Below are 60948 nucleotides of genomic sequence, written 5' to 3'. Positions count from 1 at the left end.
CTCCACATTCTTTTCCTTGGCACCTTAATTAGTTTTTTCTTTTCAAACCATTAATAATTTTAATTTATAATGAAAATTTTTTATTGTTTATTCTGATTTTTTTTTGAAAAAGCAGACTATGTATTGTCTATTTTAGTAATTTTTTATTTTAGCAAATAACATGTTGTTCATTGCGGTAGATAAATTGTCTTTTATTAGAGAAATTCTTGATAATCTATGATGAGTATAAAATTAAGATTTAATTTTTTAGACTTCAAGAATTATTTTCAACTTGTTTTCATAAAAAAAAAACCCTAAAAAATACAATAAAAATCTCAATAAATATTTCCAACCATAAAACACTTTCTAATTAGTTTATAAATCCAAATAAACCTAATCAAATCAAAATTCATTATTCCTAATCTATTTTTTGTAGGATTTAAAAAAAAAACAAACTTTCATTGAACTTTCATTTTTAAAACAAACATGTGAACACTAAGCTTAATCTTTTTTATGGTTGAAATATGATTGATCAAATACTCTTTTCTCTCTATTTTTTTAGCGACTTTATCTTCTTTTTTTTTTTTTGTTAATATCCAGAGATTAAAAATATAACAAAAATAAAGTTTTGAACTGAAATGTAAAAACTTAAAACAACATGTAAGAAATAATGTATCATTTACAATTTTAGGGATTAAATTGAAGTTTTAATACCTTTTAAAAAACAAATTTTTTTCTTTAAATTTTTTGTAACAATAACTTAAAATTCTATTTTATAAAAGCGAACTTTAAGTTAAAGTCAAAATATTCTATTACATAATAAATATTCAAAGAACATGTAAATAAAAACAAATTCCAACATTTAAAATCATTTCAACATAACTTGAAAAGATAAAATTAAAAATAAATGAAGTTTAATTGTCGAAGATTTCAGAAAACTAAAAGGAAAAAACTAACAATGAATAATGGAGGGGGAAAAAATATGGGAGAATGAAAAGTATTTCTACAATAAAACACCATCCTCTTTTATGTATTTACATGGTCAAGTTTGCTTTATCATTTATCTCTTTTTATTTTATATTATGTAATATTTATGGATTATTTTATTTTTTAATCTATTTAAAAAAGAACTTTAAATAATTTATTTAGATATTAACTCTAAATTTTAAAATTCGAGCTCGAAAAAAAAAACGTTACCAGCGACACCAGAGTGGTCTCCAAATTCCAAGTAGCTACAGAAACAAAAATGGGCCTTGACCCAATTCACAAACTGGGCTTAACTCCTAAGAAGTAAGAACATTTCACTTTCGCCACCTCGTCTACCATGCGTCATTCTCCGAAACAGAAGCCAGTTCCCAAGCCACGTGGGATAAACAACAGCGTTCTCCGGCTACGCAGGTAATTCCAAGAGTCAGCCAACATGACAGACGCAGTTGGAGGAGATCCGAAATTTCACTGACTGACTCAAAGGGGGGAAGTTTCCAAACTTATCGAGTTGATTTCCCTCGAAACAAGGGCCCCCCACCTTGTCAAACCACAAAATTTGCATCGGTGTCATTGGAATAGATCCATTGAAGAGACCAGCTCATAAAAAAGGTCCTTGTCTTTCATATCCTCTTTGCCACCACCACCACTACTGTTTGCGTCTATTGTCTGTTTGTTCTTTAATATCGTATCTGTATTTCACATTGTGGGCCCTTTTGTTCTCTGATTTTAGATCTTGAAGGAGAGAGGAGAAAAGAAAAATGGGGAGGATGGAGTTTTTGAAGATGAAGACTGATGATGAAGTCAGCGCTAATTTAATTGAGTCCGATGTCAATGAGCTCAAGGTTGCTGCTAAGAAACTCATCAAGGATGCCGCTAAGCTTGGTGGCTTGGGGTTTGGTACCTCTTTTCTCAAATGGGTTGCCTCCTTTGCTGCTATGTGAGTCTTTTTTTTTTTTTTTGCTTAATTTTGTAAAGTTCATTTCTTGATACAATATACAATATACAATATACTTTTGTTGAATTTCTGCTCTGAAATCTGAGAACACAGGTAATATAAACTAAGGATCGCATATACTCTGATTGTTTCATGTCTAGTTTCTTTGGGAATTCATTTTGCTCGTCATAAACTGGGCTTTGATCCTGGAGTTCAACAGTGAACAAGTAAATGACCGTGCCTGATACGTCTTATCTGCAATCTATATGAATCTGAACCCCATCTATTCCCATTGCGAGTGTTGAATTCTTTCTGTAAATAATTAACTTATTATTAGATGTTCTGTGCAGTTATTTGTTGATATTGGACCGGACAAACTGGAGATCCAACATGCTGACTTCACTTTTAGTCCCTTACATTTTCTTTAGTCTTCCTTCTGTACTATTTAACTTCTTCAGGTGATAATCTTCTGTGATATTTAACCTTTTCACTTCGATTTATTTTGGTTTTATCTTCTACTGAGCTTGATTCTATGCATGTCCAAATTATTCAGAGGGGAAGTTGGAAGGTGGATTGCTTTTGTTGCAGTGGTTCTCAGGCTCTTCTTCCCACGACATTTTCCAGGTTCAGGCCCAAATTGGTTTCCTATTGATCTTAGTTTTTAGCAGAATGCATTGCTTGCTTGTGTAGCCTTGCCATTCTTTTTTCTGCACCAGCCACCATGTTTGACAGGTAGCAAAGTTATTGAGAAAGAGAACCTAAGTTTTCCGGATTACTTGAAACATTTTTAGAATTGTATTTCCCAGGTGCCAAAATTGATCGGCACATCTGAGGCTAGGCTGTTTATTCTATTCAACATTTCCTGAGGTTGACTGAATTCTTGTGTGAGTTAAATTATCTAATCAACACACTTCAAACTGTAATTTTGCTATTTTTCCCAGTCAATGTGAAATTGCAAAGGCTAAGGATAGTTTGCAGTTCCCCGATACAGCCTGTGAACCCCTAGCTCCATCCATGCTCTCTCCCTCTCACCCCCACCCACCCGTACGCTTGCTGAGAGAAGAAACAATCTTGTAAACATTATCTTTAAATTCATATTCCCATTTGAAGACTATGATGGTTCTTTCACTCTTTGGATCAACTACTAACTAATATAATAAAAGTGGAGGTTCGCCATTTCTTTTTCCGCAATTTGATTTCTTATTGCTATATGTTGATCTGTTAGATTAGAGATGGAAAATTCGATTTGGTGGTCTAACCGATATTTGTTTTGTCATTGAAATTGTGCCATATTCTCCCCCAAATACGTGGATTCCACAATAGATTTTCATTCTTGTCTCAGTATACTTCTAAGTTATGACATGTAGAAGTAAGCTGTCAGATATTTCAATATGTGAGACAGCTGTTCATGTGTGAAAACTTGCTGTATCATTCTAAATTATATTTCTTGTAAATCTCTCTATTTACCACTGCTGATACTCTGCAACAAAATACGTGATGCTTCATGACTATAATAACTATGTACCTACTGCCTGCACTGTTTGTAAGAAATGCATGCACTTTGTTGACTGTAACTATATCTTTGCTATTGTCCATTGATGTAATACTTTCTGATCATTGCCATGTACAGATTGGCTGGAGATGCCAGGATCAATAATTCTTCTTCTGGTTGTGGCTCCAAATTTCTTTGCACACACCTTGAAGGGGAGCGTGGTTGGTGTCTTCATATGCCTTATCATTGCTTGTTACCTATTGCAAGAGCACATCCGGGCATCTGGTGGATTCAGAAATTCGTTTACACAGCCCCATGGAATATCAAACACTGTTGGGATTATCCTTCTGATAGTTTATCCTGTGTGGGCACTAGTGCTTCACTTCTTGTAGGCACATTAGCCTGCAGATTGGAGCAGTGAAACTGTGACTACACTGCAAATTAAAACATTCATGCTGTGTTTAATTTATATTTTAGATATCAAATAATACTATGATTTGGTATGCATCGACAGTCGGTTGTTCATAAATTCTATTGAACTGTGCATCTGTTTGCAATAAAAGAACTTTTGTATACAGTTGATGTAAAAGAACTGTTGATTGTTCACTATTTGTCAAGAGACTGATCAATGGATGTTGGAAGCCTCCGTTCTCCCTCCTAAGTTATATTTCCAATGCAATTTTACTCATTTTAAACCTGGATTTGATTAAAATTTGAAATCAAAGAAAAAAACAATTGAGTTTGTGGCAATTTCATAATCATCATTATAGTTATAAAACTTAGTCATCATTATAGTTATAAAACTCAACTAATGAGTTAACTTGGAAATGAAGTAAGGTTACTTAGGTTAGTTTGCACTTTACACTGGTCAATCTTAGAGTCAACCCTAACTTTTGACTTGGTTTTCAGGCTGGATCGACACAAGTCTAGTTGATCATAGTAGTTGTTTTCATTCATATCTAGGTATTACAGGCGCATTCAGAGTTTGAATCATGAGTGCCCAAATTTACAAGCTCAGATTCTTTTATATTGGGCCAGAGTTTGCAAGACATTTTTAGGAGGGGTAAAGGAATCGAACTAATTCTGGATCCTTGAGCCCTAATTCTATATAAAATGTTTTATGTAAGCTATTTTTAGACACCCCTTTAATTCAATTTATCTTTCAATTTCTTATTTCTTTCTTTACGTATTTTTTTTTTAATTCTATCCCTAATTATCTAACCATTGATTGTAAGTTGAACTCTTAGGGTTCTATTTATAGAAAAAAAAAGTTTAATAAACTATAAACCATTTAATATAAATAAAACATATATGATATATCACAATTTTTATTGGTAATTTTATTATATATCAAAAAATCAATAATAAAATTTAATAAAACACTATCCAAATACTTTAAATATTTATAAATACAATATAGTAATAAATTATCAAATATTATTTTTTATCTTTATAAAATTAAACAACTTCACAACTAACATCACAACACTGCATTAAATAACTGTTTAGAAGTGTTATAAACTGTTTTTTAAAGTGTTTTTTTGTTAGAAAATATATTAAAATAATATTTTTTTTAAGATTTATTTTTAATATTAATATATCAAAACATTCAAAAACATATAAAATTATTAATTTAAAACTAAAAATATATAAAAAATCAAAATTGTTGAGAAACATAGTAAAACCACAGTCCTAAACTTCCCAAGTAAAAAACAAAAAAAAAACCATGGTTGTTCACCGACTTGTCAAACGGTTATGGTTGGAAGAGCGGATGGCACCCTGGTAATTTCAGCGCTGAAAGGCAAGAAGACCCTAACCCTAGTTCTCTTTCACCTATATATAAAAAAGCAAAGGCCTCGAATAGTGCTAAAGAACTCATGGTTATGGAGCCAGCTAACTCATGCTTTCGTTTTTCATATCAATCATATTCCTCGTTTTTCTCTTTTTTCAATCAATAATGATGGATTAATGATTTCTCGGTGATGAAGAAACACAGATGACGAGTCTGATCATTTTTCCATTCTTTCAAATTGTGAGGACAATTCGAGGCATTTGTCTGAGAGAAATCATCATTCCCTTTTCCTTCTTTTTTTTTTTTTTGAATAATTTTTTATTTCTGGGTCATTTTCGATCGTCTTGGGTTGTTGATTTAAAAATGGAAATGTCGAGAGGAGGGAGGGGCGGAAGGATGACGCAGCAATGATGAGAAAGCAATCTTAGTCTCTCTTTAAGCATTGAGGGTTTTACCTGTGATTGCATTTCAAGCACTTTTGAGCTGCTCTCCTTCCTCTTCAACCTCCAAACTTGGTGCCTAACTAATAAAAGGTTGGATTTTCTTCGCAAACAAGATCAGTGTAGGACCAAGGTAGATCTAAAGCTGAGTTTCCTTAGCATCATGGTTTTCGGTTAGCCCTCTGTTTCTGGATTTATATCATCTCGCTAATGCTTGTGAGGGTGCCAAGGCAATATTGCTTCTGTGTGCACGAATCTGCTCGTCTGTTTAAGTCTTTGCAAAGACTGTACAAAGATTTCTCCTTTCACCTACACTTTGCCGGGCAAAATGTAGATTAGGTGTTAAAATACAATCTTAGTGCAGTTGGTTAGGGCGCCGTGCTGCTAACGCCGGCGTTCCGGGATGGAAACCAGTTTTGTCTATCTGAAGGAGTAAATTATAATTTAGTCCCTATTATTTAGAAAACAAACTAACAGGTCCTTTTGGTTTAAAACACTTAATTTTCAGCTCCCATGCTCTTAAATATGTTTCTAAATTATCCCACTAAAGTGTTTTTTATTCCTCAAACACCCTTCTTTCCCTAAATAAAAGGTTTAATTACAACCTCACATGGTATTATGAAATTACATGAATAATAAACCGGGAGGGAAAAAAAAAAGTTGAGATAAAAATGAATTTTATTAAAGATACATGAATAAAAATATAAAAATAAATATATTTTTAAAAGTTACTCCCTAAATAAAAGTTTATTTTAGAAAGTTGACATGTGATTAAAGAAGGTTATGTTTAGATTAATGCTTTTTTTGTTTTAGGGTTTAGGGATTATTTGTTAATCCTTATTATATGATAAAATATACACATCTAATTAAGTTTTTACTACGTGATAAAATGTACAGCTATAATATTGAGATTGAATTTGATCTTGAGATTTCTAGCAAAAACTATACTTTACTTTTATTCGTGGAGAAAATTCATTTATACTCCAATTTATATTTTAAATATCAGAATTTGCTCTTTAACCTGTTTTGTTTCTTTTAAGTAGGTACTATGACGATATTTATGCTTTGATGATCTGATTTGTTTGTTTTTTTTTTTAATTTATCGTTCATAAGCAATGAAATTACTATTAGCAAATGTTATTTTCAATTTGAGTTTCATTTTTAATGATATGGTTATTATTACGTATTATTACCCAACAAAACAAACAACAAGGAAATGTTTTTTCCAGCCCTTTTCTTAATAATGTTTATAATTTTAGTAGTAAAACAATTGAAATTTTAGTATTTTTTAATATTTTTTTTAATTTGAACCCTTTTAATTTTATTTTTTTACTCCGTCCCTGTTTATCGTTGAATTAAAACAATAAGCTAAAATTTCTTGGAAACCAATATAGTACCACACTTGAAAACATTATTCACTAAAATAATATAATGATGTTTTTGCTATTCTACTAAAAAAACTTAACACTGATTTTTAAAAATATTAAAGTCCTTTCACATGATTCATCTATCATTACCAAATTTACCGAGAGTAAATAAGTTTTTTTTCTTTTTTATTGCACCATGAAACTATCAAAATACCTTTAGAAGCAAAAATATTAAACATGGTGTTAAGGGGTATTTTTTTATTTTCACAATTGTTTTTTTGTTATTATAATGTTAGCCGAGGAGAAATTTGGTATTTAACCAAATATAAAAAATAATAAATAATTAAAAAACACGGTGAAATAAGTAAAATACCCTTAAAAGCAAAAAAATTAAATGTGTAATCAAGAGGCTTTTTTGTCTTTCCACATTAGGTTTTGTGCAATTATTAAGTCAAATCAAGGGTAATTTAATATTTGACTAAACGATAAAAGGACAGTTGCATGTGGGGAACCTAAAGGCTTATAAGAGGCGCCCACACCCTTCAAGTGGCACGTGCGGCGCCTCCCAGCGTTCAAAAATGTTCATATGTTGTGTCATTGAAATCTTTACCACATCCTCTTTCCGGTGATGCGACACGTGTCATAGTTGGTAGTTTGGTTTGTTACCGGTTGATTTTTTTTTCTTCTTCTTTTATCTCTCCTCCTAAGAATTACAATTTAGCTATCTTTATTATTGGTATTTCAATTTTGATTCCTTATTCTTTTGATTTTTAATATTTCTTCTTGGTCTTTTTATAGAAATTTGATCTTGGTTTGGAACTTTGTCCATCAATTACAATTTGACATATATTGTTATTTTCAAGTTGGTCCTTATTCTCTTGATTTTTAATTTTTTTACTTGGCACTTTTGTAAATGTTTCATTGGTTGTCAATTTTATCATTCAATCCAAATTTATGGTATTATATTTTCTAATTTGGTCCTCATTAACTTGATTTCTAATTTTTTCTTGGCTCTTCAATTCATTTTAATTTATTTTCAATTTCATCATTCAATTCAAGTTTAAGGTATATTATTTACAAATTTGATCTTTATTCTTTTTATTTTTTTTCCTTTTGGTAAAGTGTTTTTTATTTTCAATTTTACCCTTCAATAAAAAACTTGCTGTTATTTTTATGTCAATTTTGATCCTTATTTTTTTTATTTTTACAGTCTTTTTGCTAAATTGACTTTTCTTTTCAATTACACCCTTCAATTCAATTTAAATTTTATTTTATATTTCAATTTTGATCCTTATTTTTTTAATCGTTAGTTTTATAATCCTTTTATATAATTAAAATTATTTTTTAGGAATTGAGCTCCATGGTTTTTCCAGATAAGGTGTTTCGAGTCTAATGACCCGGGTCATGGGTTTTAAAAGTTAAGATGGGTTAATATATTTTTTTAAAAAATTAGGCTTAATAATACTCTTTATTTTTTTTTATATCATGTTATTCCAATGTCATGATCTAGACCGTGAGTTTCGCAGGATATCCCATGTTAGCTCAACCTTGATTACTTGCGTTACAAGTTTGTAATGCCAACTTAGATTGACTAGGATCATTTTTTTTATATTTTTTTATCCTATTTCATTCTTCTGAATTTAATGGGTTGTAAATTGAGTTACATCATTTGTCACCTGTTGAAAAAAACTTTTTTTATCTAGGTTATCTTGATCACTTTTCTTTTTAAATTTGATCTATTTACTGTTATTATCTATTTTTTTCATCTAATTTAAACATAAAGTTAACTTATTCGACTAATTCAGGTCTATGACATGAGCCACATATATTTTTTTATTTTTTAAAAACATGCTTGCAACACATAAAACATTATTTTTTGTGTATAAAAATTGTCCAGTCTCGCGGCGAAGCGTGAGTACCGCATAGTGAATAATACTAAATTCATTTGAAGTTTTTTCATACCAATAACTTTATTTTTGTGATTGTCAATCTTTATGGTGCATTTATTTAATCCAAATTTTCTTAATTCATATGTTGAATTCATTTAAATAATGTTTCATATGATTTTATATTTTATATTTTATAATTCATTAAAAAATATGCATATTTCTAAAAGAATTTGAGAAAATACATTAAGCAGTAATAATAATAATAATAATAATACAAGGGATCTAAAGATTTGAAATCATATCTTGATCTAAGAAACTTGCTATAATTCATATAAAGAAATTGGATAAAATTAATTCTTAAAAAAAAAAAAACTACATAATAAAGGAAATAAAAGTATAATAATCCAAAGCAACAAAGGTTTGTATCTTGTATTTATGGAAGGTGCATGAGCAACCAAGTGTTGGCAGGCCATGGATTTTTTCTTTGGCAACAATGGGTCTAAAAACCACATATTCTTTGCAGTGGGGCCGACAAGATATCTAATCCATCATCAACATCATCTTCATCATCCACTCTGATAGAGAGAGTATCTTAATCCCAAACCTGATACTTGCCACATGGCGGCCTAGAAAACCAGAGACATTACCCTCGCTCAATCAGCCAATAGGAGGAAGCCTTATCCTATCTCTTATCTTACTCACACCAAAACCAACCAGCTTAACTTGCCACTCCTCCCAGCACAAAACACTTCCTCTTGTGGTCAGTTGTTAAGCTTGTTTTTATTTCTAAGAACTAAAATGGCAGCCTCACTGCAAGCAGCAGCTACACTGATGCAACCCACCAAGGTGGGTGTGCCTTCTAGGACCAGCCTTCAACTAAGGTCTTCTCAAAGTGTTTCCAAGGCTTTTGGCTTGGAACCAGCTAGTGCTAGGATTTCTTGCTCTTTGCAATCTGACCTTAAAGACTTGGCTCAAAAGTGTGTAGATGCTAGTAAGATAGCTGGTTTTGCTCTTGCTACTTCAGCTCTTGTTGTCTCGGTGAGTATGTCTTAGTCTGATGTTTTTGAACTTCCAATGGTTGTATGATCAGATTAATGTTAGACTATAATTTGATTGGCCTGATAATGTCCTGACCCTGCCTTGTTCTGTGTTTTTTTTGTACACATACTGCCCTCTTAATCATAGTATAGTGTTAATGGACTTGGTTTAACTGCTTATTTTCATGTAAGATGACTAGGAAAGGAAGAAGTATCTATCCTTTTGAGAATTGATAATATTGTAGCAAAAACTTCATTTTGTATGATGATTCTTTTAGTTTAGGATCACTGTCTAGGCTCAATTTTCAGATGTGATTAAAAGCAGTGGAAGTAAACAGTCCTAATTTGTGCTGCATGCACTGTCCACATGTTATACTGTTCAGAACTTGACAGGAGAATTTTAAGGCCAGGCCCTCGTATTGTTCATTTCCATCTCTCATTGGCCCTGACACATTAATAACAATGGTATTTGAGTTTGAGGGTTAGTGCTTGATCAACGAGGAATTAAAGAAGAAATGCTTAGAGAGCTTAGTTTGCTGAACTTTTTTTTTTTTTTTTTTTAAGATTTCAGTGTTACATTGAGGAGTAAATCTGACCCCGGAGGTGATCGCTTTTTGTATTTCAGGGAGCAAGTGCTGAAGGAGTTCCGAAGAGGCTGACCTATGAAGAAATCCAGAGCAAGACATACATGGAAGTAAAAGGATCTGGAACTGCTAACCAATGCCCAACCATTGACGGAGGACTTGATTCATTTGCCTTCAAGCCCGGCAAATACAATGCTAAGAAGATCTGCTTAGAGCCAACTTCATTCACAGTCAAGGCTGAAGGTATAAACAAGAATTCCCCACCTGATTTCCAAAAAACTAAGCTTATGACACGTTTAACCTACACTCTTGACGAGATTGAGGGACCTTTCGAAGTCTCTTCTGATGGAAACATCAAGTTTGAGGAGAAAGATGGCATTGACTATGCTGCTGTGACTGTTCAGCTACCTGGTGGTGAGCGTGTGCCTTTCCTTTTCACCATTAAACAGTTGGTTGCATCAGGAAAACCAGACAGCTTCAGTGGAGATTTCCTTGTACCATCCTACCGGGGCTCTTCTTTCCTGGACCCAAAGGGAAGAGGTGGTTCAACCGGTTATGACAATGCAGTTGCATTGCCTGCTGGAGGCAGAGGGGATGAGGAGGAACTAACCAAGGAAAACATCAAGAACACCGCATCATCAACAGGTAAAATCACCCTAAGTGTTACCAAGAGCAAGCCTGAGACCGGAGAGGTCATAGGAGTGTTTGAGAGTGTCCAGCCATCCGATACTGATTTGGGAGCAAAGACCCCAAAGGATGTCAAGATCCAGGGGATCTGGTATGCTCAGCTTGATCAATAGAGCTCTTCTCGTATGAAATCTGTGCATTTATTCTTGGTTCGGATTTTGCTACATGTTCAAGATGCTGCTAAACTTTTCTGTGACCCCAAAGAGCTGCACTAATATATTTTATCTTGTTTGTATATTATCAAGCCTCCATGTAATAATGTTCGGAAATTAAGGTCCATGGTTAGATAATTGCAGGTTGTGGGAGCCATGTGGTAAAATGTCTAACCTGCTGCACTCTACACAGAACCTTGTGCCTGCAATATTCAATTTTTTAAGCCCAGATGGAGGCAAAATCATATAATAAATCCAAACAAAAACTAACGAAAGTTGAATCAAGAGGGGACCAATTCCAAATCATTAACCTGCCTGCTTCAAGATCACACAAAACTAGTCGTGCATGGGAAGAGATCGACGGGAACTTGCTTTGTTTATTAAAAAACTATAATGGTGTTGGAAGATATTAGCAGGAACACCAAAAATGTGATTCCTTGTGAATCTAACTCTGCTGGAAGAGGAAGCTACAATGAGGTTTCTCGCATTTATTTTTTAATGCCAATAATGCCAGCCGCGGTATTTTTTCTTCTTAAGAATAGAAAGGCTGATCAATCACATATCCAGCCATATGTGCCTTGTTTAGAAAAAAAAAAAAAGGCTTATTTTTAATTGAAACGACCCTTCCATGATATGGATGCTTAAATGGCCCCTTCAATGGTGGAAAACAGCTTCATGTGAACAGGAAAGATGGAGAGAATAGAAAAAAATATGTTTTTATTTATTTTTTTTATCTTGAAAATATATAAATTAATTTTAAAATTATCTAAGCCTATTTGAAATTATTGTAGCGATGGCGGTTCAAAGTACTTTTCATTTAGAAATACATCAAAATAAAATTTTTTATTTTTAAAAAATTATTTTTGATATCATCACATCAAAATGATTTGAAAATATAATATTTTTTTTTATTTTAAGCAAAATAAAAAATTCAAAATTTTAGAAACGCGGTTTGCACGCGTTCCAAAACACACCCTAACTAAACCCAACATAAACGAACTTAGTTATGCTTAAACTCTTTTTTTTTTCTTTTCAGAATAGTCTCTTAAATGTTAAAAATAAACCGCGTATCCAAACATACCCTAACTAACTCCAACCTAAACAAATTTAGTTAGGTTTAAACCCTCATTTTTTTGTTCTTTTCAGAATAGTCCCTTAAATGTTGGAAATATTTCCAATACTAAGATCCCACGTATAATTCTTTCTTGACATATCTTTTGTTCTGATTTCAACATTCATGAATCTCAAACCAATGATTTTGGTGGTTAAAAGAACTATCCTTATCTCCTATACTTGATCTAATGATTTTGTTTTTCATTGCTTTCCTTCAACAACACTCGTGCCTTTTGGAGTGAATTAAAAGTCGTGTCTTTTATTTTAGGGTTGTGTCTCTTTAAAAGTATATTTAATTTAAAATATTTAATATAAAATAGTATGATTTAAAAAAGATGTGTACATTTGCTGGTTTTAAATAAATTAACGTTAAAATCATCTATCGCTTTTTATATATAAAGACAATTATGACAAGATTATAATAATAATTGAGAAAAATTCTAATCTTAAAAAAAATATATTTTCTCTTTTACAAATTCTCTTGTTTTTCTCTTTGTGCTGTCAAGAATAAAAAATTTAAAAAATTTGAAAAATAATATTATAATTACGTTGTTAGCACTAGACAAAAAGTAATAAATTATTTTAAGATCACCAGAGGAATAAGGAAAACAATGCTAAGACAAATCACAAGAATTTGATTTCAATTCTTTTAGCTTAAGTGTAATCTAATAAATAAATAAATAAATAAAAACTTCATCATAAAGAAATCACAAAAAAACAATAGCTAATAGCTACAGGAGGCTTATATAATCATTATCTTCAGAGCCCGTGAGATTAGTCGAGGTGCGCGCAAACTGACACGGACACCCACGTTAATAATAATAAAAAAATAGCAATTTTTAATTTTTTTAAAAATAAACATTAAAAAAAACTTTTAAAAACTTATGCGCTATTAAATATTATGACATGTATTTTTGAAATTATTTTATTTATTAACTTTCATTAATATTTGTAATTACTCTTCTTTTCTTTATTTGGTAATGGGAAAATAAATGGATTAATAATAAAGTAAAGGTAGGCAAAGACAGCCAAACCCATGTAGAAACCTTAATTTTGCCACTTGCCATTTTCAGACAACACCAACGAAGCCCACGTTTCCAAATCTTCTGTTCTATTGTATTCTCTGACAGACAACAAACATACCCAAAGAAACCAAAATTAAGGTAAAGAGAAGAGAGGAGAAGCTAGAAAGTCTCTCCTTTTCATGAGGCTTTACAAATTTTAACATCCCTTTCCCTTGCAAATTTCTTTCACCAAAGCAAACGACTGTTAATGTTACTTTATCCCCATTAAAGTCAAATCATTTAAGAAAAACCATAGCTGGCATTTCCCTTCTCTATTAGCTTCAAGTTCAATTCCTTTTATTTGGTGGTGGCATCGATCACCCTGGGAAAACAAGGGTGAAATGAAGTTCTGGACATGAAGATACAGAGGGGGAGTTTCTTAGAAAGATGGAAGGGCAAGTGCCTGGAGCAATGGGGTCAAGTGGTAGCCTGGCTTTGAGATTTGGGCAGACCTGTTTCTCTTGTGCTTCACTTCTCTTAATGTGTTTGGATGTTGAATTTTACAGCTATACTACTTTCTGGTACTCTTACTGTTTTTTTTTTTTTTAATTATGAATTTCAATACCCTGCTTCTCTTGTGTTGTTACTACAATTTTATTACATACAATTTTGTTTTGTCGACTGTTCTTCTTGTCTATTAATTTCATTTCTTTCTTTTTTCTATTTTTGGTTGAGATCTCATTTCTTTTTACTTCTAATAATTAGGTAATTCTTGCTTAAGATTGTAAAAGGGAAGCACAGTTGTGATCATATGGCGTAATGAGTGAACGGTGAAAGAGGAAGATATTTGGTTTTCTGACGATTTAGGCAATAAAGTTGTTGACGCTTATCCTATTCTTACTGTTACTGTGAGGTTTATTGGAAGGATTTCATTTTTGCAGAGTCATGATTGGTTTGATAAACCAGATGGCCAAAAGTTCTCTCAGGATAAGTGTTGGAGACAACATCTCGGTTTAGTGGTGTAAATGATCTCGTAGCTGTGGTTGGGTGTGGCATCATTGTGAGATAATTTAGCAATTAGAGAGTCAGAAGCTCGGCCATATGATGCATTTCAAATGTGGTGCATTACATGCATACCATCTAATCCTTGACTAGATCATTTTTGGGATGGTCTCCTACAGGAAAATAAGACTGTATCTTCCAATAGAGGCTTGATTTAGGTTGCCATGTATGAGTTTGCAGCAACGGATGTATTTTGCAGATGGTTTTGCAAGCATTTGGAACAGTTTAAGGGTTTTTTTCCCCTTAATCTACAACCATGGTTGCAGAAGAAACCTGTAATCAGTTTTCTATATATCCGAACAATAGATGTGCTTGTTTTAGCTCTCCATCAATGCGATGATGGAATGTCCATTCAGCTTTTAGACTTTTTGGTTTTTTAATGGTGAATTGACCCAATACCCTTAGGTCGAGAGCCAGTGTTACTGCTCTGCATGTTGTATTGCTTGTGCTCCGAAGTTGGTGGCCTTTACTAGTCTCAAGTTGTCTTGGTGACAAAACTTGCGGTGATCTCATGTTGAGACTTGTGGATATCAAGACTGTGTTTTCTTGGTTTGAAGTGAATTTGATTATCTTAAAGAGCCTATTCAACTGTCCTGATGATGATGTTTCTAAAACATACAAGTTACTAGAAGACCTATCAATTAAATATCTTTCTTATGATTATTCTGAAATTTTATAGGTTCTACAGATAAATGATGAAATTAACTACATGATCTGGATGAAAATAAATCTGTAGATATGGGAATGAACTTAGGACTTCTGTTTGTTTTTCTTTTTTGCTTAAACATTTAACTTGGTATGAAATTCTTTCCTTCTCTCTTTTACTTGTCTGACGATAGAGTTGCTGTTTTGAAAAATTGCAAGCATCTGCAATTCTCAATTTTTCTTGTACATCATAGTGTGCTGCACTTCCATTATTACCAAGCAATATAGGATGCTGGTGTTTTGTGTGCTTCAGCTTTTTGTAATTGGTAGGCATTTCTATGTCAGCTTCTTGGTAACAGTTATGGGCTTGGTAATTCCATGGAGCTTGGTTTTGGTACTGGCGGATGCTTATTCTGTCTTTGTTAAAAGTTTAGATCTTCAAAGAAGGAATCTGCTAATGATCATCATTGGAGATTTGGTACGTCCTGGTTATATTCAATCGAAAACTTAATCATTGAAAGAAACTGTCATTGTCTGCTTATTCACCATTTGATTTTTTTAACAGGTTTTATCATTTCTATCACTAGCAGCAGCCTGTTCAACAGCTAGTGTTGCAGATCTTCTGCTTGATGTTGGTAAATCATTTTGCCCAGAAAAGTTATGTAGTAGATATCAGTTATCCGCCGCTATGGCTTTCTTGTCTTGGTTTCTCTCATTTTCTTCGTCACTCTTTAATCTTTGGCTTCTTCCAGCCTTGTAATACTTCATTTTTCATATCCATGCATAAAAATCAGATGAGCAAATATTGTCGAACTCTTGTTACCCAAAGTTAATGCTTGTACAGTCATAGCCTTGCACATTTCCAGCTTGTGTCAAGTTATGCAATTGATTTCCCTGATTTTAATGAAATACACAGCCAAATTATTATGCATCTTGTTTTGTCCTGTTCATTTTGTGGACTAGAGAATTATGAGCTTAATCTTCAGAAATCAGTGATGTTCAGTTTTTCCTGCCGACAAGGTTGCTGCAAGGTCATCCTCACTGCCTCAATTATGAGCTTTCAACCGTTGTCTTGTCCATTGCTTCTAAGGTAATAAAATAGGTAAAGGGGAGGGAATGTAATTATGGTACACTAGTTATTGAATTTGTTGACAAATCGAGACCCACATCAGGATGTTGAAATCCTTTCCAATCCTAATCAGACACTGATTGTCAAGGCAAATTGATGCCCACAAAAGATGTTGGGAAGCTATGCACAAGTCCTCTACACGAGAAATGTTGCTGTTGAAATTTCAGAGTACTGGCGGGGACATGAATGAACCTTTTCTTGTTAGAACATGAACTTCAAAACCAAAATCGTAATGACCATTAAGTCTTTGCGATCCATGATAAGGCACAAGGACTACATTTTTCATGGAACAAGAATGCAATCATTAGATTAGATGCCATGCTTTTTTCATCTTTAAACTTTTTTTTCTTCCAGTTGCATCCTTTTGTGTTGAAATTAATGGCTAATTTGAAAAGAAAAAAAAAAATGTTGAGGGAGATATTAGACAGAAAAGGGATCATTGTGAAAAATATAGAGAAGCCTCGTGGCCAAAATAGATTTTGGGGGGGAAAATTCCTTTTGATCTTCATACTTTCCGCTTCCTATCTTAGAGTCCCTCTAATTTTTCAGCAATAAAACTCTTCTCCGTTCAACAAGAGTAGTTCAATGGCAATGAAGTTTTTCTATAAACATGTTTGAAAGAAAAGATCTGTATTTTTGAGTGTTTTGAATTTGACATGTGATTTAGGATGAATTTTAAAACATGCCCAGTAAGAGTAAAAGCGTCCTGGGATTTGATTTTTGTTTTCCTCGCATCAAATGGTTCGAGATATAATTAAAGCGATCAAACTATTTGAAAGGATGCAAGCTGGATCCATTTGGCCTGGTGAAATCACCTTCACAGGATTGCTTCCTCCTAGCTAGCAGTAAGTATGGTCTGGTAGACGTATTATATATTATAACGTGATGAGATATGTTTACAGGATCAACATGAACTAAAACATCATGATGGAACATCGGGGTTTTGTAAAGGAAGCAATGTGCATAGTAGGACGAGTGTCATTCATAAACAGGCTGTAGAGAGGGGGATGTAGAAGATGACCTTGAGTGACAATGACTTCACCATTACCATCTCGTGTTTCTGAAATGATGCATATCGGCACTAGAGTAACAGATCCACGCATCAGTGAGAAGATAATGGTTGATCTGATTTGCTACAATGGCTTCTTGAGTTTTGATCATTTAGATTTAACACGAAGACGTCTCATAAGCCAGAAAATGTCCAATCAAATATTTAGAAGTCACAGATAGGATAAAAGAATTATGAAGAAGGCGTCTTTATAATATCTTTCTTTTGTGATCTGTACTGTATTTCCATTTTTTTAAGTCCGATAAGTTAATGCTTCAAGCCATGGATTATGGGAGGAAAAAACAATATCCATTTAGGAAATCAATCTTGAACATAAACTACTCGTATTCTCTTTGATCTTACAGTAGATTTGCAAAGTTTCCTGATTCATGAACACATTAATAGCATGTATAAGTGGCACAATTATTGGTTTGCATAGGGAATAGATGTATAATGGAAGAGGCAAGCACCTACCAGTTGGTCATGACAGCCTCTGCAACTAACAAATGAGCACAACTATTTTAAGGGATGCAACTTTCCTGGTAACAACGAGCTGATTTTATGGTCAATCCCTGAAATACGTACATCAAAGATGATATAGGAAATATTGTTGGGACGTAGATAATTACCATATTTAATAGTTTTATTGATAAAAATTTCTATATGTATTTATACTAACAGTCTCTTGGTACGTATGTTACCGACAAACTCATGGATGAAAATAATCTATTGAAAAAACTCTTGTTGGTAATTTATAGACTGTCGGTGAGTCCGTTGATAATAAATATATCAATGGATTTAATGACGGACAAAACATGCCAAGAAAAATTTACCCGTTTTATTCTGTTAGTATATCTATCGGTAAATATAACATATTACTAATAGAATACCATCTGTAATTTTGTCGGTGCATTAGCAGTAGCAGTGATATTTGCTGCAATTCCTTTTCAACTCTTCGAAATATACCGACGGTCTAGTTCCGTCGGTAACACCATTAGTAATAATGGTATTTGCAGTAATTTTTTTTTGAACTCTTTGGAATATACCGACGGAGTTGTGCCATCGGTAACCCTGTCAGTAATATTTTAAAAATATATATATTTTTAAAAATATATTGAACAAAAGTAAAAAAATAATTAAAATAAAATAAATTAGTATACAATTCAAATATTTATTACAAATTTAAATATTTGTATATTCAAATACAAAAAATCTAAATTATAAGCGACACTAGAGGAGAAGGAGGTTGGTCGTCGCTAGGACCATGAGGCCAATTAGAGGGTGCACATGACCCATCCATCTGTGATCTCTTTTCCATTACCAATCGATGGAGTTATTCATAATTAGCAGTGAGACGTTCATATTTATCATTAAGACGGGTTGTCCGATTCCTGTATCCATTGGTCTAACATCGCCGTGAACTTTGGAGTTTGAATGCTCATAATCAATTGTGAGCATCTAATGGTCAAAGCACTAAGGGTCGTTCGTAAGTTCTCGGTCGTAGTGTTAGAGAGTCTGTACACCCGATTTCCATTGGATCCATCGAACGATCATGCCTCCAACCACAAATCTGGATTGATATCCGAATGGGTCAAAAGATTGTCTTCGTATCTCTCCTTCAATTGGTTGCTATATGTCTTCTGGAAAGAAAAAATAAATTCATCAAATTCAAGGAAGAAATAACTTAAGAAAAAAATGATTGAAAACCAACATATCACGAAGTGCTGAGCTTGACTATTAACGAGCTGCTGTATCTCTTTTTCACAGTTATCACTCCACACATGCGTTTCAACAAAAAGCTCCATCGGGCTTGACTCACGTCCAAGAACTGTAGCTTGTAATAAAAAAAATGTTGTCAATTAAATATATTTATATAAAAAAAACAACTAATAAAAAAATTGGATGTAATAAAAAAAATCCTACCATTCGCTTCGCATGTGAAATAAATGAAACGGAGCCACCGGTATGCGTAGTAATGAGACCGTGAACACGCCGGTTATGGTTATCCATACCAGACTGTGACCGTTGAGTGAGACATGTGAACGTCATGTACTGAATGTATTCTGCCCATACAGCCTCTAAGACGTACATCGGTATGAAATCCTTCCAAGTTGCCATATTATTCTAGCCTGAAAGCTCTCTTTCTTATGCATATTTTTTTGCTTTCTTTTGCGCCTCGTACCAAAAGTCACGCAACCTATATGATATAAATTAATTATCTGTTAGTAAATGAAAAATAAAATTTAATATTTGGAATAAAAAAAAATATCCTGAATTCGATCTTACCTAATTGTAGTATTATTCTCCCAAAACCTTCTCACAACACTATTATCAGCTCTCACCTATTCAAATTTTTCCTTAAAATAAAAATTTGTAAAAGGACAATTTCAATAATTTCAATAAACAGCCCAAATTAACATAAAAAATATTTAAGTTAATACTAACCTTGAACGTTAAAAACCATGCATCGGCCTGTGATTTCCATTCAAGATGTTTGGAAACCTGACTCTATTGAAACAATAGAATTTTCATCGACAATTTAAAAGTCGATGTTATTGTTCTCACAACCTTAATGTTTGTAAACCTGAAATTTCATTCGTTAAATGATATTATTTTTTCAACAATTATTAAACATGTCGTTATGAAAGTAAAACAAACTTACATTGAAAGGTTGTACTTCCACTGGACCTTGTACTTACGGGTAGATAGATCCTGCTGTGAAGGGATCCCTCCTCGATGTTGCAATATCACACTCGACGAGCCCGCGTCGTGAGTCGATGCTTGTGCCTCAGGTGCCTAGTCTTGGTAGGCACCTAATGACTCATGGTCGTCAGCATCGCTGCTAGAATAACTAGCAGTGATCATGTCCTCGCGATGTGCAATAGACTTTTCCCTAGGCATCCACACAAATTAAAGGATAAAAAAAATTAAATGATTCCTATTTTTTAAAAAATATTCAGCAGCATCTACCTTATATGGGAGACTACTCAAAATTTTAAAAATGTAAATACACAATATATATGCCACAAACCAGTTAATTTTATTCTATTTCTTCTAAAAATTTAGCATAATTCAATTTTGTAGAAAATTTTAATTTTCTACGTGATAAAATTTTTAATCATAAATTTACAACAAATTATTCTAATTTTACAAAAATCCAAAATAATAATTAAAATTAATCCTACACATCTAATTGAAATTGAACATTAAAATTGAAAAAAAAAAAAGCAATGCAAAAATTATTACAATAACAACTAAAATTCAACACAATTATTTCAAAGTGATAATATTTTTAATCCTAAATTTAAAAAAAATATTCTAAATGGAATAAATACAAAATAATAATTTACTGTAATTTGTGCAACCATCCCATAATGGTTTATCAGAATCTTTCAAAAGATTAAAAAACTTGGTTGCGTCTACATTAGGTTCTTCATCTACTCTTGGACATTGACTAGCATGACCTTGATTCATTCTCATCGCATTCATAACCATATTCTTATAAGGATTAGTATTATTATCTACAACTCCATGCACGTTACTAAAAATAGAAGTTGGTTCATCCATCCTTTCTACTACGGTATTATGAGGAACATACGGTTCTCCATGTGCATATTAACACATGTATTTCTCCATGAATCTTTTTTTATAGAAGATGCATCGTTACAACATTGAGAAATTTTTTATTTTTACACCTTTTGCATGAACATCTAATATCTCTTCACTAATATTTCTTGGATTAGATAGTGCGTAATTAATAAAACCCCGAATCTCATTACTATAATCCATCATCCGTAACCATTGAGGTGAATCTCTATACATTTATGAACGATCATTCATTACTTATATCAAACCTATATAAAATAATGATGACAACATGTATTAATTAACTACGTTAAGTAGATAATTTATAAAAATATTAATTTAGCTCAAACTTATTCAATCTATTTTAATAGTACTCTTAATTCATTATCAATTATCTACATGAATTCAGATTTCTACATATTTACTGAAAATTTTAACTCTGCAATAAAATTGACAAAATACAAAACGAACTTGTTAAATAAACCATTATTTATTTCATCACAAAACACCTAAGTCAAAAATTTGACATAAGTTTCATCAATTTACAAACAAATACAATTTTATAAAATCTAAAACAAGACCTAACATGTACAAATCAAAAGTCTATACAACAAATTTGTACGAGAAAAAACTATAAAACAAGTTAACATTCAAACAAAATACATATACTACAAAAAATATGAAAAAAGAATCAACATTTTAAAATTGAGTTCAAATAAAAAATGATAGATTTGCATACTTAAAGTGGAGAATCCTTAATAAAATTTGAATAAGAACACGGATGCTAACAAAATAAGTGTTGTGGTAGCTAAATTTATTGTGGGAAGTTGAATTGTGTTGAGATGAGGGGTGGCTGTTTGTTGCAAAAAAAAAAAATGCACAAGAAAGAAGGAGAAATGAGGGAGGGGGAAATGAAGGTCGATCGCCAGGTCATAAATTAGATATCACCGATGACAATACATATTAAATTATAATGTCGGTAAAAATATCATATTACTGTATGATTTGCCCTTTTGAATCCCACTATAATCAATTATGTTTTCCTGCAAGAAAAAAAAAATCAACAACATTTTCTTACCAATCCACTAATAAAGCAAGCACATTTATACCTACCTTAAGAATGTTAGGGCTCCCACAGAAAAGGATTCTGGGAAAAAAACAAAAGGCATGCCATAGCTGAATTCCAAGAAAGTTGAGTTATCACAAAAGCTTTTGAAAACTTAGCATTATCTTACTGAGCAAATTAGTAACAGTGACATGCAGAGGTGTGTTTGTGGAACTCTAGCACTCATTCAGTTTAGCACCTACATGCAATAAAGACTAGCACTGATTGCGGCCATGGAGTCCCTTCCTTCTAATTCATCAATCCTTTTTTGGGTGATTAACAGCCACAGGTCCGTTCCAAGTGATGGAGCATAATGAGGCATGCAGGTGCTACCACCAGGTGTACGAAGTAATTATCTTCATTTTTTTTGTCTTGCCCTATTTGTTGAATTTAATGAAGGCATGGTATCCATATTCATTGCATATATCTCAATCTGATCTGTCTTCTCATGTGGTGCAATAAACAAAAGAATTAAAGAATAGAAAGAAAAAAACTTTTACAGAAAAAAAACAGATAAAAAAGAGAAGAATGAGGATCGGAGAGATACCAAATCTATAATATTTTTATTAATCATTAAAACTGTCTAATATTTAAAAAAGTAGGATATAAATACTAAAACTCTAATTAGAACAAGTGATTGGGCTTATGACCCACTAAATAAAATACCCAACAATAATTAAATCAAACCCAACAAATAAAGCTAAATTAATAAACTTCAACTAAAAATTCATATAAATTAAACTAAAAAACATAAGTTAAAGCCTAATTTCTCAATGGTTTGGACTATCCTCCATCATCTATGATTATACGTGCGTGTAAACAATATTTCCGGTTCGATGTCCTCACCATCTTCTACTGAGGCCACTTAATTTGCTGCTTTGGCTATTTGAGGCTTGAGAATAAATTTTATATTTTTTCCTCCACTAAAATTCTACTAGACAGGATTTGGAAAGAGGAAACTAGTCGATTATTATTTTTTGAAGAAAAAAGTTTAGCAACTTATTTTTCCACAATCAACTTTTTTTTTTCCTAAAAAGATACAAGAGTTTTAGTTTTCCTAAACAATGATATAAGATTTTTAGCAAAACTAAACCGCTTAAAGGAAGGGTTGGGAAAAGTAGAAAACCTAAAGAGAAGTCGAATTTAAATATAGTTTTCTATTTACGAAGCAAGGGAGCCATTCTTCACTGGCTTGCTTTAGGGTTGACAGCTTCACAAATACTTTAGGTTTGGTGAAAGAACGAAGAGATAGCAGAGATAGCAAAGGCTATTATGGAGGAGATTGCTCGTTGCCCATTCAACAAGTTCATAATTAATCCAAAACAAAATCCCTAAAAAATTAGGATATGTTTCATGGTTTTTTACGGTATAGTTAGAATCTCATCATCAAGATCTTTCTAATTACAATACATAATATGTCAAAAACAGAGTTTCAGTGTGTTTCCAATGATCCATTTTTTTCTTGATCATTAGATCTTGATTTTCATTTCTTGACCATTGAATTTTTATAAAAATTTGAATTGATTTTTGTAGTTATTAATTAATTTGGTTCAAAACTTACTTTTGAAACAACCACGCTATTTTCAATAATGATTGTGTTTAAACTATTCTATTTACTGAATATTTTTTTCACATGTATTATTTTATCAAAACTTTTGTTACTCTGTGTTAGAACCCAAAACATGATAAGTAGCTATTCAAATAGAAGTAGCTAGCAGCAAAAACCGTGGTAGCAATAGAGAAATAAGAAAATGTGCTATAGAACAAAACCGTATCAAAATTAGATACAATATTATGATTTATTTTTTGAAAATTAGCATTTTTTTATACATATATAGGAATCCTCGTTGATCATATGAAAGCCTTGCAATATCAAAAATAGGTGTTAAGGAACTTTCATGGCAATCACAACGATCAACTTGAGTCTATGAAAACACTACATTGTGTTTTATTATATAAAATAAAATTATACACACACATACACACACGAGATGCATGCCCGTGCGCTGCCACGGGCTTATAAAACAAATATATTTAATAGTGTTATAATTGTGAACTAGCGCTAGATAAGTACTAGAAACTAAAGGTATGATGAAGCCAACATTTCATGATGGAAAAAAAAAGTTGTGTTGGTGGTCAAAACTTAGAGACTGAACAAAATAATTTGTAGCAATCCACAGTGTTTTGGGAGGAAAAATACAGTGCTTTCGCTACATGATTTAGCTTTTCTGTTAATAAAAAGCAAAAAAAATTACAAAGCTAAATTCTCTACCAACTTAATATTAAAAAAAAACCAACAAAGATAATTTTGGAAGGAAAAAAACCCATGAGGAAAAACGTTGTAGCAATTGACAATGTTTTGTGAGGAAAACTACAGTGCTTTCCCCAATAAAATAAAATAAAAAACCATTTAGAGAAATATTGTAGCAATCCATAATGTTTTGTGAGAAAAACTACAACGCTTTTCCCATATAATTTAGCTTTATTGTAATTATAATTCTTAACCAACTTAATATTAAAAAAAAATGGACAAAGATAATTTTGGAAAAAATAATAAAAAATTCATATGGGAAAACACTGCAATAATTCACAGTATTTTAAAAAACAATTATAAAGCTAAATTCTTAATCAGCTCAATATTAAAAAAATCAAATTGACAGAGACAATTTTAGGAAAAAAAACACAAAAAAGGGGAAAAATCATGTTGGAAACACTGTAGCAATTCATAGTGTTTTGTAATGAAAGTTATAGTGCTTCCCCACATGATTTAACCTTATTTGTAATGACTTGTAATTGTAATTTTCAACAATGTTTTGTGAGGAAAGCTACAGTGCTTTCCCCATATGATTAAGTTTTATTACAAAGTTAAATTCTAACCAACTCAATATATAAAAAAAAAAAATCGACGAAGATAATTTTAGAAAAAAATATTACAAAAAAAGAAAACACAAAAGAAACTGGAAAAAAATCATGTGAGGAAAAACTGTATCAATCCATAGTGTTTTGTGAGGAAAAACTTGTCTTTACTAGTAATTGCAATTCTTAACCAGCTTAATATTTAAAAAATAAAATTAACAAAGATAATTTTAGGGAAAAACATAACAAAACAGGAAAAAACCATATGAGAAAAAACACTGTAGCAATCCACAGTAATTTGCGAGGAAAGTTACAGTGTTTTCCTCACATATTGTAACTATAATTTTTAATCAGTTCAATATTAAAAAATAAAATAAAATAAGATAATTTCAGAAAAAATTATAAAAAAAACAAAAACAAAAAAAAACCATGTAGAGAAACACTGTAGCAATAAACAATGTTTTAAAGAACAAAATTACAAAACTAAATTTTCAATCAGCTCAATATAAAAAAAAATCGACAAATATAATTTTGAAAAATAAAAAAATAAAAAAGAAAAACTATGTGGGAAAACACCGTAGCAATCCAAAGTATTTTAAAGGAAAAAATTTACAAAGCAGAATTTTTAACCAGCTCAATAATTAAAAAGTAAAATCAACAAAGATAATTTTTTTAAAAAAAATAAATGAAAAAAAAAAAGCAAAGTTGAAAAAAAAAAAGAAAGTAATTTTGGAAAAAAAAAAAGAAAAAAAAAAGAGGGAAAGTTGGGAAAAAAAATGAAAAAATGCAAAAGAAAAAAAGAAAAAAATACTGTGAATTACTATTGTAATCAGTGATTTAAGTGCGGGGGAACAGTGATTCCCAGTACTATTTAGATATTGTTAATGGGATGGGTTTGAGAATAATCGAATGTTATTGTAAAATATATAATTATTGAATTTTTTTCTTTCAATTCATGTTGGTATTTTCAGGGTTGGGATTAAAATATCATATCTGAGATAAATCAAATTCCCAACTTCCCAAAACCCAATATTCGACCGTTGGTTCCCGCCTTAACCAAACCCTTAGTTCCCTCCAAGAATTATAATCCAAAGACTTCAATTTTTCATTCGCTCCTACAGAAATGCTCATCAATGCGACTCTCTCACACTAGGCAAAATAAGTTGTTTTTATGATATTTCTTATACAGACAATCTTGACTGTATATGCACAGCTTGTATGTATTTAATCAAATTCAAGAACCCAACGAGTTAATGTAAAATAGTAAGAGTCTAGAGATAAGGTTGTTCCTCAAATAATGATGATCCATTGAACCCTATGTTCTTATATCACCTAATGATTGGTATAGTCTTCCTCCAAATGAATTCGCTCTCCTATTTTTAATTAAAGCTTACATGTGTGGATCGTTGTATTGGGTTTACGCTCTTGTTCATGGTCAGACTAACGGATTGGGGTTTGGGTCATGAGTTTTGCCTACAAAATGGGCTAAAGTTCTGTGTTGTTAATTTCATGGCGCAGAAAGAATTTGATTTTGTGTGTGAGAGCAGCTTGGTTTTTGGGATTTGTTGGGTATTCTAATGCGGGTTGTTGTGAAGAAGCATTTGTAGTTAGAAGAGATATGGGAGTAGGGAATCATCGGTTTGCTTCAGTTTGTCTTGGTTAGTTCTTGAGCAGGCGAAAAATGACTTTGCTAGTTTTGTTATTTAATTGTGAGAAATGCTCATATATGTATGCTAGGTGTGGGCATTTGAACTGGCACAACAAGTTTTTGAGCGGATGCCTGCTATGAAAGTTGCTCATGGACTTCTGTGGAGTGTGGATAAGTACATACGCGAAACATTTCTTGATGAAGTTGCTCGGCGGACCTTTTATAACATTCCGATGAAGAATCCCGGAATTCAATGATGTCTTGTTATATATGTTCAAGAAGGATGATACAGGAAAGCTCTTGATTTGTTCCACGAGACTTGTGATTCAAGAGTGGTGCCTGATGAAGCTACACCTATATACCAAGTGTTCTATCTGCGTTTAGTCAAATTGGTGATTTTTTTGTGGCGAAGAAAATTCATGATTATGTGCGGTAATGCTAGCATGCCTAGTGGTACTTAATTCAACTCCCTAATAGACATTTATGCGAAATGTGTTGGCCTTGGGATCACGATCGATCGATGCATGTCTTTGACGACATGCTGAATAAGAATTTACTGTCCTAGAGTGGGATTATTAGGGCCCTTGCATTACAACTTGTAGATTAGAAGTGGTCAAGCTCTTTGGAATGATGAAAGCTGGAGGTGTTTGGCCTGATGAGATCGTATTCACAGGATTGCTTTCTGCTTATAGTAACAGTAGTCTGGTAGACATGGAATGATCTTACTTTGATGCAATGATATCTGTTTATGGAATTAGACATGAGACTGAGCATTGTGCTTGCATGGTTGCTCTTCTTGACAAAGGGAGTCTCTTAAATGAGGCAGTTAGGCTAATCAGAAGGATGCCCATGAAGCTTGATATTATGATTTGCATTGCTTGACTCTTGTCCTGGAAATGTTACCAATTGGTAATCAAATCCGAAAAGAGTTGTTGGAGTTGGAGCCATACAGTTCAGGGCTATACTTCCTGCTCTCAAATTATATGCTGAAGTTCAGATATGGGAAGATGTGAAGAATATAAGGACATCAATGAACAACTATATATACGGGATCACTGAGTGTAGTGCTCTCAGATTCACTGAAGTTCACAGCTTTTTCATGAACTTATAGTTGATGACTGGAGACATTAAGCTTCAAGGCAGGAAATGCTCAGTACTTGATCAACTGCTGATCATTTCAAGTTAATTTGGAGGCTGCATCTCAACTGCGCATTATCAGACATGCAGGAATTAAAGTACTAAATCTACATATTCTTTCTGTACCATTGTTTTTTGCAAGTGTTGTTCAAGAAACAGGTAGCCTTTTGTTACTAATTTAACTTTGTATGAATTTTTGAATTAAGAACTAGTCCCTGTTCAGTTTCACTTTATAAGCTTTGGTAATTATTATGAATAAAAGGAAAGTGGCAGAGACCACATTTGCAACAAGATGCACACGCTGAACCATGGACGGAATCCTCAATCTGAACACAGAAGTTACAAGAATCACTAGAACTCTGGTTGTTCTAAGAGCCTCAGCAAGTGACATAGTAACCAAACCCGCAACCAAGAAATTATCACAAGTTCTAGCTCCCAAGTGCTCTTCTTATGTTTGAAGATAAGGACATGAGATGGAAACTTGGAGTCTGTTTTTATTACAAGCTTAACCTTTTGGATCTGCTACCTTGGTATGACAATGGTTCCACAGCATTTCTTGTTTTCAAGAAGATCAAGCTGGTCAGCTGCTGCGAAAACCAACTAACAACCTGGCCTTGTCAAGCTCTACGTACCCCGCACTAGGCAATTAGTCTATGTTCATGACAGTCAAATATCAGATATTCTTTTGGTTACGAAGCTCCTGCTAAATTTTCTATCAAGGAGGCTGGACTGCCTGCAGAGATGGGGATGCTGAAACTATCCTTGACTGGCATATTGGACTTCACCATCACCATATCCTATAACTAATTAATTTGGCAGCTCATTAAGTTTCTATCAGATCGATAATTTTTGTTATGAAAACACTTCAGAAACCAATAAAAGTCCAAATCAAATGACACAAACACACAGAGTATTAAGGAATTATGAAGAAGACATCCAATATATTCCCATTTTTTAAAGTTTGATAAGATATGGTTCAAGTCATAAACGTATGAGAGGCCAAAATTATATCCAATTATCCATTAATTGAGCATATATATATAAAATTGTACTTGTAGTACATTTGCTTAATTAACCAGTGTCCTGATTCATGAACATGTTGATACTGTGGATAATTAGCATCATTAAGAATTTGCTTAGGGAATGAATTAATGTGCTGATTACATGGAAGAGACACAGATCTACCAGTTGGTCCAAACAACCTTTGCATTGACAAATTATATATTAGGAGGAGCTTTCCTGGTAACGACGATATTATATAAAAAATACTTTTGGTTCTAAGATTTTCTTTTTTAAGGGCATGGTAGATATATATTGTATTCGTGCATATAAAAATAGATCAAGCCTCCGATTCAGACATCATAGTTCTATTATATTTCCAAATTATGATTTTTGTGTTGGTTGGTAATTAAATCTTCTGTTGATTAATTAATCCAGCATTGTTTCCCGACATTATTATTTTTTTATAGAAAATAAACCTTTCTTAATTCCCAGCACAAGAAAACAAATCGAATATTGAGTATCTAGGCAATCTCGTTATTAATTAATCAATTAAAAGTACTTGTATATATATACTTTATAATAAGTATGTTTGGGCTCGATTTTCAATTGAAGAATTTATTTTCCTTGCTCCCAAGAAACAATCAATAATTAACTAATTTTTCCTTACAAAAATCTAATGTTTTAACTGTTGGAATTGGAAAGTGATATAAGTTCCTACATAGGATGTGCATGCAGTACTTTAATTTCTCTCTTAGTGTAAAAGCAAGTAAAGATGATTTTTTTTAATATAGTATCAAAATTTTAATAATCAAGCGGTTACGAGTTTGAATCTTACTATCCTTATATATTTAATAAAAATTAAACATAAAATAATATAAATTTGTGTAAGTTTCAAATTTAAAACGTTTTTATTTAAATCTTATTTACTTAATAACTTAAGTTTTTTTAGGTTAAATTAATTTTTTTGATAAATAAAAACAACACAAGACTTTCCCTACATTAAAAAAAAAAGAAAAAAAAAGAAGAGAGAATGATATCAGAACTAGGTACATATATACGTACCCAGATAGTATACGTTTCAGGGTTTGTAGCTACCTTAATTCACCAATTTAGCTTTGAAAAAGAAGGAAGAATTTAAGAACAGAGGTGTTACACATGGAGCTGTCCATCATGGGGGTGTACGCAACTTATCCTCGTTGGGTACTGAGCTTGATAGAAACCGAATTTTATGAGCCATGTGAAAACCATCGTGATTCTGAGAAAGTAAAATACTGCAATTTCTTTTGCATGGATTGCACCAAATCACCTCTCTGTGACCTCTGCTACAGCCACAACGTTCATGAAGGTCAACGAGTTATTCAAGTTAGTGACACACACCCCTGTTGCTGACCTACTTATTTTATTTTTAATTACAAGTCATAATTAATCATTAATTGCTTGTTGGTTTTTTTTATTTAATTTTAACTAATTTAGCTTCTTCTTCTTCTTCTTCCTTTTTTAAGTTGCTAATTACTAATGTTGTTTTAAGGTAAGAGTTTTTACAAAAACTCAAGTAATTCAGCTCGTTTTTATAAGAGGGGGAGGAGGAGGAGGAGATGAGGTCGCCTCTATTATAGATTTTATTCATTTTAGAATATTGAAACTCTTCTTATATATGAAGAAAATGATTTTATTTTTTTATTTTTTGAAAAAAAAAAGAGTAATATATTTGAGGATCAGCTATATAGAAAGGATAGAAGTACGTGTAAATTAAATATAGGTTTTGTAATCTATTTTTTTTTTCATGATGTTACACAGTACATGGGAGAGTTATTAATTATTTAATTATTTATACGTGAACCTCTAGCTAAAATACAAAAGGTTTCTGTTTCTTGTGCGTGTCCGGTTGCAATTATTTGTACAATTAATAAATCTCCATTAATCTTGATTTATAATAAAGTTTTCTGCCATGGAGTAGCTAGTTGCTTCAAGGGACTGCAAGTCCATTGTTCATATGCATGACAGCCTTGCATTTGGCCAAAAAACTAATAATTCTGAAGGAGCTTTCCTCGTAATGACAATGGTTAACTTTTATGAGTGTATCCATGAATGAATTCAAAGATACTTTTTGGAAAAATTGTCTAATTCAGAACCCTACAAGATCAACAGATCTAATTCATATAATAATTCAGATTGGACTTTTCTATGTAAACACTACAGTGCATATGGTTGTGGGAGCATTGTGTTCTTGCCGGTTGGTGTGTGTTTACTGTTGGCTTTGCCAACTCAGTTTGCTCCATAACGCTATCAACTCAGTTAATTAAGAGCATGCGTGTAACCCTAGAATGTCAGCTCAAATCATTTAAAATGTTTAGAGTATGAATTATTTTCAAGGATGGCATCATTGTATATTGCAGGCAAAGAGATGATGAGTAAATAAAAGACGTTTTATTGAAGTCTTGTTCAAGGGATTCAATAATCAATTCTTTCTCTGAATATATAGTGTGACAAGATGGGGTAGAAGAATAGCATTCTTTTGTTAGCCTCAACTAGATATGAACAAGTTTGCGCTATGCTATGGAAGATTAAAAAAAAATTAAATATAAAAAAATATAGATATTAGAATGTATTTTTTTGTTTATCTTAGTTAATACAATGTTTTTAACTAAAATTATTATTTTTATTTTACAAAAAAACATTTTATGATTGTTAAAGTAAGCTAACAAATAATCTTAAAATAATATGTACATATTTTATGTGATTGAAAGCTGAAAAATTAATAAATATGATAATATCATGTTCAAAATTTATTTTAAAAATTAATAATAAAAAACCAATTTCAATCAAGTTTTCATGAATAATTTATTATTATTATTATTTAAAAAATTATTAAAATTCAAATAAAAATTTATAATAGTATTTAAGAATCATATCAAAATTAAAAAGTATGTAAATCTGATAAAATTTCTTTAAAGAATAAAAACAATAAGAGAAAGAATTGAAATAAAGTGACTTGAAATTGTTCTTATTGGATTGAGATGCAATTTTGCTCAACCTCATAGGAAGCTATTTAGGCTGAGCTTTTCCAGCAAGAGACAAAGTGAGCACTACTGTATGTAGTTCTTTTTATAGGCATAGGCAATTAGGCTCTATAAAAGTTCCATTGTAATGGCTTGAGAAGATAGTTTCTTTTGAATTTAACCAATGGAGTCAAACAAGGTTTACTTTAGGAAGGTCCTTTGAATTCATGATGATAAAGAAAAAGCTTACAACCAGAATAAGGATAGAATTCATAAAATATACATAAAAAAGCATCCCATCTAGGGCTTTTTTGCAAAGAGAGCTCGTGATTGCTCCTACTTGCTCGAATCTTTTGGGGATGATTTGAGTGGAGAAGGGAAAAAGGGTTTGATGCTTCATAGAACGTCTCGGAGCTAGGTGGGATGTCTCCCTTCCCTTAATTATTAATAACACAAAAGGACAGTAACAGATCTTGCTTAGAAATCATTTGATTAAACGCATCAGAACATGCACCCACACACAGAACAATTGGCCTCTTGATACGAAATCCTGAGATAATAAAATACGAAACAAAATAAAATTTGAAGGATAAAGTTCTGTACAATGCATGTACTTCTCTTTCGCTTTGCGTTGAAGAATTTATGTAAAATAATCTTTATATATAGTTTATTATGGGCACTAATCAAAATTGAGCGGTCAACATTAACCATAGCACTCCAATATATTCCAAGGATCGATTTTAATCATAAAGCTTGGTGTTCCTAGAGTCACATGTTGATTGAGAAAAAGGTGAAATGATTGAAGGCAAGAAAGGAAGAAAGAAAAAGCAATTCAACCATTTATGTCAGGTAGTGTGCATAAACAACAAAGCAAGCAAGAAAAAAAAAATATAGTGGTGAAGAAGAGTGATGGCCAAGCACAGACGGGTGGCCTATTTTGTATTCTATGCTGAGATACAAAATATGGTGGCGGGATACAAGGACCCCTGCAGGATTAACAGGGCCTGAGCAAGGCAGACCCAGATCAGAGGACTCCATCTCTTGTCGGATTGTTGGGTTTACTTCTCTTTTCAATTTCAATATTATAGCTATGGACCTTCTCTTCCATGTGTCTTCTTACATTCCTTGCAGCCAAGCTCCATGGACTCTATTTTCTTGCCACGTTTTTTTCTCTCCCTGAATTCCTCCACTACTTAAAATATCCTTAGCTCTCTGCAAATCTGCAGCAGTGTCGGATCCAAGATCTTGTGTGTCTCCTCCATCTTCTTGAATCTTCACCAGCATTTTTGTCTGTAGATGAGACTTGTCACTAGCCAAGTGTTTTATTAAAGGAATGGCACGCCTCTTACCTCCTGCATTTGTGCACATTTCATGTCTCACCTTGCTAAGGGGCTCGATTTTCTTGTTTTCCTTTATGGTTTTTGGAATGGAGTGGCGGCATCACTTTTAGATTCTCTCTAACCCTTCAAATTATATTTTTATTTTCTTTTCTGCCTACCTACTTGACTAATGCCTCAATGAAAGTACTTGTGTTTGTCCTCTTAAAAAATTATTTGGCCATATAAAGTACCTTTCTTTGGGTTGAATTATGGATTTAATTTTGAAATATAATATCAAGTTGAAGACCGTAAGAAAATATTATCACTTTCCAGAAAATAAACAACAAAAATAGTCTACATTTTATAAAAATAGTCGTATCATTAACATAGTATCATAACCAACATATAAAAACCAGTTAAAGCATAGTATTCATGGAATGATGCACAGAGTGTTCAAGAACATGATTCAAATCCCTGTTTCTACAGAGATTTTAAGACGAAGTACTGGATTCAAGCCTATCAGATTAATGGACAGTGGCCTAATTTGTCCAAAAATTTCTATTCAATCCTGTGTAAGAACCCATCACAGATTAGAAGTAATTAGGTAAAATTAAATTCAATCACCATAATTGACTGTAGATCAGAGAGCGACAAGCATCTAACAAAAAGTGACACCAAAAACATCTTTCTCAGAACCGAAGAAAGCCGTACTTCAGTAGTGCAAAGTGAAAACCTTAAAAAGTGAAGGCACCCTAACAATGTTTCTTAGCAAGACAAGCAATATGCCTAGCAATGTTTCTAATCTCAAAAGATCTGCCATTTCCATGCTTAGATTTAGATGCCTCGCTCCATATGATGATGAGCCACCATCAATTTAACAAAACAATGCATCTCCACTTTAAATGGATATCGTCTTCTCTCTCGCCATGAATGGAATGGTTCATCATTCAAGATAGTGGATGATGTTAGGTATTGCCACCACCATTAATAACAGTACCCACACACAGAATTTCATGTCAAAACCTTACCCTCCCTATCCCCTGCCCCCTCCATCAACCAGAACTAAGCTTAGTTATTATCACACATCACCCACGTAAATCAAAAATCAAAAGTGCAATCAATTTACTCAAATACAAAACTCGATTATAAAAACACGTTGAAACTTCAATGATAACACTAACAGTATTATCATGATATTTCAATGGAATAAATTCAATAATACTAAAAAAAATCACCAACGATAAATAAAATGGATCACACGAGCTGACCAAAGATAACGAGGCTCACTTGTTTTAGACAAGTCGTTTGACCCACTTCATTTACTATTAATAATCTTTTTTAGTGTTTTGAATTTGTCTTATCGATTTTTTTTATAGTGTTGATATCGTGGTCATTGGAGTTTTAGTGTCTTTGATTATTAATTTTTTCTCTCTCTCCCCACTCTTTATTATAAGTTGTATAAGATCATTTTATAATTTAAGAGAGTCGTCAATGATATTAATAATTTTGAGAGTCTCTAAACTTTGTTATTTATCTAAATATTTTTTCAACAATGTTATTTTTTTAATTTTTTAATGTGTTAAATTCTATTGAAAAAAAACTAAACACAGGTATATTTTTACCTAATGGAATCCAAATAGCATCTTTTTCACGGTTGCTTAGAGGTCATAATTCAGAATTTAGGTTCCTCTGAGCTAGCCAAATAGGCAGGGGTTCATGCAATATATATGCAGATCAGGTAATTATGGGGCTCTTCCTGACGGTTTTTGCCTGTAGAAGTGCCCTGGTAATAGGCAATAGGAGAGAATTTTGAGAAGTATTTGATGTATGCCATGCCAATGCTGCAATGTGCCGCAGAGTTGTCTGCCCACAGATTTTTTTTTTTTAACAAGAAAAAACAGGAAAAGAAAAAACTCATTATGATTCAGCGGGTTGATCCGATAAGATTTGATTAAAAATTCAATTGTAATTCATTTATTTTTATTTTTATTTTTACTAAAATAACATTATTTTGATTTTTTTTTATAAAAAACAATTGACCTAGATGACCCGGTCAAAACTCGAGCTTTAGACCAAACAGGTTCTAAAAATTATGCTTGAAAGAACCACGTAACAAAGAAAGAAAAAACTAGATGAGTTGGCATAATTTATATTAGATTGTCTTAATTTAGTGGATTTTCTAATTTTTAAGTTTTAGCAAAATAAACTTCATAATACGTAAGAGTTAGCTTGATGAGAACATGCTAAATCAAGAATACTAAATTTAGATAACATTTAGTTACTATTTATAGATAAACAAGAGGTATATAATAAAAATAGATGATAACATGTTGTTTTATTCTTTCAATTTTAAAAATATATAAATTCATTTTAAAATTTGCATATTTATTTTACATTTATTCTTTTTTTTCTTTCACCAATCAGAAGCAACCTAAAAGACTCTGTAACTACATAGCATACAACCTGTCTCCCACCACTCACAGGCTGGCAACTCCTGCACACTGATCACATAAAATGACAAATCTGACGTGGCAACCAGGTACATATATCGAGGCGATCTCTCCCTACTATATAAACCCCACTCTTCTCGGCTTCAAGCCTCGCCTAACCAAAAATAAATCATATCAAGACTTCCACTCTCAAATCTTGAATTCACAAGATGGGTATTTGCAGTTCTTGTGAATCGACACATGTAGCAACAGCAAAGTTGATCTTACAAGATGGAAGGTTACAGGAATTCTCGTACCCAGTTAAGGTTTCATTTGTTCTTGCCAAGATCCCAACCTACTTCATCTGCAACGCTGATGAAATGGAGTTTGATGATGTCGTTTCAGCTATAAATGATGATGAAGAACTCCAACCCGGTCAGCTTTATTTTGCCTTGCCATTGAGCTGGCTAAAGCATCCCTTACAACCTGAAGAAATGGCTGCATTGGCCGTTAAAGCCAGCTCCGCTCTAATGAAAAGCGGCGGGGCTGAGAAATGTGGATGTCACAAGAAACTGGTTTTTTCTGTCGAGAACGATGGTAAGTCGAGCCGGAGAGTGGCGGCCGGCGGTGGCGGGCCGAGAAGAAATGGTGGCAGGGGAAAGTTCTCGGCGAGGTTGGGTGCCATTCCTGAGTAGGGGTGGTTTGGGGAATTAGAGAGGGTTGTGGGTGTAAATATTGTCATGATTGGGGTTAGTTGTTGAAGTTTGTGGGTAGGATTGCACCCTGGATTGATGATTAGGTGGCTGTTGCAATACCTTTGGCTGTCCCCATTTAAGGGCTGTATTACAATTTTACCCCTAGATGAGTTGACTAGCTATATTTGAAAACAATAACCATTTTTTTCGCTCCTTATTAATTAACAAGTGAGTATCAAGCAACGTTTACGGTGCCAGTGATGACTTTTTCAAATTGTTTTTATTCATAATTATATTAAAATAATATTTTTTATTTTAAAAAACATTATTTGTAATATTAACATATTAAAACAAAAAAATTTAAAATTTTTAAAAATATTATTTAAAATACAATTTCAAACAACCTCTGAATAACTCCGGAAGTTATTATCCTTGCTCATGACTCAAATTTAAAAATAGTTTATGCATCGGTCCTTGTAATTTACCGTAGGTTAATTTAGTCTATAAAAATATAAAAAAATGAAAAGAAATGGTATTAGCAGTTAAATGCATTATAATACAAATCAACAAACAATTAATATTGATGTAACTAATTTATTTTAACCATAGAACATGCATAACACGTGCATTAATGCCACATTATGCTGTGCATATGTATAATATACGAATTGACAGTCAAAATACACATATAAGTTTAATTACGTGCATTCTTAATTAATTGCAGATTAAAATGGGAAATATTTTAATTTTTGAGAAAGGAAATTACGTGCTTCGAAAGGAAGGGCTGTGATTAACTCAATTAATTATAGTAAATTCAAAACCAAATCACTAGCTAAATGAAGCCGAGTTGAATTTTTGTGGTATTTTTTTTTTTAATTTTCTTGAAAGGAAAAGAGCAAAGATTTGGGGTTCTGGGAATAATATATTTTTGTCGAAATCTTAGAAGCTTGTCTTTGCTGTCCAACACGAAAAAAAAAAAAAAAAAAAGGATAATAGAAATATGGTATGGAAAATGAAGTGTGGCCACGTTACAATGTTGTGTCAGTTTGGCGGAAGAGGGGGCAACAAAATGTGCGATTGACACCACCTTGCTAATTCTGCCTAATTAACGCGGTGCCATCATGGCTTTTGCCTGAGTTTGGTGTTTGTGTTATTAAATTTAGTTTTGAAAAATATTTAATTGGTATCTTTTAGTATTTTTTTATAATTTTAATGTGTTGATATTAAAAAAAAATTATTTTAATATATTTTCAAGCGAAAAACACTAAATAATTTTTTAATAGCTGTAATATATTATAATCTTTTTAAATAAAGATATTCTCATGTGTAAATATAATATGATAATGGGCATTTTTTATTTTCTTAATTACTGTATAATAATTATGGGTTAGTTTCCAATTATTGGGGCATGCATGTATGCGCAATTGCTAATTGGATTTCGGGTCACTATTCAATGCTTGTGACATTGATTTAAATGCTTTGAGCGATAGTACTGTTACAGCTGTTGTCATTTATAATTGATGTCCCTGTATCTCTAATATGCAGCTGTTGTCATCTAGCTAACTGTATTTTTTAAAAATTTGATTATTTTTTAGTTTAAATTATTTTGATATTTTAATGTGTTAATATCAAAAATAAATTTAAAAAAATAAAAAATATTATAATAATACATTTTAAAATAAAATTACTTTAAAAAATAATATCTACAACACTTCTAAACCTACTCCATTATAATTCATATTTTAGGCCTCTATGGATTCTCAGGTTTTAGCTAATGCTTTCAATGGACTCTTACCCCATTCATCCATAATCCTTTTTTATATATAAATTTATTAAAAAGACTTAAATAAATTAGAGTTTCTGCCTTTCTAGAAGGGGAAAAGGGAGGCATAATTTCTTATTAATAATAATTAAAAAGAAGAGAATAATTAATTGTCTCCGATCCCGGAGGTAAATAAATAATAAAAAGAGAAGATCCATCGTGAAAACCAGCTGGGAGAATCCAATGTTGCATCATATGAGGGTGAAAGACCAATTATTACCTACAAAAAAAATAAAATAAAAAAATGTAAGAAAAAGAAGAATCGTCTTCTTTTATTTATTTATTTAATTTACCATTCATTCATCCATTCATGAGATAAACAAGTTGAGGATAAATTTGCTGGACGGAGGGAGACATTTTTTATGTGTAGTATCATATTATACATCGAATTTCTTATTGCATTGACCATGACTTATCCTCTTCATTTTTTGTGCTTGCAACTTGGTACCCTCGCCTTCATAGTTATTCCATTCTTTCCTTGGTGGGTGTGTCTCTTTAGATATATATATATAAACATTGACATTATGGATAAATATTGTGAAATTATTATTTTATCATTCTTAAACCAAATTGTTAGAGATAATACTATATATTTTTTTAGAGATTAACTAGTCATTTTCAAATTGATTGGGATAAATCAATCTTTTCATTTTTTAATACAATAAAATCATTTAATTATTTTTAAAAGCAAAAACTTTTAAACCGGTGTCAAAGAGCTTTTTAGTTTTTTTTCTTTTTAAGTGCAATAAAATAACTAACTACCTTTAAAATATATATAAAAAGGGCTAAAAAAGAGCTCCAACGTATATCAAGCCTGCATGTCTGGCCTTGGTTTAAAAAAAAAAAACACAAAATACTAAAACACATATGTTGTGAATTGAAACACTGAAATGATTATTTTTTCATTCTCCAACAAAATCAATTAACTTGTTATTAGGGATAATACAGTCTTTTCCATATGTTTTACAAGTCATTTTCAGATTGATTAGGATAAATTAATCTTTTTAATTTTTTAGCACAATAAAATAACTTAATTCCCCTTAAAATAATATTTTTTGAAATAGTATTCAGGGGCATTTTAGTCTTTTCCTTATCTAAACACAATAAAATAACTAAATTATTATTCAAATAAAAAACTATTAAGCGAACGTCCATATGCTTTTTCGTATTTTTAACTTGGTTTTTATGTTATAATCAAGTTGACTAGAGGATAATTTGGTATTTTAATAAATATTAAATATTATTTTAAAAAAAAAGTGGTTAATGTGTGCAACACATGAACCAGTGGGTGGGAGACCCTCATGCCATTCGGGCCTACGCGTGAGGCATCATTCGATGACCAAATAATTGCTTTTCAGGATGCCATTCGAATCATCTTGATGGCCCTTCAATCATTGGGCGACGCGTGTGACCAACAAACCTCTAGTTTGGCGTCAATTATCTTTTTTCCTTTGTTTTTTTTATCCTTCTCGATTTTTGTGTTTGACCTTAATTTTTTCAAAGTAGCTCTTCAATTTATTATTTTTTTAGATTTGTTTCTTGTTCTTTTTATTACTATTTATTTTATTCAAAATAATTTATAAAATTAAATTTTTTTTAATTTCATTCTCTTTTAATTTTTTTTCATTTATCATATTTGATCCCTGTTTTTTTATTTTTTTATTTATTTAATTTGAGATAGTTTTTAAAAATGATTTTTTTTTAATAATTTCATTCTCCTTAACTTTTCCTCCAATCATATTTAATCCTTATTATTTTTTATTGATATTTCCTTTAACTTTGGCAAAAATTTAAAACTGATTTTTTTTCTTTCTAATTTCATCTTTCAATGTTAAATTAGTTGGGTATTAAGCTTCTTGATTAAACACGAGTATAAGATTTCACTAGTTGCGAGTTTAGAAGATTCGTCTGGGTTTGCGTATTTTTTTTTATGCTCATGTTTCTTTAGTGTCATCCTTCAACATTTATTTGCGAGTTTAGAAAGATTGTTTTTGAGTTAAATTAAATTAACAGATTAAATATAAGCATGAGATGTTCACTTTATGATATTTTATTTGGTTTGTTTTCTAGGTCGTTGTTTTGATAGTACGTGCAGCCTCTTTCAGTGTCATCGTGTAGTGTTTCATAGTGGCATTAAAATCATCTCGGTGAGCTCTTTTATATGATGGGCATTGTCCATGGGAAAGTGATGGTGAGTCTCTAACGAATTTTTCTTTATTCTCCTCTTGTTAGCTCTTTTTTATTGTTAATTATTTCTAAAAAAATTGTTCATTTTATTTACTATCAATGCTTTTTTAATCATATTATTAAATTAATTAAACATATTAAATCCAGTAAAGTCAATAATTTGAGTTTTAGATTTTATTTATTTATTTGAAATCAGTAAATAATCTAGATATTTTTTTTATATATAAAAAAATACCGGTTCAGAGCGTAGCGTCGAGCATATATCTTGTATTCACAACACAATATAAAATAATGAGAAACCGGCTACGGGTAAGATAATTAATTAGGTTAATACCAGATTTATTTTAAGAAAGGTGTGATTTTCTTTCTTGGTCAAATAAAATGGCCAACCGGATTCTTTAATTAACAACCGAAAACATCTACTAGTAAGTCTCAAAACCTTGGCCGGACTTTGTAAGAAAATACATCTTATCCAGAAAAAAATTATAGCATTCACGATCTAACAACAAGATACATACAGTATTTTAAAGAGATCTCATCAAAAAATAATAAGAATTCTCTTTTATACTAGATTTTTTTTATTTTTTTTCTATTTTATATCTCTCTAATTTTTATGTATATTTCTTTACTATGCTATAAATATCTAACTAGTTATAGCATAAACACCATAAAGTTTCTCTTTCATTTGAGTCTCATAAAAAAAAAAATAGCCCTAAAAACTAGTTTTTTTAGAAAAAACTTCATTTTTAAAACTTTTCAAGCTTTTTGTAGCTTCTTTGATCTTATATTATTTTTAACTTTAATCTCAATACTTTTTTGTAACCACCTTTATGTATGACTAGATGTTATGCTCGCGCGCTGCCGCGGGTTTGTGGTATGCTTGTGCATTGTCGTGAACTTATGAAAAAAATAAAAAAAACATATACGGAGAAAGACTATTGCAATCTATAATGTTTTCAAGAAAAAAACTACAAAAATAATTTTAGGAAAAAAACATTAAAAAAATGAAAAAAAAAACCATGCAGGAAAACACTGTAACAATCTATAGTGTTTTATGAGAAAATATACAGTTGTAATTCTCAACCAGCTCAATATTAAAAATAATAAAATCAATAAAATAATTTTGAAAAAATTTATAATGAAAAAAAAGACAAATATTTAGTTACAAAAAAAAATATATAGAAAAAATTACAGTAATTTCTTCGCATTTTAAATTATTGTTAACTAGAGCCATGATTGCAGTCCACCCTAAAGCCAAACTGATCTATATAAAAAAGAAGCATTCTCTGGACAAATATTTTGCAAGTTTGTGTCCAATAATATTTTTTATTTTATTTTATTATGTGAGGACATGAAAATCTGAGCTATGTAATAAGAATATAATAATTGAATTGCATGGGTCCATGTCTAGCAACGACTCTAAAGTTGTCACTTGTCACTGACTACAAGCCACTAGAATTTCCCACATAATTGTGAATTTTCTCCATGTTGTTAGATATCACTGGCCATCGACACTTGACAGTGTGTTCCACGATGATTGGGTGTTAAATATAATAGAGATTGATTTTTAAATTGTATTTTATTTGAAATTATATTAAAATTATATATTTTTTATTTTTAAAATTTATATTTTATATTTTCGTATCTAAACAATTTAAAAATATTATTTTTTTAAATTTTTTTTAATGAAATTAATGAAAAACAAGTTCAATCTCAATATCAAAGGGGCACAAAGTATAAAATAGGGATGCAATCTCACCTGATTATGGGTGTATGAGAGTTTAATAATAATTATTTTTTAAAATATTTTTTTTTCTAAAATATATTAAAATAATATTTTTTAATTTATAAAAATAATTTTTCATATCAACATATTAAGATAATTTAAATATTAAAAAAAAAATCATAAGACCGTTCAATTATATCTTGTGTTTTGGGTTTGTTTGTCAGTGTGGTTGCGGTTGCTTTTCAAATAGCTTTTCGTGCCAAAATGCATGTCAATGATGTTTTTTTATTTTTTAAAAATTATTTTTGACATCAGCAAATCAAAATGATTTGAAAACACTAAAAATATATTAATTTGAAGTTAATAAAAAATAAAAAAATTTTAAATTTTATCAAAAACGTTTTTAAAACGCAGAAACAAAGCCCTCATCTAAAATAAATTTTCATCCACACATTGGTACCGAGATGCACACCGTCATCTCCTCCGTCGACAGACCTTCTTTTACTTGAAGATGCAGACCGCCCCAGCTGTCAACCTTCAAAGTTGCTTCAATCAAAGAATGAGAGCAGTAGCAGCTGCACGCATTCAACAACCCTCAACACCAACATAAGCTCCTCCGCCTTTCAAAAATCTACCATCTCAGACCCATTTTTTTCTAAGATTCCGGCAACCAATACGCAACAAAGGAGAAGATTATTGCTACTAATAAACAAAAACATGGGAAAACAGTGTGCATTACTGTAGCCCCTCTATAGATTCATCATCGATGGCAATGTTCAAGGAACAATATTTTTTTTATATATATATATTTTTATCATCTAACTTTGTTTGTTTGTTTTTTAATTTTATCATCTCAAGATATGCTTGTCTCGGTTTATGTGTGGAAATTTGTTTTTCTTTGCATGATTTTGTGTATGCAAGGAGTTCGATAAAAGTGTTTTGGGACTTTTATCTTACTAGAAAAGATAAATTGGTGCTTAGTAGGGTTTTTAGAAATGAGTTTATTTAAGTTTTTAAGATATTTTTTAGTATTTTCAGTAAAAACATCTTGAAATTTTTGGTTTTTAGAACTTCAAAACTTAAACCTTGACTTTATAATTATTGAAGATAATTTAATAACAATGTCAAATAGCTAGTTTTTTTTTTTCTTTTAACATTTCATCTTTCTATTTCTTCTTCTTTGATTGAATCTTTTTGGCCTTTTTTATTTCTTTATTTTATCCTTTAATATTTAATTGATTTTAAATTATTTTTTATAATTTATTTTAATTTACTTTCAATGAGGTTATTACAGTATTAAATAAACACTCAATTTTACAAGCGTCTATTTTTATTATCATATAATTAAGTAAAAATAGTTTAAAAAACAAAGTTGTCAAACCCAATGGAATCTATGATTAAGGTCGTGAGCTTTATAGATTAAGCCGTGAAATCCTAGTCAATTAGGTTTGATTATATTATTTTAAGTATTTTTAAAATTTAATTATATTTTTATAAATTATTTAAATTATTTTTTAACTCGTTAAATTAACTAGATATCGATTGGACAACTCTCTCGTGTCAATTTTAAACCATAGCCTCCTATGAGAGAGTGGGGTCCACCACATTCATAAATTTTCCAGAATCTTGGTCAAAGTTACAGCTATACACCACATTTTCTTAAATCTACAGCACTCGTAATTGAAACCATCAAAATCTTGGACGATAGGTATGAACCCTACTTCATATAAATCCGCCCTCATGCTGTCCTCCACTGAACTCATCTTTTAGTGTTAACATGAAAAAGGAAGATTCCAAGTTTCTTACTTCCATTAAAGAAGAGTTCTTAATTACTATGGATGTTAAAGTATTTGCTATGTGCTTGTTTATTTCCACCGTTTTGCCAGTGCAAAATATTACGTCCTATCGCCACTATGTCACAGACCTCCAGTCTATATCACCAATTGAAAGATGAGCCCGAATTTGTCTTTCCTTTCTACTTCAAAATCCATGATCTCACACCCACATTAGCTCGATAATGGATCTAGCTGTAAATGTAGAATTAGATAGCATCAGTTTCTGTTTGGCACACACACCAACATGTGATGTGCACAGTCTTTCCCTTCTTTTAGATGTTGACAAATTTGATTTCAAGATACTTAGGTTAGGGTAACTTCAAAGAACGAGAGTTTCATCTCCATATATTCTTTGAATTAATGGGTAAAACCCTTTAAATAATTTTAGAGAAAAGAAAAACAAATATACTCCCAGCTAATATATATTATCTCAGTATTGATTGAGTCTCCCAAGAACACTCATTATTTAATGATAAAATTGAACAATATTAAAATGTAGTGCGGTGAATATCTGGTGATGGCATGGTTTTCTCGGTTTACGATCAGGAATCTTGCGATCCCTGTTTACTATACCCAGTACGCATGGGTTTTTGACTGTGGTGTAAATCTATAGTCAAAAGGGAAGTGATGGCCAGCAAAATTTAAAAAAGAAGACCACCTTATACAAACCTTGTGATCAATCTCTCGAAAGGTTGAAGATGCATGTACAATACTGCTCTCTTGACTCTTCACGCTTCCAAACACTTTTTCGAACAATCTCTTTTCTTTCCGAGTTTATATGAAGGAACAAGACGAAGAAAAACTTTTGTTTGAGGCTATTGTTCAATGAATCAGTGCAAGAATCGTTAAAAACATTATCAGTTGTCTGAATCAAATTGAGAACTTGGAAGAGTGTTAAGTATTGTTAGAACTCTTCAATTCAACTGTCCACGCATCAAATGCATGCATGATCTTAGTTCATTATATGCATAATCACAAATGACAAAAATTTAGACAAAGACATTCTATCTAATAACATTAATACAGAAATGAAAAGGCATCCATGCCTCCCTACATCATTACCATAATTATTCTTCCCCTTCTTCTTCTTCTTCATCATCTTCTTCTTCTTCCTTTCTTAACCACATATGGCATTAACAGTTCCAAATTAAAAGCTTGGTAAATTTAGGAGCCTATGGTCCATTTAAAGGGTATAATCACAAGAAGATCTTAACACCGAAAGCACTTGCCCATATGGCCATTCATTCATTATTCATAGAATAGGCAATAATATATTGAAGTGAAATTTCAAAGTATGCATGAACAGTCGCTCTCGTTACGATCAAATTAAGGTGCTTTACTAAAGGTCTTTGGCATATTGCATGGCTTTATCTTTATCTTTTCTTTCTTTTTTTTATCTTTTCTTTTTTGTTTTTTTATCTCTTCTAACTTTTGGCTAAAAAATTTGTGGTGATCTTGTGGTTGTTCTTCGTGTAATAATGGCTTAGCTTAAAGCCAAACCGACACGCCAGATTGAATAATGAAATTGATACCTCACTAACGTTTCATCATTTGGCCTGTACAAAGGATTTGGGTTTGGTATCGTAAGATGATAAATTTATATCATTTGAGCATAAGCTGGTTGTTTTATGTAATGATCACAGGTTCAAGGTAAATTTGTGTGTATAGGAGGCTTTTTTATCTTTTAATATTAAATTTCAATTTATTAATTTTTATTCACAGTGCATATATAGTGTTTAACTCACACGTTTTATATATATGACGACGACGACGAAGACTCACAAAATGTTTTGAAATTTCCGTTCTTCGGAGCCATGAATTTCAACCACTCTTGGAAGGATCTCCTTTATCTTCAAAACAAAATTAAAAATAAATAAATCAAATCGACTAACCTGTACGTAGCAACACTAGGGCACAGATAATAGTTCGAATAAATATATAATTGACACACTTGGAAAGGACAAAAACAAAAAAAAAAAAAAACCACCATGGGAGCCATAATTGACCTTGACTGTAATGGCCATTGGCTAGGTGGAAAGAACATAAAGCAAAGAATGTCTCTATTACTGGGTCCATGCTATATGCTATAGCTACCGTCCAATATCAGGCAACTCGGGGGAGCTCCGCCGGCTATATGCTGCAGCTCAGTTGTCAAAGTCAATGCCATTTCACAGGGTGCTTCCATTTTACCAGGAGTGGTCAAGGAAGTACGGCATGATATCTGGGGTGGTTATATCCGACCCGGATATGATCAAGGAAGTTCTGGTGAATAATAATATCGCAGGGTCTACTGAGAAACTTGCACTTAGCCCTCTAGGTAAAATCCTGTTTGGTGAGGGGCCTGTTGTGCTTGAAGGAGAGAAATGGGCTCTCCATAGAGAATCGCAAACCAAGCTTTTAATTTGGAGCGAGTTAAAGTGAGTTTTCTTTTTTCCTCATAATTGTTTAAACATAGTAGTCAAACTCAATTCGGCCCAATATGAGATTTTGGATCTATTCCTGGCTTGATTTAAATTAACCCAATAAACCCATTTAATATCTGACTGACTCAGTTGAGATATAAGAAATTAAAATGATATCGTTATTGAGAAAAAAAAAATTAATCCAATAATTAAATGACTTGAACCCTGTATCAAATCCGACAAATATATATTTTTTTTAAAAGAAAACGTCACTAATTAACTTTAAATTTGATGACCCGAAATTCAGTTGTATATACATGATAATTCACATTTAAATTATAAGTCAGAATAATCATTATATTGGATGATTTATCAATGGATATTTTATTATAAGAAAAGTTTAAAGAGCTCTGTTTCACTATGTATTTTCCACATTTCTAAAGCCATTTTAGGATTTGGTCTAAGCCACAGGTCACCTAGGTAATGGTCCACCTGTTATGTCGAGCCAAGTTTTAAAATAGTGGCTTTCTAGATATGGTGCTTTCAGTTTAGTCATTAACTAAGGTCATAGGTTTGAAAATTTAACACAAGTTGATATTGTTTCTTTCTTAATTATATCATTTAAAGTTGTTCATTTTGAAAAACAAACTTCATTATTTTCTTCGGTTTTCTTTTCAATCAAGTTATTCCTATCTTATGATTTAAGTAGGAGATTTGTTTAAGTGGTCCGGGTTTTTTTAGGTTGCTTTTTTTTTTATCATTTTCAATTTTGACTTTAAAATTCGATTCTTTTTAGAATTAAACTTCGTCTTTTTTCCCCAGTTTCTTTTCTATTGGATTATCTTGTTCGCATGATCCTACTCACGAGTTTTGGCGACCTCACCCGGTTTTACTGGTGTTTTTTTTTTTTAAAAAAAATCATTAATATTTTTTTGATTCCATCTCTCTAGATTTTGATTCTTGTGGATTTACGATCGTTATTTCTTTTTCAATTGTCGAGTCATGAATTATTTTTTAAAAAAATATACTTACAGCACTTGAGCATTATTTTTTTATGCTATAAAAAATTAATCCGGCCTGTGAAAAAGCACGGCCAACTATCCAGTGCTACACCAATAGAACTCTAGGTCCACCGGTAGCAACCTCGTTTTAACAAGAAGGTGTTGCGGGTAAAATTCATCAAAAGAGAGCCAATTAACTCAAATTCTGAACCCCAAATGAAGCATTGTATGTTCAAATTGAAGGATTGAATTTCGTTCAAGTTAGTTGATGTATCATGTTAGTTTAATCTTAATCAAGATTTTATGTGGTGATTCTCTCTTAATTAGATTTACATCTGTTTATATTTCAAATTTAATCAAATCCATGTTCTTCTTATATACAAAAGAATTACTGCATCTCTTATAAATTTAACATCCTCATTCAATGGACGTCGCCCATGATTTGTATCATTGTCTGCATAACAAAAGGAAGAAAGAACCTATACAATGGCAATCACCCACCCAAGGCAGAGGAGGCTATGGATGAATGCAAGACCTTTTACCTTGCAGGAAAGGAAACCACTGCCAACGTTTAGACTTGGGCTCTTCTCCTTTTAGCATCGCATCAAGAAAAAAAATTTAATTGTTTATTTTTGTATTTTAAAAATATTTTTAAAAAAATTTAAATTTTTTTATTTTTTTATTAACTTCAAATTAATATATTTTTAGTGTTTTCAAATTATTTTAATGTGCTGATGTCAAAAATGATTTTTAAAAAATAAAAAAACATCATTGACATGTATTTTGGCACGAAAAATTATTTGAAAAGCAACCGTAACCACACTACGAAACGATGTCGGAGGGAAAGAGGTTCTTGGTGCCGAGAATTCAAGTAATCTCAAGATAGTAAGTTGATTTCTTTAATTACCTTGTTCTACAACATAAGGGTTCCTCATGCTTTAACTTGTTGCAAGACAAGCGATATACATAAACAAAAAGAATGCAAGACATACAAAATCAAGCATAAATCCTTTAGTTTGTGCTATGCATGAACAAATAAAAAAAACTCGATGGCCCAAATTGAGAAAAAAAAAAAAACTTTGTGTAACACTTACAATCCACAATATTTTTCTCTTGGTGAACAGGACTTTCACCACACCTCTTTTTCTTTTTGTTAACCTTAATATGATTTGATCCTTGAACTTCATGTTCTCCTAGGTTTCCATACTTTTCATTAGGGTATTCAAACTTTCATTTGCTTCAAATAAACCCTTTAATTCAATTTTTTACATTCCCAAGGTAAATAGTAGTTGTGTGCGCCATGTTTACACTTATTTTTCATTATATGGGTTGATTTGAAGTGATATTTGTAAAGTTTGGGAAGGTATTTAAGATTAATCAGGGGCTGTTTTTATTTTAGATTTGTTTCTATTTATAATTTCTTTATGAAAATGAGTTTTTTCACTGACTTTTCATTTTTAAATAATAAATAAATAAAATTTTTATTATTTTCAATTTCAAGATAAAAAAAATCTTCTTTGAGAATTTTATTTTCATGAAAAGGTTGGCACATGCCAGCGTAAATGTTAGTCAATTAATATCATTAAGAGTCTATTTGTTTTTGCGTTTCAAACGTATTTGAAACAAATTTAATTTTTTTAATTTTTTATCTTTACTTCAAATTAATTGTTTTTATGTTTTCATATTATTTTGACGTGTTGATGTCAAAAATAAATTTTTTTTAAAAAAAATATTATTTCGATACTTTTTTAAGTGAAAAACACTTTAAAAAACAACCATTATCACACTATTAAACAAATTCTAATTCAATTGGATAATAGAATTTTATCCCAAGCTTTTGAATATAGGGTTTGGTTTATACTAGAATTGGGTAGAAGGGATGAAATGATCAAAATTATCCTTATATTTTATAATATGTGATTAGTTATATTTTATTAGTTATGTTTTATTAGTTACTTCTTAGTGTTTATTTTTAAAAAATAGATAAAAATATTATTATCACAGATATAAATTTTATTTTCTCTCATCCTGTCTATATTTTTTTAAATAAATTTAGGAATTAACTAATAATAATATCCTTTTAATTATTCCTACAAGTGTCATTGAACTTCATGGCAAGTCACAATAATAAATGAAGCCATCCCTCACTGCAGCTAACATGTCACATACAAGAAGCTTTTTGCAACGAGGAGCAAAGCAGTGATCATGGGGCATGGCAACAAAGTCGTCCTTAACTCTCTATATATATATATATAGAAAATACATCATTAAGAATTCTTTAGCCCATGCCATGCTCACATCCTCTGTTGCCACCAAAATAAAAATCTGACCACGCGTGTCAAGAATCAAGATTTCATGTGCAGGACCGAAGAATTGAGATCGTTTTTTTTAAAAAAAAAAATTATTTAAAATTATATTATTTAAAATTAATTTCAAAACAATTCAAAAACATCAAAAATAAAATTTAATTTAAAACTAAAAATAATTCAAAATTTTTTAAAATTAGAATTGACTGCAATGTTAAACAATGCTAAAATTATAAATGAAAAGACCACATAGGAACGCCATGTTTCAATTAAATGTGTTTAGAATTGAGTTGTGTTGGTTTTTTTTTTTTATGGAATGTATATATTTATATTTTAAAAAGATTATATTAAAAAAAAAACAATTTCGCATCACCAAACACTGATCACATCTTATTGTGTTACCATGTACACAAGTTAACCATCTAGTAGGTGATCCAGTGGTAAGAAGTTGGGACCAAGAGGTTTGTTTCCTCTATGATCTCAGGTTCAAGTCATATGGTTGCTAATATAATAGTCACTGGAGGTTTAAATGGTCATTAACTTCAAGATCCATGAAATTAGTTAAGATATGCACAAATTAAATTATGTTAATATATATATATATATATATATATATATATATATATATATATATATATATATATATATATATATAAAAACATGTACACAGGTCTATAAACAATGTAACAAGCCATGATCTCCAACCCCATTTTGGTGGGCATTGTCTGACCATTCCCTCTGTTTTAAGGCTCCTTGTCTCCATGCCCATCGAGTTTCATAATTCATATTGATTTGAATGACTCATCGATAAATAATAAGTAAGATATAAATATTATTAAATCAAATATATATATATATATATATATATATATATATATATATAATAACAAAATTATATACCAATATATGTATTCAAAAACCATTAAATAAAACATAAAAATCTAATTTTCTTTCGTCATCTTTAATAGTGAGGGTGCTCGTGCGAAGGCCAAACTAGTCATTTCACCTAAGCATAGCCCATCCACACGAGCAAATCTATTAATAAACTGGATCGTCAAGCTCGAGATCACATGACCTTGTCAAAATCTAGCTAAAGAAATGGCTTACTACTCCTTCCTTCTTGTTCTGGTTCTAGCTTTATTCCACAGCTCAGCCCATGGTGCGGCTCCTGCATCAAGCCACAACCCCACCCAAGTCACAACAACCCCAATACCACTACCAAATGTAGCTAATGAGTTCCTACAATCTCACAACCAAGCAAGAGCAGCAGTCGGTGTTGGCCCTCTCAAGTGGAGCGAAATGCTAGCCAATGCCACAAGCAGAATAGTCAGATACCAAAGGAACAAAATGGGTTGCCAATTTGCAAACTTGAGCGACAGTAAGTATGGTGGAAATCAGTTATGGTCTAGTACTGGCATGGCTGTGACTCCACGTATGGCTGTTGATAATTGGGTGCAAGAGAAGAATTACTATAACCACACTGGCAATTCCTGTGCGCCAAATCATAGTTGTGGTGTTTACACACAGGTGGTGTGGAGGAAATCTCTGGAGTTGGGGTGTGCACAAGCAACATGTGTGAAGGAGCAAGCTAGCTTAACTATATGTTATTATGACCCACCTGGGAATATTATAGGGGAAAGCCCATACTAGACAAGATGTAGCTACTTAAATAAATCTCTAGTCATCTGTGTTTGTTCAAGTTCTGTACTGTGTAAGTGTTCTTTTAAATGAAGATCTCAGCACTTATGTTTAGTGAGTAGTGTACGTGCAGATTTCCTTGTCTTTTCTCTCGCTTTTAGCAAAGAATGAACTTGCACGCATACAAGTTTATAAGCACAATTGTCTCAATCTTAGTGCAGGTCTATTGATGGCCTAAGAGTCGTGCTACAAAATTTCAAGGCTTTGCATTTGGTTTTCGCCAAAATGATCTTTCCAAAAGCATAGATCTAATGGAAAGGGTGATTATACTGCTTCCAGATGCTTGTTCTATAGATGATCTTCACTGACAATTGTGAACATAGGCGAGCTGTACTGCCTCACTGTGAACAGAACCACCCTGCAATAATTGAATCGGTATCTACCCTGAAAGGTTGTAATAATTGAGCTGAGACTGCCCATCACATGTCCACCAACCCCATAGGAGTGATTCTATTTATCCCAAAATATCTATTAACAATTGAGCCATGGATCCACATGACACCAATTAGCCATCAAGTAATTGATATTATTTGGCATACTTTGATGAATAGCATTAATTACAGCTGCTGCTTTTCTTGTTTTGTAGAAGTTCCCTTTCGAAGCATTAGTACAGTCACAACCATAGCTATAGCCATAACCACGATCACTTCTATACCACCATCAAGCTAGTAGGATCTTTTCAAGTTCTCAAGGTGAGAGACGATGGTCTTGCCTGGAATGGGACATTGCTCTACAAAAGGTTCAGTTTCTGGTGTAAACAAGCGTGCTAGGGATCTCTTGAGCAAAGAGTAGAGTCTCACATGAAGGCGTTTCATTCAATAAGAAATGCTAGCAGCAGTCATGACTAAAATATATTGACTGGAGTGCAGCAGCCGCACACTTCTAGATGTGAGAATGCCAACCTGTGTATGTGATGTACAGAGGCCGCATCATCAGTACTCAGACAACTGATTCTTGCCGTTTTCTTCATTGGATTGGTTTGTGTCAATGGTCCATACAAGATTTTGCACTCATAATGAACCATATAATAACTAAATTAATGAATTGTACTCCACATGTATCTCAAGTAAAACGCAGTAGGTACATGTATAATATTCAATGCACATTTTTCATTTCCTTTCCAAACATCACAGAAATCATGAAAGCTTCCACTACTGGAACAAGCAGAATGGAGAGTACGTTATACAAAACAAAATATAGCATTGTTCTATCCTCCATTTCCGGTTCATCTCCTAATTTGTACAAGGAAAAAATTTCAAAATCTCAAAATATAAAAACCTTAAGAACTAGGCGAATGAGATCGAGTGCCAGAAACATTTAACACACGTAAGTGATCACTTTACAAGCTCTTTAGATATCAGGTACCGAAAAGTAAAATTATGCGGAATCCATTCAATAGTCTTACGAGGCTTTCCTAGCTGACATTTCTTAAGACACTTCCTTACAGATTCAGGCAAAGTTTGTTGGATCATTTCAAGAAGACCCGCTGGACATAAACCTGAATCCTTTGCATAGGATTCCATGATCTTCGGAAGTAGGACTTTCTGGCCCTTGCGGACACCAAAGGTAGCTCGGATATACTCTTCCTTCGCAGCTTCAAGCTCATGAATTACTCTTTTTGGAGTGTAGACACGAACCTGGCAAAAATATTTGTACGAGTTCCATTAGAAAAAGATAGACTAGACAGAAAATGTGACCAAACTCCACAAAAACCAGGTCTACGAAGAAGAGAGAAACCCATGTTTAGTTTTTGTTGCTGAGACCGACATTTCTTAATATACTTTTTACATCAGTCAAAGTGGAAATAGGTCTTTTGGAAACTAATGCATGGTGATTATCAACAAATGGAGTTCTTTATGACAGAGTGCCATGAAAAGACATTGTGCACGCTAAGTGGATGGACTAATCAGAAAAACTTCCACTCAAATGGAGATATAAGCATTTACTTTTGGTCTGGTTATTCCTCGTTAGTTTTACCTATTACAAACTATATGCAAGCCATGCTCATGCTGCACCGTCTTACTTGTGAGTGCTACTCATGTTTTGAAAATTTTGTAACAGGTAAAAGGAAAATGAAGTACCGCAGGATCAGAATGGCTTCCAGAACAGAGTGCAAAGTGCAAAAGAGGTTCTGGATGGTTAATTGCATATGCTTGCCGTTCTTCTACAGTCTTGAATTTGAACTTCGATGAAAGTAAAAATCGAATCCACTGCAATTAGGGACAAGCTTTGTCAGGACCACAGAATCAGAAGAATTTTGCTCTGTAACTGGCAGCAAATCAAGCGCATTGCTTTATCCCACAAGAATTATTTTAAGCACAAATATGCTTATTGGAAATAGATATATTATCGTATTTCTTTTTGTAAGAGCATGCATGTTTTCTTTTGATGAAACAAAAACAAGTGCCCCTTTCTATTTGAGAAGACCTTTCATGATAAATGGTTTAACTCTAGATGCCAAATCCTGCATGGATATCAACTGAAGGCATGAAAAATTGATGACCGAAAACACCAAAACCCTTGGACAAGATATTAATAATAATCTCAATGACCGGTTTCTTAATTTCAATATGATCTCTCAAGATTCACCTGTCCAGGACGAGACATCCGGCATCCAAGGATAGAACTCTGTATCGTGTCTGCACTAAATGTATGACCCCCAACATTATATGCAGCCTGCATAGAGCAATAGTGTAAGCACAAGTATATTTTTCACAAAACCTCTTCCTTAAAAGGAAACGCAAAAGAGTTTTCCATACCCTCAAAAGTAGAAAGAGCCTCTTAACATTGTTTTGTGGAATCCCATATGCCAGAAATGCCTATTAGAAAGCAGTGAAGATTAGAAACTCATGTCAAAGATAGAAAAAATATGGAATTAGCTCTTTAAGCAAGTATTTCTATGGAAAAGAGCCATTACATGCATCACTAGTGCATTGTGTATATTGATCCAGAAAGCTAGTCTTTCCTCATGTTTGAGCTTCCTAGGATCGACTTCTTCCAATCGACATATAAGTGATCTGCAGCAGAACCTAATGAGTATATTAAAAATCTCTAGAGAACAGAAATACTTGCTGTTTACTTGATACATACATTATTAACATGTTTTCTGGTAGTAATTAAAGGGCAGAACAACTAACCTGAAATTTTGTAGCAAGTTTTCAACATCTCCTAACTTTTGACTATCTCTATAAATCCATGGCACTTCAATCATTGTACTGTACGGTCCACTGAACTCTTTCAGGCCTTCAACAAGGAAAGGGTTATCCAATCGCACATCAAAGGATGGGTTATTCCTAAATCCTGGACTCCACATATCACATTGTTCTCGCGGGGAAAATGCACTCATTGATGATAAAGATGAATTGGGAGATGAAAGGCCATTATGCGTCAAAGGTGGATCTGAAAGTTTGCAATATATAGCTGACATGCACTTTATCATATCCTCTGAAAGCTTGTTAGGTGTCTCTGGAACATGGTCATAAATACTAGTACCAAGATGCTCAGCCAAACTAATAATGTTTGAAGCACTCTGCGCATACTGCATAAAAGGCACGAAATTTCTAATCAACTCAAGGCTGACAGATTTGTCATGTGAAGAAATTGATCGCCCTACTGTTACTTCTATTATTGTTGCACTTGGAAATGGATAGCCAATTACAGAGTTCTTCCCCATCTCCAAGAAAGAAGAAGAAAGAAGGAAGTCAATGGAAACACATGATTTCCAAGCATTTTGTTTCGGCACACAAATAGTCAATTAAACACCTTGTGCAGAGAACCAAACAAAAAAAAACACCACAAAGACTAATGATTTGTGTGCTAGCACTCAAAATTACCTCCATCATGGACAATGGCTGGGAATGGCAAGCACGTACAGCCCTACCAAGAAACTCTTCTGGAGGAGAGGTTCTATTTGAAAATGCTGAGCGTTGTGACAATGAAGAGTGACAGCGATGAACTCCAGAATCTAATAGTTTCTCTTCTCCTCCAATAACATTGGTTTCCTTCCATTTATTGTCACGTGACTGACAAGCAGTTTGAGTTGCTGAAGTTTCCTTCTTTGATGTCTCAGGCCTGGAAACATCAAACAACCTTCGTCTTGGGGTTGTGACAGGGGTTTTTAGACTTCGATCCTGTTTAGATGGAGAAACCAAGTATGTTTGCTGATCAAATGCCTTCCGGTACAAGGAGAGAAGATATTGTTCCAGATGTACAACTTCCAACTCCAGTACCGCAATTTCTTTAATTAATTCTGTGGCTGGCTGGAGTTACAGAAAACACAAGAAGTGGTAAGTCAAAAATTTGAGCCTAACAGTTATCTCTGGCATTATAATTCTATTTTACATATAAGTTACATAAATCAGTGCAAAAAATTGCAATTACAAATTATCAGCAGAGTTTCCCAAAGTAATGATAAGATTTCAGCAACTCAACAGATGACATGGTTACAAGTTCTGTGGAGAAGCCCCAGTTCTGGATACTCACACTGAATGACAGTGACATGCCCGATAAACTATTTCTATTTCCATAAAATCATTATGGCAAGAATTTACCTTAGGCATTGACAGCTCAGTCGTACTATCATGGGAAGAAGTTTTGTAACCCATAGCACTTTCCAGAGCACGACGGACCTGAAATTGATCTTGTAATCTTTTCTCAAGCTGTAGAATCTGCATAAACACGTTCAAATAATATTTAACTCAGAGCAAGAAAGACCAGCATAAGATATGGTTTGAAAAGTGAAGAAGACAGTTGCATACCTCTTGCTTTAAAGAATTTTGCACTTCAGTCTTAGGAGATTGTTTCTTCTTGGATTTGGCAGAGTTTTTCAATTGCCCCATATTCTGCAATCAGATTGTTTCCAAAAATCATATACTTAGCAATTGCTTCTTGAATTATGCCCCAGGAGGATTCACCTAATCAATTAATGTTCTGGGAAAAGCTACCAAATCAACTTAACTTTTTTTGTCAATTTTATATATAATAAAACACTAGAATATTTTATTCCATTCAACTGCATTAATACAGTTGGGACCATAAGTGAAATTTGACTCAAATGTATTAAGCTAATTCTTCGTCCCATTGGCCCACCATAAGAAAACAAACAAATAACTTGACGGGGAGGAAACAACCTTGATTATATTTAAAAGAAAAATAAGTCAATTTACAGATGAGTTTAGGCTGGCTTTATGCTTAAGGTCTTTGTACAACATGGAGAAGAAGGGCTTACTGTAAGAATAAATAAGATATATAGTGAGCTACTTTTTTCTTTTCTTTTCTTTTCTTTTTTCTTTAAGCAAAATTGAAAAAAAAAAAAAGAGTAATCTTACTAGCTTTATGCGGCCTGATGCTTCAAAGGAACTATCTAAGCCATCTTCCTCAACTCTTTTCTTATCTGGCAAGCTGCCACAGCACAAATAGCAAACATCAAGATGGAAGTAGATATATATTGGAGAAGAAAAAAAGAATCAAAAAGCCTCCAATATAGTTCTTGGCTACCTTTATATAATGTGCACAGATCCTGCAACATATTTACTGGAATTTGTTTTCTTTTAAAGGGGAAAGGAGAAGATGGTCAGATATACCAACAGTTACCTCCTACCAAAGGTCTACCTAGCAATAATTTTCCCAAGACCCATCTTTAAACAATTTTCAGTTACATTCAACACATCTATTACTCATTAATTACTAACTTTATAAGGGAAAGAGCTTGGGAGAAATTGAATAAAAAAATCAGAAAGAAAACTCTCCAAATTCTAAGCTGGGAACACACAGGATTCCATCCCTAAAACCCCATCCTCAAACTCTTCTTTTTGATGATTTAGAAAAAGCTCTCCCACAATTCCTCTTCTTGAATCTCTAAAATTTCATCTGGACCACAAAAACTTCGTGGTCTTTTCTGCTTGGAAAATAGCTAGAGAATAAAACCAAAGACTTATGGGGTTTCATACAATTGTAGTCTCATTGTTTTTACTTGTAAAGAACAATATTGAGCAGCTGTGATGATGCCCCAAATTTCCATTTTACTCATGAAGCCCACCGCAGAAGCCATTCCAGTTAAAGAAACTCATCAAGTAGCACAACAATAAATTGAAATTAGTAATGAGCACAATAATTGCAAACTAACAAAAAGAATGAATGAATAGCTACCTCTTTGAACGCTTGTGTCTAGTAGTCACTCTCAGTCCATACATTTTACTATCTTCACCTCCTTCAAAACTGAGAGAAAACACACCCCAAACAACAGTAACTCAGTAAAAGAAACATCATTTCCCATAAACAAAGAAAGAAAAAAGAAACATGAAAACAAAGGTAAAGACAGTTACCATTAAACTTCAAGAACCGAACAAGCAACTACCCAAGATAAGATCTTTAAACAAATGATGAATCAGAGAAACCAGAGCCACCAGTCCAAATGAGTTCACACTTCACAGACCACTGAGGTCTAATTAGACTACAAAAACAGAACCTGTCTTCATGTAATGTAGCTGACCAGAGGTTCCAGGAAGTACCCACAAAGTGATCATTAGCAGCTGTCGCAGTGTCTGAACATAGGGAGCCCGAAATAGTTCACAAAGATAAGACCTTTGTGCTTTTGACCACTGAACCTTCACCTTTGAGAGGGTAAAAGAAAAGTTGTGCTTGTAGAAGTAATAGAGTTGTGTCTTTTTGAAGAGTTGGAGTTGTGTTCTTTCATAAGGATGTTTTTTTTATAAAAAAAAAAAACTGACATTAAAATTGTTTATATATATACATATACATAGAGACAATTCTACGAGATTTTAATTATTTAAAAAAAGTTCTAGTTTTTCTAAAATTCTTATTTTACTTTTTTTTTCAAAAAAAATTTCTCCCTTTTTTTTATAAAGATTAAGTAGAATTTTTTATTCATAATTTATTTTTATTTGGGCCATGAAGAATAAAAAATTAATAAACTTGAAAAACAATATTTAAATAATAGTTGTTTTTGCTAGAAAATTACTAATTACTTCAATCTACATCTTTAATATATATTTATATTTTATGTTTTTGTAGAAGTGAAGTAGAACCAACAATTCTAAAATAATTTAAGGGGGTATGTGACTTTTCCGTAATTATTTTTCAAAATATTTTTTAATATATTAAAATAATATTTTATTTTAAAAAATGATGTATAACATCAAAACAATCACAAAACATAAAAATAAAATTTTAAATAAAAAATAAAATTTAATAAAAACACAGTTGCATAAAGTGTTACAACATCACTTTAGTCTATAAATCAGTTTACTTTTACAAATTAAGAGTCTTTTTGCATCAAAAGATGTAAACCAGCTCGTGTCGATGCTATAGTAAAGAGTAGACCCATGCACCTTCAAATGTCAAAGGTGTCGAAAAGTGAACAATATTCTTTCATAGAGAAAGAGAGATCCAAAGAGAGAGAGCAGGGGAAGATAAATAGTGGCTATGACTGTTAAGTGAGAAAGGTCAACAAAGTCCAGTTCCCACATTCTCTTCTCTTGGTGGTAAGCAAGTGGGAGTGGGTGGCCGTCCCTCCAATCTTGTCCTATACTGTTTATCTACACACAGTATCCTATACTCTAATGTATGTATTGGGTTTGTAAATACCTAGCTAGCATGCTTTCTTTTGAACGGATATGTACGTTTTTTTTCCTTGTTTTAATTGAAGTATATATCCTTTGATCAGTTTTCATGAGGCAACGTTACATCCCTTAAACGCAGAACACTGAAAATTGTGCATTTATTTGCTGTTTCTGTCTTCCAGGCTTATTTGGATTTTGAAGAACAAGAATAGACAGGAGAATGCTCCAATGGTGCTGTCTCCCCCAGAACAAGGAGGTGTCTAAATACAAGGAAAATAACATCCGAGAAGTGACATGGGCTTCGTCGAACTAGCAATGTCAAGAAACCTTGAACCATATAGGTAGATGGGTGGCAAGTATGTTCATGTAATGAAATACGATGTTACAGGGTTATCTAATAGCTAATCGATCTTGTTTGCTTGTGTAATAATTGGGGTTTGCCAAATCACAGAATCGATGGACCAGCTTACCAAATTTTCACTTTACAAGCTAAGATGTTTTGTTCTTTTTCTTGACATAGAGTTTCTAAAGTCAAAAGGCTTCAATTTCTTGCAACACAATGTTAACCTTGATTTGATTTCTGCACTTAGTTTTCTCGTTCTCTTGACAAGGACCCCCCCTTTTTTTTATTGCACTTGTGTGTTAATAGTAATGCCAGGTTCTTCACGGAACCCATGGAACCGATGCCTTCCAGGTATTAGATGAAAAACCAAGAGGTTATTTTGCTCTTCTATCTACCAATTTGTTATTTTTGTGCTCAAGAAACATAAATCTATGGAGAAGAATATCCCAAAACAACACGAAAGTTGCTCAAGTGAGTCCATCCAAATATAACAGCTATATTGAGCACCAATCAAGAAAGGGGTTAAGTCCAAATGTAAGTTGCTAAAAGAGTTTTAGCCTACAAGCAACGAAAGCAGGCTCGCCTCAAAAGGGATGAAAGGTGAGGGATAAAGGAGACATTGGATGCTTGAAAGTAATTGAGGTTTTGTGGGGTTTTCTCTTTGTCTTAAATCTCTTTTTGTAGAAATGAGGCTAAAGGCAGATACCTCATATCGTCCTTCAGTATCCAAGAGACTCGTTTTTGTCACAGAATCCTCTAGTAAAATATGGTAATGGGGCTTGACCTTTTCCAATATCGATACAAAAGAAAAGGTGACCTGAGTGTGTGTAGTAAGGTGGTCAGGCCTCTCTTTTTTGTCGTGATACTCACCTACTGACAAAAAAAAAAGTTTATTTTCTCACTGCAGCTAGGAAAAGAAAGAGGGAGTGGAGAGAGGCAGAGATGGAGAGGTTGTTCCTTGAAAACTTTCTACAAACATTTTTTAATTGGAAACTTTTCTCTTGAGATTGTAGAAAATCCCATAGAGTCTATAGCATTGCCTAGAACACTAAAAATCTGAGCCATTGTCACAGAGGACATGACTCAGAAACTACTTACCATAATCACCAACCTAAATTCTCAATGAAAAAATAAATTTTCCTAGTCTCATTATATATATAAACCCTAGCTTGAAAATACTCTAATTTTGAGTAAAAGACAAACCTGTCACCCTGCTCCTTCCTCCAGTCTTGCAAGAAAAGGTAATACTTTCCACCGAGCAAGTAATGTAGTGCGTGAGTTGTTGGATTTAATCCTCAGAATTGTAGGCGACAAGATTGGACAAATATAACCTTGGATTCAACCAATACAGCAGAAGAATCCATGGTTTTTATATCATGCTTGCTTGTAGGTGATTCTTCTCTTGGGGATCAAGCTCAAGTCAGGATTATTTTGGACACATCTGTTAGTTTAAGTTCTCTGTGTTGGAAGAAGTTAGAAATTTTCCAGTTCCAATAAATAAACAAATGAAACTTCTATTTTATCTTATTATGATTATCTTAAACAAGTCAGATTGGATTCTTTCTCAATAACAGAAATTCAAGTACATCAAGAAAAAAAATGTATATTTGTTCAAATTTTGAGCAGAGTATGGGTTTTTTAAGGAATCTGACAGACATACTTTATAGATTTATGAAATTATTAGTTGCATTAATTATGTTCTTTAATTGTGAATCGCAAAAAACAACATCCCCCATTGTAATTAATAATCTAACACAGAGTTCCATGGTGCTCAGATTTTTCTTGAAAATTTGACTGTTTATAAGCACAAGATTAGGCTAGATACCCATGTGTCTCCATGATTTTTAGATCAAGAAAATATCGTTTTTTTTTTTAATTGTCCACTCACTCTTCATTGAAGCCTGGTAAAAAAAACACCAAATGGATGGTTAA

The 60948-nt window shown here is 32.2% G+C and overlaps 6 protein-coding genes, 1 long non-coding RNA gene and 1 other non-coding gene across 12 annotated transcripts; 7 read left to right on the top strand and 1 right to left on the bottom strand.

Moving 5' to 3' along the window:
• Positions 1-1306: 1306 nt before the first annotated feature.
• Positions 1307-4053, top strand: LOC18101203 (cold-regulated 413 plasma membrane protein 2). Of its 2 annotated transcripts, XM_024605027.2 has the most exons (5): positions 1307-1575; positions 1697-1903; positions 2251-2358; positions 2454-2524; positions 3531-4053. In XM_024605027.2, exons 2-5 carry the CDS (start codon positions 1725-1727, stop codon positions 3782-3784), a joined length of 612 nt encoding a protein of 203 aa, XP_024460795.1. In that variant the 5' UTR covers positions 1307-1575; positions 1697-1724; the 3' UTR covers positions 3785-4053. The 2 variants fall into 2 exon arrangements, with proteins under 2 accessions (XP_024460795.1, XP_052310307.1); XM_052454347.1 differs by lacking the exon at positions 1307-1575 and having other exon boundaries at positions 1588-1903.
• A 1313-nt stretch (positions 4054-5366) lies between these two features.
• LOC112328284 (small nucleolar RNA SNOR75) lies at positions 5367-5457 on the top strand. Its single transcript, XR_002983039.1, has one exon. It is a non-coding gene; the product is annotated as a small nucleolar RNA SNOR75 (small nucleolar RNA).
• Positions 5458-9502: 4045 nt separating this feature from the next.
• LOC7473131 (oxygen-evolving enhancer protein 1, chloroplastic) lies at positions 9503-11478 on the top strand. Its single transcript, XM_002310152.4, has 2 exons — positions 9503-9918; positions 10543-11478. Exons 1-2 carry the CDS (start codon positions 9679-9681, stop codon positions 11299-11301), a joined length of 999 nt encoding a protein of 332 aa, XP_002310188.1. The 5' UTR covers positions 9503-9678; the 3' UTR covers positions 11302-11478.
• Positions 11479-13506: 2028 nt separating this feature from the next.
• On the top strand, positions 13507-16095 carry LOC7473132 (CASP-like protein ARALYDRAFT_485429). Its single transcript, XM_002310153.4, has 3 exons — positions 13507-14038; positions 15510-15642; positions 15730-16095. The coding sequence occupies exons 1-3, from the start codon at positions 13905-13907 to the stop codon at positions 15922-15924; spliced, it is 462 nt and encodes a 153-aa protein (XP_002310189.1). The 5' UTR covers positions 13507-13904; the 3' UTR covers positions 15925-16095.
• A 19486-nt stretch (positions 16096-35581) lies between these two features.
• On the top strand, positions 35582-36373 carry LOC7473133 (uncharacterized). Its single transcript, XM_002310154.4, has one exon. The coding sequence runs from the start codon at positions 35652-35654 to the stop codon at positions 36114-36116; it is 465 nt and encodes a 154-aa protein (XP_002310190.1). The 5' UTR covers positions 35582-35651; the 3' UTR covers positions 36117-36373.
• A 14075-nt stretch (positions 36374-50448) lies between these two features.
• On the top strand, positions 50449-51147 carry LOC7473135 (STS14 protein). The gene has a single exon (XM_002310156.4). The coding sequence runs from the start codon at positions 50494-50496 to the stop codon at positions 51043-51045; it is 552 nt and encodes a 183-aa protein (XP_002310192.1). The 5' UTR covers positions 50449-50493; the 3' UTR covers positions 51046-51147.
• A 1027-nt stretch (positions 51148-52174) lies between these two features.
• On the bottom strand, positions 52175-57764 carry LOC7473136 (uncharacterized). Of its 3 annotated transcripts, none has more exons than XM_024605901.2 (12): positions 57417-57764; positions 57241-57309; positions 56421-56493; positions 55851-55934; positions 55644-55760; positions 54927-55352; positions 54231-54631; positions 54011-54122; positions 53853-53912; positions 53683-53769; positions 53175-53303; positions 52175-52730 (listed from the first exon to the last, which is right to left on the bottom strand). In XM_024605901.2, exons 2-12 carry the CDS (start codon positions 57282-57284, stop codon positions 52428-52430), a joined length of 1836 nt encoding a protein of 611 aa, XP_024461669.2. In that variant the 5' UTR covers positions 57285-57309; positions 57417-57764; the 3' UTR covers positions 52175-52427. The 3 variants fall into 3 exon arrangements, with proteins under 3 accessions (XP_024461669.2, XP_052310305.1, XP_052310306.1); XM_052454345.1 differs by having other exon boundaries at positions 54011-54110; XM_052454346.1 differs by lacking the exons at positions 57241-57309; positions 57417-57764 and adding an exon at positions 56590-57209.
• A 630-nt stretch (positions 57765-58394) lies between these two features.
• Positions 58395-59185, top strand: LOC112328160 (uncharacterized). Of its 2 annotated transcripts, none has more exons than XR_002982801.2 (2): positions 58395-58675; positions 58856-59185. It is a non-coding gene; the product is annotated as an uncharacterized LOC112328160 (long non-coding RNA). The 2 variants fall into 2 exon arrangements; XR_008059655.1 differs by having other exon boundaries at positions 58395-58729.
• The last annotated feature ends 1763 nt before the right edge of the window (positions 59186-60948 follow it).

The sequence above is a fragment of the Populus trichocarpa genome, chromosome 7, assembly GCF_000002775.5.
Source record: "Populus trichocarpa isolate Nisqually-1 chromosome 7, P.trichocarpa_v4.1, whole genome shotgun sequence".
Lineage (NCBI taxonomy): Eukaryota > Viridiplantae > Streptophyta > Magnoliopsida > Malpighiales > Salicaceae > Populus > Populus trichocarpa.
The sequence above is the reverse complement of the archived record's forward strand: the minus strand, read 5'-3'. Positions and strand labels throughout refer to the sequence as shown.

What these genes read in the sequence shown, in the direction of transcription:
- LOC18101203 (XM_024605027.2), top strand. Translation starts at nt 1,725, where the DNA reads ATGGGGAGGATGGAGTTTTTGAAGATGAAGACTGATGATGAAGTCAGC. An exon ending in GTTGCCTCCTTTGCTGCTAT is followed by an intron (nt 1,904 to 2,250) that starts GTGAGTCTTTTT and finishes TGTTCTGTGCAG; the next exon opens with TTATTTGTTGATATTGGACC. An exon ending in CTTCCCACGACATTTTCCAG is followed by an intron (nt 2,525 to 3,530) that starts GTTCAGGCCCAA and finishes TGCCATGTACAG; the next exon opens with ATTGGCTGGAGATGCCAGGA.
- LOC7473131 (XM_002310152.4), top strand. Translation starts at nt 9,679, where the DNA reads ATGGCAGCCTCACTGCAAGCAGCAGCTACACTGATGCAACCCACCAAG. An exon ending in CTTCAGCTCTTGTTGTCTCG is followed by an intron (nt 9,919 to 10,542) that starts GTGAGTATGTCT and finishes TTTGTATTTCAG; the next exon opens with GGAGCAAGTGCTGAAGGAGT.
- LOC7473132 (XM_002310153.4), top strand. Translation starts at nt 13,905, where the DNA reads ATGGAAGGGCAAGTGCCTGGAGCAATGGGGTCAAGTGGTAGCCTGGCT. An exon ending in TACAGCTATACTACTTTCTG is followed by an intron (nt 14,039 to 15,509) that starts GTACTCTTACTG and finishes TTTCTATGTCAG; the next exon opens with CTTCTTGGTAACAGTTATGG. An exon ending in TGATCATCATTGGAGATTTG is followed by an intron (nt 15,643 to 15,729) that starts GTACGTCCTGGT and finishes TTTTTTTAACAG; the next exon opens with GTTTTATCATTTCTATCACT.
- LOC7473133 (XM_002310154.4), top strand. Translation starts at nt 35,652, where the DNA reads ATGGGTATTTGCAGTTCTTGTGAATCGACACATGTAGCAACAGCAAAG.
- LOC7473135 (XM_002310156.4), top strand. Translation starts at nt 50,494, where the DNA reads ATGGCTTACTACTCCTTCCTTCTTGTTCTGGTTCTAGCTTTATTCCAC.
- LOC7473136 (XM_024605901.2), bottom strand. Translation starts at nt 57,284, where the DNA reads ATGTATGGACTGAGAGTGACTACTAGACACAAGCGTTCAAAGAG. An exon ending in AAAATTCTTTAAAGCAAGAG is followed by an intron (nt 55,761 to 55,850) that starts GTATGCAACTGT and finishes GTGTTTATGCAG; the next exon opens with ATTCTACAGCTTGAGAAAAG. An exon ending in ACAATGCACTAGTGATGCAT is followed by an intron (nt 53,913 to 54,010) that starts GTAATGGCTCTT and finishes GCTTTCTAATAG; the next exon opens with GCATTTCTGGCATATGGGAT.